General features: G+C 50.7%; 2 protein-coding genes across 3 annotated transcripts; both read right to left on the bottom strand.

The window, feature by feature from the left end:
- Positions 1–14,394: 14,394 nt before the first annotated feature.
- MRPS23 (mitochondrial ribosomal protein S23) lies at positions 14,395–18,155 on the bottom strand (the record flags this gene model as incomplete). The annotated part of the gene is made up of 5 exons (XM_084236873.1): positions 14,395–14,558; positions 14,924–15,050; positions 15,258–15,335; positions 17,405–17,575; positions 18,112–18,155. 5 exons carry the CDS (start codon positions 18,153–18,155, stop codon positions 14,406–14,408), a joined length of 573 nt encoding a protein of 190 aa, XP_084092999.1. The 3' UTR covers positions 14,395–14,405.
- A 9,469-nt stretch (positions 18,156–27,624) lies between these two features.
- Positions 27,625–45,195, bottom strand: CUEDC1 (CUE domain containing 1; the record flags this gene model as incomplete). 2 transcript variants are annotated; one of them, XM_084238829.1, is made up of 10 exons in its annotated part: positions 27,625–27,808; positions 29,781–29,851; positions 30,644–30,702; positions 31,407–31,500; positions 32,343–32,414; positions 34,122–34,205; positions 35,025–35,217; positions 35,921–36,047; positions 40,728–40,855; positions 44,851–45,195. In XM_084238829.1, 9 exons carry the CDS (start codon positions 45,193–45,195, stop codon positions 29,784–29,786), a joined length of 1,170 nt encoding a protein of 389 aa, XP_084094955.1. The 2 variants fall into 2 exon arrangements, with proteins under 2 accessions (XP_084094955.1, XP_084094956.1); XM_084238830.1 differs by lacking the exons at positions 27,625–27,808; positions 29,781–29,851 and adding an exon at positions 29,880–29,881 and having other exon boundaries at positions 30,647–30,702.
- Positions 45,196–71,008: the final 25,813 nt, after the last annotated feature.

Here is a 71,008-nt window from a genome sequence, read left to right as displayed (position 1 = left end):
GGGGCCTATACCACACTCCTCATGCCCTTCTTCCTCACTTGAAATCTTGGACCTGGGAACTTTTTAAATAGTAGTAGTAAAGGCTTCGACAAGGCAAGGACAAATCCAAAGACCTGTACTAGGGAACATGACCAAGTTTGTCCTTCTGAAGGGGAGGCAAGGGAGATTACCATTTTTGATATCTATAGGGGGTTCAATGCTATCCAGGTGTATTTTTAGCAAATGACAGAGAAAGATGTAGATAGAGAACAGGCTGATTGATTGACAGACAGCCCAATTTTTTAATCTGGACATCTTTAATAAATTCTGCAATGCAGGATTATCAGTCGTATCTCCCCTGGTTGTCTACCCTTCATAAGAAGATGGCCTTGATTTTAGAGACCAGAAAAAGTGGTTTCTTTATCAAAAGTCTCACTGTAAATGGACACACCTGAGCAGGCCAGTCCCCAGAAGTCACGGTTCATCAACTTTTCATGGTAAGAGTGTTTTTCTGACTAGTTACGCATAGGAAAGCATAATGCCTTTCTGGAATTAAATGCAAGAAAACACAAATGGAAATTTCAAACTAAAGTCACAGTGTCAAGATGCAGGTCTCAGCAGGGTGCAAAGCTCTTTCCACCCAAGATCTCTTTGACCTTTACAACCCCTTGAAGTAGGTGCAGTTATTATCCCCATTTTTCAGATGAACAAATTGGCTCTAAGAAGATAAGAAATTTGCCCAATATTACAAAATCTAAGCATCAGAGCTGGAACCCCAACCAGCCTGTTTGAAATAGAGCTTCTGTTTTAAACTATCATGCTGTATTCCAAACCACAAGGATTTTTAGCAGTGTCATCTGTGCATCATAGCAGCAAAGACACTTACATTTCATGTTGTAACATATATCATATTTAATATCACATTTTCCATGAGGACTAAAAGTTTTGAAGTTGTATATCCTACATTTTGTGGGACAGGAGTGTGGCATATTGTCTATCATGTAATTGCAAGATTTTTCAATCAGTTTGTCTAAAGGTATTTAATACTTCCATATTAATAACATTCAAATTGTAATTATTTTAAGCCACAGAAGTGAAAAGGAAGTTCTATGTTTGAACTTCCTTCTTGAAAATAGACATACTGAGGACAGACAACGCTTTTTGTGAGTTTAATACAGATGCAAGTGACATTTCCATAGAGAATTCTGCTGCCCACAATTTCTTTCTTCTTTTGGGGAAAGGGACAGAGTAGGAGGGGACAACCTTGAATGGGTTGCTGCCTATTTGTCCTACAAAATATGTTTTTTTCTGTTCCATGATAATGTCTCAAACTTAAATTTATTTGCTTTGCATATTTACTTATTGTAATTAATTTTTATTTTATCAAAGTAATCACCCACATAATTAAAACAATCAGATGGTATTACCTCATCCCTTTGAAACTCTTGGCCTACTCTTTAGAACTACCTACTATTTATTATTTTAGACGTTTTGTCAAGTATTTGCCTCTGTTTCTTCTTTTTCATTATTAGATTTTTTTACTGAGGCAACATTGGTTTGCAACACTATATATGACTTAAGGGTACAGGTTCACCCTCTTCAGATGCATGTTGTTACTTCACCACACCCACCCCACAAGACACCCATCTTTTATTTATTTAAACAAAATAAGGAAGAAAAATCACCTATTTCTATAGTCTGATGCTTTCATCATCTTTATGGATCTGCTTCTGTTGTCTGCTTTTGCTGGTTGTTACTCAAGGTGTCTGGTTTTCTTGTGTGTCTGGCTATTGTTTACCAGAGCCCCATCTTTTGGAAACCATGTATAGGAATAAAGTGAGGCCCAATGTAAAAGCACTATACCCAGAAGTCTGCTTCTGTAGTGTGCTGAGACCACACCAGTCAGTGCCCACCTCAAGGCCCAAGGCCTGAGATGTCCTGACTATCTGAGAAACTGGAACCAGGGTTGTGAATCTGCTGGAAGTTACTCCACTTCCAGGTCACCCTCATTATGAGGGTGTTGACCTAGGGGCTCAGCTTACAGTGGAGAGGACCTCCTCTCCTTGGGCTGACACCTGGCTTCCATACTTTCTTCCCAGGGCCACATGCCATCCAGGGTCAGTAAGTCTCAGGCAGAAGCAGCCTCTGTGCTCATGATCTTGTCTGTTGACCTAGTCATTTCTACGATCTTATCAGGAGGTCAATACTGCTTAAGAAGATTTCAAAAATATTTTAGGCAGCTTTCATAGTTGTCTCCCTAGGGAAAGTTAAAGCATATTTTTTAGCCCACCGTGGCTAGGAATCCTCTCCTATAAGTTTCTCAAGAAAGAACTGAATGAGACATATTTTGGACCCTACAAATATCTAAAGTTGAATTAAGTGTCATAAAAAGAAATAATTTCTCAACAAACACATTTTTAGTGGTGCTCACTGAGGTCTACAGTTCACAGTTCTGGTTTAGAGTTCAGGAGGTGGCAGGAAGTGAAGTCACCTGCAGCATCGGGCGCCCTGGCTCTGCCCATGTGCAGCTGTGCAACCGTAGCCCATGGTGCCAGCTCTTGGCAGGTTTTCTCATCTGGAAAATGAGAAGAAGAAGAATGCCTGTCTCACGATGTTGTCGTGTGGAGTAAATGAGATTAAATAATACATGCAAAGCCTTTAGCACAATGTTGAGTGTCTGATAAACATGATGATTATTATTATCCCTAAAATGCTGATGCCCTCAGACGCACACGTCCTCCCTACGCTGGCCCCTCTTCCCCACACGTGCACACAGATCTAGTGAGATCTGGGGCCTCGGCTGACAATGATTTGAACGAATCGTACAATTCCAGTGGTCTGGTTGCTAAGGGCATTATTCTGAAGGCCTTAAAGGCAGGCCTCCTGGATTTTATCTCCCTTAACTCATTCTGTGACTTACAAATTGAAAGGACAACAGTAATTCAGATGTGGAAAGGGCCTGGGGATCCTGCCCCTTCCCCCCCATAAAAGGTACCCCTGCAGCCACCTGGCAAGTTGTGCTGTTGTGATAAAGCAGAAGGCTGTTTGAAAATAATCAAAAATTCTCTCAGGAAGCCCAATTATATTTTTACATCAAGAATCAAAATGCTGGTGCTGCAGACTTCAGCCTATCATTCACAAACCTTTTATCCTGTAATTAAGCCAGATCTGCTGCTGGGCTAATTCTTCCCTGAATGACACCACCCTTTGAGCCAGCCCGAATGTCGGCAGAAGACTTCACTCTGATGATCTATTACACCAATACATCACCGCGGTGAGCTGCCTCCTTAATGATTTATCCATAACACATCATCAGAGTGAGGCTCACTCATAATATATTGCTCAATATGTCTGTGGTGGCCGAGGGGAAAAGCCTCGAACAGCGGCCGAGTCCATGCCCTTACATGCTCCGTGTCAGCCTGAGGGCCCCAAGCTGGGCTCTCCCTTCCTAAACAAATGTTTGTATAGTCAGGAGGGCTCACATGCCGACAGGTTTTTAAAACATGAAGAACCACTGCCTGAAGAAAGCCCTATAAATCCAGAGCAGAAAAGCCCCTCGCTGAGGAATGGGGTCTACGCTTATGAGCCAGTCAAAGAGGTAGAAGGCATTTTCTCAAGCTCTTCCTTAGTAGAAGGCCAGGCCCTGGACTCTGCATGGGTTCAGCGGGTGCCTTTCACACTAGTCTGTGCAAATGGTGCCCCCTAGAGGTGTGCGGCCTGCAGCCCGAGTCGCGTCCGCGGCAGCCGTGGAGGAGGCCCTGGTTAAGAGCACAACTTGGGTCTCAGACCACCTCGCTGGACTCAAGGTTCTGGGAAGAATGTCCTATCTCACGGGGTTGCTTGAGAGTGTACCAACTACTGCATGGAGGCACCTGGCACACAGTCAGCACGGCTGACAGTGATCCTGACATTCTGAGCTGGGAACCCTGTCAGTCCAGGGCCGGGGGTAGCGAGCAGCTCCTCTGCTCTGCATTCTGTGGGGTCCTGATTAATTTTATGTATTTATATCTCACTTCATTCAAAAGGGTGAAATAAGAGGGGGAGTGGATAAAAGAGTGCTTACAGAAATGTATGTAAGGATAAAAACAAATAGATGGGGACATTTGGGAAAAGGAAAAGAAAGATTTATAATGACATTTAAGTAAAGGTAGGGCAAAAGACACTGCCGGGGTAGAGGTGGGGGCACACGCAGCCAGAGTGAGTCAGGGCTGCTGTCCTAGGGGGCACAACCCCCAAAAGTAATGTGGGGCAAACTCACAGCGCAACAAGGTGTGTGCCCTGGCTCAGAGGAACACTTTCTTGCACAAAGAAACAGGTATAATAATGTCCCCTGCAATAACCTAAGACAACTAAAAACTGCAAACAATTTAAATATCCACCAACAAGAAAATAAATGTATGACAAGATGGTTCTCCTAGATAGTACACTGTGCCAGGTCTATTCCAAATGCTTCACACCTATTAACTTACAGGCATGTGCTGTGTAATGACAGTCAGTGATGCCGCCTACCCCATGGTGTTCTCTGCATACAGCCTGTGTGTGGAGTAGGCTGTCCCACGTAGATGTGTGTAATTACACTCTGACATTCACACAACAGTGAAATCACCTAATGACACATTTCCCACCACTAACCTGCTTATTAAGCAACACGTGACTGTAATTAATCTTCACATCAAGTCTCTAAGGTTAGTGCCAACATTCACTCTGTTTTATAGATGAGGAAACAGAGGCACAGAGAGGTTAAGTCATTTCCCCAAGGTCACAGAACTAGTAAATGGCAGAGCTGGGATTTGAATCCTGGCAGTCTGACCCCCGGACCACACTTGTCTAGGCTTGTGGTGGAATATTAGAGAGCAGTGAAAATGAATTAACTAGAGCTGCATATGTTGACACAAGTAAGATTCAAAATAAAATTCTTTTTTTTTAATTTTTTTTTTTTACTGTTTCATGAAAGACAGTCTTTTTTTTTTTTTAAAGATTTATTTATTTATTTATACAAGCACTGGGTACAGTCAGAAGCGCGGGAGGGTGAGAGAATTCACCAGAGCCAGAGCGGGGAGCAGAGCAGGCAGAAGGACCCAAGTACACTGCTGAGGGGAGCAGCGGGCGGCAGGAGAGGTCTGTGCGCCATGCGGGACCCTCCACCGGTGGCCGGGGAGCAGCCGGGGATCGAACCAGCGCTGCAGAGGCTGCAGGCAGCTTTGCAACCCAGCGCTCAACCACTGCGCCACCGGGGAGGCCCCAAAATAAAATTCTTGACCTGAGAGCGTAAAGCATGCATTGTACAAAAAGGAAGAATGATGTAAATATATACATATATAAAATAAACAAAATTCTTGAGTAAAAAGATCAAATTAGAGGGCTACATAAAGTATGAAACCACATACCATGTTTTAAAACATGTATCACAATACTGTATACTAGTCATAGATATATGCATTTGTAGAAAAAAAATTTAACGGGAAGGATAAACACCAGAACAGATTCACCAAGGGGACAAATGGGGTCAGGAATGGATACAGTAGGGCTTTATTTTTATTGTTGAGTTTTATGTCTGAAGCTGTGCAGTGGCCATGTGGATGTTTGCTATATAGTCTCTGTAATTTTTATGCCTGAAATATTTCATAATAATCAAAGTTAATGCCATTAGCTCCTACAGCAGAGCTGCACATGCCTGTAAATTTCCTTATAGCCAAAGCTCAGACACAAAAAATGTGTGAAGCCCATGAGAGTAAGCCATCCCAGTTGTCCAGGAGGAACTCAGGCTTTTGTTTGAACCAAGATGTAAACAAAACTTCTCCCATGATCTTCACTTAAAAAACAAAGGGGGTTGTCCTATACTGTCCCCTGGCGTCCTGCGGTGCAGGCTGATGGCTTCCCATCACAGCAGGATTCAGGGGCTGCTCTGTGAGGGGACCCTCTCTACTGCCACATCTGGGATATTTCCAGAGGAGCAGGCTTGTGTGAAGTGGGAGGGAAGCAGCTTGACCTGGGGGACCAGTGCCTGGAGGGAATGGGAGGGGCCTGAGATAACCTGAACTCTGGCAAGACTCCCCTCAAACTCCTGCTCCTGGCTCCGGGGCACAGGGCTGGGGACACACCATCCGTCTGCTCCATAGGCTCAGATGATGGAGGAGCTGCATCCTGGGGCCAGGAGGCCTCTCTCCCTTTGCTCAGGATCACTGACTTCTCAGACTCTGGGTCAATCCAGTTGTCTGTTTAAACCTTGGGTTCTTAACCTCATCTTACAAAACAGGGAGTCAAGAGGCAGCTAATGGACAGGAAATAGAAGCATTAGTACTTTATGTAGTGCTCCAAAGGTAGAAGAACCGTATTTGTGTCCTAGGGCTGCCATAGCCAATTGCCACAAATTGAATGGCTTAAACCACAGAAATGTATTCTTCACAGTTCTGGAGGCCAGAAGTGTGCCATCAAGGTCAGGCCGTGCTCTCTCTGCAGGCTCTAGGGGAGACTCCTTTCTGGCCTCCTCCAGCTTCTGGTGGGTGTTGCTTGGTGGGTAGTCATGTCACTCCTGTCTCTGCCTCCATATCTGCGTAGCTGTCATCCCTGTTTTTGTCTGTTCCCAAATATCTCTCCTTACGAAAATGCCAGTCATTGGTTTTAGGGCTCACTCTTATCCACTGTGATCCTATTCACAAGTAAGGTCACATTCATGGACACCAGCCATTAGGACTTTCTTTTGAGGGGACATAATTCAGCCCCAAACAGAACCTTCTAAAGTGTCACTACATACCCAGGCTAACGTGGCAATCTATCACCATGGAAGGAAAGGAGAATCTAAGTCAGCTAAACCCTCATCTATCACAGCAGAAAGCCACGAGACAATGACGACAGTTGGAAAAGCACAAAAGGGGGTAGAAATTGATTGTGTAAAGGGAATCACCTTCACTAAGCACTTAAAAACAGAAATGTAAGTTAAGGGCCACCCACTCGGGACCCTCTCTCTTCAGAGAGCTTTCCTGTCCTTCTTATCTGACAGGAAATAGCTGTATGGAGGTGAGGTTGCCCCTGTGGCCAGGAGAGACATGGTCCCTTGGAACATTCTGGTGCCCTTTATCTGTGGGGAGCTCAGGTTACCAGACCCCACTTATCTGGCTTATCACCCATGGCCCTTTCTTTCTTTTCACACCCCAAAGTCAGAGAGTTCTGGATGGAGCATGGTTGCCAAAGATGGGCTTTGCTTTCTTAGGATTTAAAATGGAAATTTTCTGGGTTTAAGTCCTGCTGCCTCTTCTTCTAATCTTGGGGCCCCACAAGTATGGATGAGAGTGGTTCAGACATACTCGCTGAACACTGAGCAGTCTGAAGAGGGAGGCCTGCCTGGGCTAGGAGAGGCTGTGGCAGCAGAGGAAACATAGACGCAGTCCCTGACATTATGCCCTGAAGGGGCTGGAAGCCTTGAGGAGCCAAAGTGACATCGATGCAGGGAGGGGAGGGGAGGAGGGGCTGGTTGCCTGCTGGAAACCAGGCCTGAGGCAGCACAGGGCTCCGGAGGCCTTGACCCAGGTGGCTGAGCTGGAGCAGGGCCATTTCAACTCACTTGGCAGGAGCCAGGGAAAGCTGATGATAAAGCTCAGGACCCTCTTATTTCTACATTTAATATTCAAGAGATAGTCCTGAGCCTGCTTGGGGTTTAAACTGAGCACTCCAGGAGGGGGCTTGAATAACAATCTTGCATTTCCTGCAGAATTCTTTAGCAGGCAGAGACTAGACCAGGCATTCTGGCCTGCTGTGACACCTCTCCTGAGTCACAGTCCCCAGCTCTGCTCTGCTTCTGAGGGACACCCAGCACCAGCAGCTCCACAACCATGTTCTTCACTGAATCTTTATTCTGTGTAATTTTAGAAGGCTTGGAAGTTAACAGAATTATGTGACAGCCAACATCTCCTTTGGGATCTGCACCCCATATTGTCGTTGGGGCAGATATTATTATCCTCATGTTATAGATGGGGAAAAATACTCATCTGTTCATTCATTCACTCAACAAATACACTTTCAAGATCTCTGAGGCTCCAGAGCCTGAACAGGGTTGGTGGGCTGGGAGTGGGGAGTGGCAGCCTCAGAATTGAAACCCAGTTCCTTTGGCTGCGCCCAGAGAGGAAAGAGGCCAAAGTTCTTTTTCTGGAAACTACCTGAGTGGGTTCTCAGTTCTGTCCTCCTCTGACCTAACAGCCCAGGCCATCAGAGGTAGAAGGTCCCATGGTCCACCTGCAGACAAACTAGCATCAGAGTGAGAGTTCAGTGGGAAGGAAGGAAATGACTAAATCTTCCTGGCCCTCTAGACCTTACTCCCACCCCACCCACCATTTCAGCCTTGGCAACCCCCCATTCTCCCACCCCCTGCCCTTCATTGGGAGGAGGACCAGATGGAGTTCCAGAAACTTCTGCCCCAATTGTTGACCAGCTCCCACCCCAGAAAAAAATTCTCTGAGGTTGGAACCATTTTTTGTTGGGCCTCTGTCTTCCCTCCACAATTGGGGGGTGGAGGGGGCACGGAGGGCAAGGGGAACAACAATGAGGAAGGCATTGGGTGAGTTCCAACCGAGGGTACATCCCCAGGATGTTCTTTGGTTTCTTCCTTTACATTTTTTTTCTGATTGATTGGTTTCTTTATATGGTGCTAGAAGGTTGGAAGAAGATAAAGCAGATAGTTACTAGGGATGAGGGGTTGAGAAAAGATAAGTGAACACGTGACTGGTGCTGGTGCACCCAGCACCCTGATTTTGCGTCCTCTCCATCTTTAGTGTAAGTTTTTTTTTTTTTTATAGAGGCATGTTTTATTTATTTTGTTTTGTTCGTTTGTTTGTTTGGTTTATACATGCACTGGGTACAGTCAGAAGTGCGGGAGGGCGAGAGAATTCACCAGAGCCAGAGCGGGGAGCAGAGCAGGCAGAAGGACCGAAGTACACTGCTGAGGGGAGCAGCGGGCGGCAGGAGAGGTCTGCGCGCCATGTGGGACCCTCCTCCGGTGGCCGGGAAGCAGCCGGGGATCGAACCGGCACCGCAGAGGCCGCGGGCAGCTTCGCAACCCAACGCTCAACCGCTGCGCCACGGGGGAGGCCCTCTCCATCTTAATCTAATCTACCAGGGGGGACTCAATGGTGCTGGGAATCTTCGAAGCAGGAAGAGCAAAGTCAGTTATTAAATGACTCCATGCCAAGAACTTCGCTCATGCTCTCATGTAATAATCCTCCAAATGACTCCAGGAGGTAGATGTTAGTATTCCTCTTTTACAGATAAGGAAACTGAGGCTCAACGTACTCACTAACACCCACAATGTCACCAGACAAAGCATCAGATCAGGATTTCCACCCCAGGTCTGACTGCTCAGACCTGGTTTTTTTCCACCACTCTGCACTCCCTCCTGCCGGCTCTGTTCCCTGTTCTCTCCCTCCGTCCTCCACAGCAAAGTCACAGCTGTGTCATTGGCTGACGAAGGTTAGGAAACACAGCTCTGGGCAGTCTCCAGGGGCTCTGCTCTGTTGCCTCCTTCCTTTCCAACTCCTATTATGGTACAAATAGTGCTGGTAACCCCACCAAGCCTTTGTCATTTGTTCTGTGTCCTAACCGCTCCTATCTCTACCCCATCGCAGTAGCACCCCAGGACCTCAGCTTTCTAAATCTCAGCCACAATATTTTACAAGGACACTCACCAACCTTGAAAGGCAAGGTACCCCGAGGCAAGGAAATGATCGTAGTGGAACAGCATGAGAGGGCAGCGCCATCTAGTGGTGCTGGAGCAGCAGTCCCAGACAGTGACATTTTCAAACAATCAATATCTCATTATTAACCATAATCACAACCTGATGTTTACTTTTGGAGAAATGTTCGGCAGCAAGGGATGCACATGCACTTTTCTGTATGTTTCAGAGGGTTGCGATCCTAAATGCCACAATGACTATTAAACAGTGTCCTGCCCATGAGCAAACAGGAGGGAGCAGAGATTGATTGTATATCTTTTTCATCTAAGCTGCTCACCAAAAACAAAGCAGCCATTGAAGCCACTGACCTTTCACTAACTGCTGGAAGGAAAATGCTTGATAAATAATAAATATACCACTACTGGGTGCTGCTTCGAACCATCTTTTAATTAAAAGAACTGAGCAACTGGAAGGTCAGGTGACTGACATTTAAGCTCCAGTCCAGGAAAAGCATCCATTGAGGGTAAAACTATATCCAAAATGCAATTTCATTGTCAACTGCACTGAACAAAAATCCCCTCTCTGTAATCTGTACAGATGGGGAGGGAGGTGGCGACATTTTGTAGGGGACATGACACTTAACTTCCTGCCTCCTTCGCCTTCCCCTAGCAACCTTTTCAATTGTGTGCTGCAGCAATAACCACTTGTCTGGTTCAGCATCTCCACAGAAACTGCTCCAGGGCTGGGTTCATCCAATCAGAGCCCTGCTTGCCACATTGAGAGCTACCCTAGGAGTGACAGGAAAGCCATTTCCTGTCTTTTCCACAGGAGGGCAGGTGCCCTTCCTCCACTAGCCAAGGTGACCTCAGCCAACTTGTTCACTGAACCTGCTCGGGCGTCCATCTCACTGAGCGATGTCAAAGACGCAAAGCACATGACTGCCCCGGCCACTTGGTCTGCCAGCTTTGGGCCGTTCCGGAATGGAACAGGAGGACCAGGAGCAAGGTAATAACATCGTCCCCGCTCCACTCTCTTCCTTGCTCCCCTGCCCCTCACATGACACACCTTTCCTTGTTTCTAGCTCCCCAGCCCTCTAGCTGGGGCAGTGCCAGCTTGCTTTCCCTGTCAGAGCCACGTCATGATATAGGCCCTGATCCAGTGTAGTCAGGAAAACACCAGCTTTGGGTGAGGCTTGATCACCACTGAGAGCCTAGAAGGAAGGATTTGTTCCGGCCACCCCGGCATGTCTGGTCTGGCGTCCCCAGAGCAGAGGCAGGCACCAGTGCTGGTCTCCAAGAAAATCCTATCATCCCACTTGAATGACTATTTAAAAAAAGAATCAGTTGAAGGTTTTTAAGTGGCATTTAGAGACATGATTATCATTTTAACGAAATCCTCTGGTGGTACAGATTTTTCTGTAATACTTCATTTTCAGAGAACATGATGCTAAATATTATACGAAATTACACAAAGAATTGGGTTGGCCCCTAAAGACACAAGATAGAGGATCTATTCAATAAAAGTGAAGGAAGAACTATGTAAAAGCTGCTGAATGTGGGACTTAACAAGCCTCACTACAGGTGATAAAAGATGTGGGACCTGTTTCCTCCCACCCTTTAACTAAGTTCAGCCCCCTCCCCCGCATTCAGTGGCTCCACCTCCCCTACTCCCCTCAGAAAGCTCATTCATTCTCCTGGTCCTACCCCTTACCCCTGTGCTGGAGATCTCCTCCCTCTCTCCCAGGTGTCTGTCTGCCACATGGACATTGCATCACTACCTCCAGCTCAGTATGTTGAGAATAGGAACTCTTTCCTCACCCTGCCGTCTCTTAGAGATGCACCATTCTTCTGGTCACTCAGGTGTAATCGTGGAATCTCTGCCTCCAGCTGGAATTGCTGTGGAGACCAGATGCCCTGACATGTCTCTTCCTCCCCCCTCCCTACCTGCCCACTTCCCAGCCTCGTTCTTTATATCACATCTGGGCAAATCCTCCTTTGACCTGACCTGCTCCCCCTGGTCAGCTTCCCTGCTCTCACTTCCTATACCCAACCGAATCCGTGCTGTTATTGAAGCTGCCATGGTCTGTCCCGTCCTCTGGTCAAACCTGAGGTCAAACCATCACAAAAGAATAACAAAGCCCATCACACACAGTACACGTGAGTTTTGCCTTCATTTCTCAGTTAATTCTCATAATACAAACTGGACGTTGCCCAGGAGGCAAACATTACCCCCATTTCATAATCAGACAGACTGTGACAGGCATAAGGCCACACCAGTAAAAACCAGGGCAGCCAGAGAACTAGAACTGACACCTTCAGACGTATCTTGTGCAAACTTCACTGTAAACTGCACACATGCCTTTCTCAGCTGCAGTTCAGCAAACCCACTAACAGGGTCTCTCCTGGAAGGCTCTTTAATGCTTCAGAGGATACAAATAAGGATTTCTGCTCTTGGTTACACTCTGAATAGAGAGACGCTAGTTACAGCTAGAATGGAAGACCAGGGTAAAGCAAGTACATGGTGTGTGTTTGTGTGTGTTAATCCAGAAGGGGCACAGTAAGGGAGACCGTAGACCTGATTTAAACTTTAAAGCTTCCAAGCAGACATAACATTTGAAGAGGACAGTGAAGGGATGGTTTGTAATGACCATGGTGGTGGGGAAAGTGATCCTGGTAAAACCAGCACACATATTTCAAACCCCACACCACCTTTCAAGGCCTCCAGAGATACCTCTCCCCACCCTCCCCTCCAACTCTGTTGTAGTATGTTTGTATCATAAAAATATACCTGTTCATCTTATTCTATCAAGTCACTCATCTTCCCAACTGGATTTTAGCATTATGAAAGGCAAGAATGAGAATACACTTCCATTCTGCCCAAACTCTTTCGGAACCTGACGGTTCTGAACTGAACTCCCCAGTAAGCTTCACACCTGTCACTACCTTTTGATTGAGATCTTACGTAAAGGCTTACTATAAGCTAGTCCCTCTCTTCTAGTAGGCCTAGGCCCTCCTGAGAGTCCCAGTCTGGTTTAACAGGTCAGAATGTACAGTGAGGGTGAGGGGAATCAGACAGTCTCATACACTGCTGGTGGGAGTATCATTTAGCAGTTTCCATTGGAGGATAATGCTGGAGTTGGTGCTGAGCTTTCCTTGATCCAGCAGTCCCACTGAGAATGCCCCCCTAGCTCTAGCAGGCCATTTGCAGCACAGCAAAATGGAAACCATGAACACTTTGGTCCACTTGCATCCATATAAAGGATTTGAGACATGTTAAGTAGAAAAACAAGGTATGAACAATACATACAATGTTCCCATGTATGTGCCCAAAATATTCTTGGAAAGTCACACCAAGAAATGGTGATACCAGTGCCGCAGGGAAGGGAAAATGGGTAGCTGGAGAACAAGGGTGGAAGGGAGAAGTCTCACCTTTAAATTTTGAACCCTGAGCATATTGCATATATATTTTTTAAGGAATTATACAAATAGCTTTTTAAAAATAATCTTCATCACTTGCAAAGAAACTGCCTTTTAAACCCCAGAAACATAAGGTTTAGGGATAATGAGTGATCCCCATTGTTCCTCTGAGAATAAAACTGTCTTCCCTACCTGCTTATGTTCTCCTCCCAAGGCCTGGCCCAGTATTGGGTACCCAGTGGTTTCCTAATGTTGAATGGATGAAATTTACCTCTCATCTAAAAGCATAGCACTCCCCCAAACAAGAACTGTGAAACATTTGGGGGGGGGGGGGTGGAGAAGGAGCAGCATGGTTAAGAATTGCTTTTGCTTCATGTGCTCATTTGCCTGTCATTAACTGAGCAGCAGTATGCAAGGAGGCAATCAGGCCGTGAGGTGTAGGCCTGCCCTCTGCCTACCGGGAGACAAAAAGAAGAGCAGGGTAGAAAAGATACATGAGTTTTAAAATAAGGAATTTCTGAGGCAGTTTATTACTGGTAGCCAAAAACCATTAGCTTGATTACAAATACAAAGGCTACCATCTCAGAGGACTATTTCATTTATTTAGTCCAAGATAAAGAAATGAGGAAAGCAGGACAGTTAGTGAGGCTTTATAAGCACACCTGAACCCAGAAAGGCAGGAGGATGCTAATGGAGAACATGATCTAAATTTTGACAATCCAGCTCCCTACAGAGAATTCAGTCTTGAACTGGATATATTCATTTATTCACTCAACAAATCTTTACTAAGGCATCTAATTGTCTCTAGCACACTCAATCCATTGAGTTTTGTCCTTTGTCCATCATCAGTGATGGGTCCTCATTCTTATTGCAAAATACAAGTCAGCTTGGCCTCCCAAGTTGAAGATCAATAGCTCTATACCAAATAGTAAAAAGATTATCTGCAGACAGAAATAGTTGGCCAAGGGACCAATTATGTGGAAGTAAAAGGCAGATGGATCCAGAGAAGAGAAACATACCCATCTCCAAGCAAAACCTGCTCAGTCAGTCCCATTCAAACAATATTTACAAAGGTTTCCTCATGTTAGTCACTATTTTAAAGTAAATTTACTTTACAAGCAGCTAGGGAATTCTTTATTTAATACCATTCTAATATAAAAGTTCACATGGCTGCTTCTTCCAAGCCATGATACTGAGTTTTATGACAACTTAGAAACAGGAACAAAAAGAAAGCAAATATAATGCCTTAGAGATCAAGAAACATTTACACAGTTCAACTGGTAAAAACAGTTCCACGTTCATCTAGCGATTACAGCTTGGATGTCAGCATACATGGTACACGAGTCCTTCAGGGAGGTGAGTGACCTTTTGACTGTTCTGCAGGTGTCTCCAAATGCTGGTCCTGTGGAACCTCTTTCAGAGGCTGGTGTTTTTCCAACACAGTTTGGGGTTTGACAGCCATCTTTTCAGACTTCCAGGAAATGTGACTACCTTCCTGTTGCTTAAAAGACCAGATATTAGTCCGTCATACAGATGTTATCATTTTCACTCAATTAATTGGCTGAAGTCATATGACTAGATACATTCAGTAAGTCAAAAATTTAATATTAACATTTCAGGTCAAATTCTATTATAACAAACAAATGGCATAACAAAAATCTGTACAGAACCACAGTTTCAAAGCCTAAATAACAACTCACTTGTTCCCAGTAGCAGTCATTGCCACAAAGTCCCCGCGCACTCACCCTCACAGTCCCTGACTTGGAGTTTAGGAACATGAGCCAAGATTGAGGAAAGAAAACCAAGCTTTCCTTTAACTTCTGACAAATGGGTAACTAATGATAATTTTAATAATAAACTACTCACCGTCTTTGTTCCTCCTACTCGTCTTAAAATGACACCTTCTGCCAACAAAGCCTTCCCCGTTTCCACAAATAATTTCTCTTCATCTGTTTCCCCAAGTTTCTGTAGCTCAGTGTACTTCTCCACAAACCTGGAATCCCAAGCAGTCACATCTTAGGTCTGGGAACGGAAGTCATCAAGACCTGCTGTTACTCAGCATCAAGCCTTCCCTTACGCGCTCCTGCTACAGGAACATCTTTTCCTCAAGCAGAATTCCAACAACACTCCTCAAAATGGAAAACTAAGTCCTTTTTAAAAAAATGTTTTCAACTAACTTATGACTTATAAAATGGCTTACCGTTGACAAGTAGACTTGAAATTTGGATTGAGCAGATCAAAAGCTTTTTGACCAGATCCATAGGTTGCATAAAATTTCCTAGAAAATACAAACACCACAATATAAATTACTAATCACAGCTCATGGTCACAAACTGAGGAAAGAGTAACTGCTGGGCCCTGAGGAGGTAAGCAGTTAGCCATGACCCTGCAGTCAGCCTGAGCCTCACAGTTTTGTTTTTGTGTTTCTAACACATACACATGATAAATACATCAAGTGTTACAAAAGGGTAACAACACTCCTCAGCTGGCACCCCAAGCTTCCAGTTCCCTTCCAGGATGCAACACTAACCAGTGTCTTGTGCATCCATTCAGAACACTCTAACATACCATTTCACTTTTTACAGTTAAATTTAGACACATCTGGATTTTATTTTGTTGTAACAAGTTCTTTAAAATATCAAAAAAACAAACAAACAAACAAAAGCAGCCACAAAGTTATAGGTTTAGAGCAATATTTAAACACAAGGTGTTACTACTTTGGCAGTAACAGTGATAAAAGCAGTAAAAAATTCCATCACATTCTTCAAGGACCTATCACCTAGTTCCACTGCTATCCAGATAGTGGAAGAATAAATGATTTTAATGTGTGTTTGACCAGGGGAAGCATACTGACCAAGTGCATGCAATGGATTGCAATATAAAAGTGCTTCTAAAAAAAAAAAAGATTTCATGCTCCAGAGATCATATGTCCTACCTTGACAATTTCCTAATAGAGCAAAAACACACTTATTCTCCCACTGACAAGGAATGTTTGGGGGAAAAGTTTCCTCAAATGAAAGGTGTCTGGACCTCAAAAGAGAATATAATGACTATATAAATTATTTTCCTGAATCCAGGAATATGAGTAAGAAGAGGAATATGTATTAACTTCAATTAGGCACAAAATCTGATCTTAGCATTTAAAAGAAAAGGAACTGTATAAATTCTAAGAACTAGAAAGCTAACTGATGACAGTATTTGAAGGAAAGAGCTTTCTCAGTGAATCCCCAGTAAGTCTTACCATTTACTTCAGAGTCCAAATATAATTTATAGAAAGGCTAACTGTGGGCATAGAACTGTTTTCTAATCTGTTATTCTATAAGTTGTTTTAGGAAGCTAATAAAACTCTGATGGCTTTTCTCCAAAAAGCCCCAATTCTGGCCTTTTGTTTCTCTTCTCTATGGAGTTTTTGCTTAAGTCTCCCTCTGCTAGCCTAGTGGTTCACTCATTCATAATTAATCCATTAAACGTCTTTCAAAAGAAAAAAAAATAAACGTCTTTCAAAAGACTTAACAAGTTGATTAATAAGCAACTTGCCTGTCACCTACTGGGCTGGGCACTAAGGTTACAAAGATGAATATGACAGTGCCAGACCCATGATGGTGTTTAAATGTTTGTTATTGAATGAACATTGCAAGTTGGACATGCAAAGGTGTTAAGACAGGTTAAGGCCCTAGCAGAGGCAACAGGCATGAGGACTTGGGGTGTAGAAAGGGGGAGAAACTGGGCCTCCCCAGTGGCACAGCGGTTGAGCGCTGGGTTGCGAAGCTGCCCGCAGCCTCTGCAGCACCGGTTCAATCCCCGGCCACTGGCAAGGGTCCCACATGGTGTGCAGATCTCTCCTGTCACCCGCTGCTCCCCTCAGCAGTGTATCGTCACTCTGCCTGTTCTGCTCCCCGCTCTGGTGAATTCTCTCATCCTCCCGCGCTTCTGAGTGTACCCAGTGCTTGTATAAATAAATAAATCTTTTTTAAAAAAATGCTCATAGAATACTTTATTTTAAAAAAGGGGGGGAGAAACTAACAATGAGAGTCATAGAGAAGTATGTGATGAGCTTCGGATACACAAAGAATGTGGCAAGTGAGCTGTTCTTTCTGTTTTAAAAAGTTACAGTGTGGCCAAGAAGAGGTTTAAATGTCACTCAAACTGACAAAACAAAAAACCTTTAAAGACCTTTTAAAGAATGTTTCTGAGATACCATTTAGACATAACTTCTCCATAGCTATTTAAGTTTGGGTAGGAAAGGTGAGTAAAGAGGATTAAAGACTATTTCTTCTAGTTTCAACACATGATTTGCCCTTTGAAAGTGACTCTGCCTTTTGCCCACCGTAAAGGTTTCACACTCACGCTCTAATCCAATCCTCCTGGTACAAGATGTCTCGAATGTGAGCTTTGGCTTTGCCATATCGCAATCGAGGTCTTCGGAAGACCGGCTCCCTCAATGGGGGAAAGGCATTATATATGTCAAACCAGAGGGGCTTCTCCTTCAACACTCCAGCCCGAATCAGATCTCGAGTCCTTAAGGAAGGGAAAAGAACGAAGGTCAGTTACAACAGTCTAAGTTCCTAAATCAGTCTAGCCACAGCCTGGGGCATCAGTGGGATCACCGAGTTCGCAACACATCACCTGAAGACGGGCAGGGCAGGGGTGTTCCACACCCCAAACCAGGGGTTAAGTGTCTCTATCTTCTAGTGCGTGTCCCCTCGCCGCAGCCCAGTTCAGTCAAGGAAATGCAAGGGTGGTCCAGCCGGACCCAGAAGCCTCCCACCCCCACCCCCCCGCCTTCCTTTGCCTAGAAGTCTCCACGGGGGTGGGAGTGGCAAGGGGCTGGGGGGGGGGGATTACAATGCTGCAGGTGAAAGGTACGAAATTCAAAGAGGGACATCGTCTGGCAAAAGTACCCCGAGATGTGAGAGCAAGAGACGCCTCGTGCTGTTCAGCCACCAGCACCGGGGTCAAAGTTCCACCCAGCTCAGATCCACCCACGCCCAGCTGACAGCCCGCGCCCGGAGGCGGCCCCCGGTTCCCTCAGCCCGCCCGGCCCGGGCACACACCGCGTGAAAATGCTCCCCACGGTTTCCAGTCTGCTCCCTGCCATTGCGGGCACCGCGGGCTGAGCCCAGACAGCTGCTGCCGGAACCGGAAGCGTCTGGGGGCCGGCACAGGGGGCACAAGTTGCTGGCCGAGCCGACGATGGTGCTTACACTATCGGCCCCGCGGTGCCGCACCGCCAGACAGAAGCAAGCGATCGACAGGCGCGCTCCTCGGCTTGTTGCCAAGTTCAGACAGGAGCACTCGATGACCGAACCGAATGGGCGCGCGAGAGCCCAAACCCGACAGAGGCAATCAACTACCGATCTAGGGGCGGGGTTGATTGCGGTGGTTGCTTTACCCTCTCTGGCTTTCCAGGGCCGACCGCTCTCGAGAAGGGGGGGCTGCGCAGAGAGGAGGAGGAGGGGGGAGGCGCAGCCTGCATCCTGGGGGAGACAGCCAGGCCAGGGAATACACTGTAGAGACAGGTGGCCACCGGGTCTAGACCCAGCCTGGGCCTGCTCTTGGTCAGGGTCGTGATTGGCAGGAGTCCGAGGGGCACGCGCTTGCCCAGGGTCCCACTACAGCCCGAGCTGAGGCCCTGCGCCTCTGCGGTTGCTGCTCCCCCTGAAGCCTTTGGGTCTGGAGCGCCGCCCGCGTCCGCTTAGCGGGGATTCTGGAACTCTCCGCGGCGGACGTCGCTACCGGCTGCGCCATAGAACTTGAAAAGTGAAAGTGTCCGGAACAAACAGATCCCGACGAGGAGGTGAAAAAAATCTGGGGGAAATAATCTCTCAGTGTTACTCTTTGGTCCAATAGTCATACTCATAGAAATTAAAGCACGGTATCATGAGGATATTTGTGCACAAGGATCGTCATTGCAGCATTGTTTGTAGTCGTAAAAAAAAAAATCCAGCAAAAGATGAATGACTGCAAAACTATGGTTCTGCATACTATGGGATCCTCTGCAGTTATTAAAATGAATCAGCTAAGTCCATATGTATTTACCTAATTGAGTGGCCATGATTCATATTTAAATTTAAAAAGGGAGTTGCAAAGAAATGCCTTTAGTGGGTGGGATCCTAACCTGTTAAAAGAAGAAAGAAAAACACCTCTATCTGTATTTGTGTTTGTATGAAGATAAAAACTATGTGGAAGACACCCGAGGCTGTAAACATTTGGTTAAGAGGGAGGGAGAATTTTTTTTTTCTTCCTTTATACATTCCTCAGATTGACCGGTAAAGAGTTTGTTATCTGAACTTTCTAATCCAGTGAAATGTTTTGAATCACAAACATTCTCCCAGGAACCCATTATCTTTGTCAGCAAGAAATAAAGCCTCCAGTCATCCCAGAGTCCTCAGGCTCTACAGGAGGCTGGTGAGGAGGAAGGGACTGTTTGATGAGCAGGTACCGCTTGTGTTATCTCACTGAATCCACACACCTACTCACAAGGTGGCTATTATTATCCTAAAGAGAGATGAGAAAGTGAAGCCACAGGGGGTTAAGTAACTTCTGTTAGGTAACAGAACAGATCCAGGCTCACAGCCCAGCCTGGGCCCTTTCCAGAACCTCCTTAGCAGAGCCTAAAGCTAGAGCCTGGTGAGGTCGACTGAGGAGGTCAGGCAGAACTGCCCAGAAGTAGGGGGACAGCATGATTTGAAGTCCAGGGCTAAACTGAGAGGTGGGTTTCACTGCTGCCTGGGAACCTCTGAGACTGAGAAGAAAGAGCACAGCTCTGGCAGATGGGCCCAGCATGGAGGCTCCAGTCTCGCAGCAGGAGGGAGGTCCAGGAGACTGCTCCAGGGAGAACAAACACACGCCCAGCTAAATATAGTCTTCCCAGGCCTCATAACAAGTTTCTAATTCCGTCCAAGTCAGAGCTAGCTGCCAGCCCAGGCCACAGACACACTTCCCTCTCCTACTCGGACCTGCTCCCCGCACCGCACCCCCAGGGAACTGCAGTCACTGCTGCAAAGGAATTGGAAAGGTTTCTTCCAAATTCAAAGAGGGGAGCCAAAGACCCAAACCTTCAATGGGGGAAGAATTGCAAAGCGGGTATATCCTCTCTAGATCTTGGGGAAGTCCTTCTCTGAGCCTTTCCGTTCTCTCTTCCAACATCATGCTTAATGTTTCCATGGCTGAGAAAGCAGAATGTTGTTGGTTAGAGTGAGGGACTATGAAAATACAGGAACAAGACAGATGAAGCCTCCTAAGCCCGCAGCAGGACGTGTACAGCTGAGGACGCATTCACTCATAATAAAGGAGGGAGCTGCTGGGGGCGGGAGGGTGGGAGATGAGCATTCAAGGCTTTCTGTTTTTTCACCAGGCCTGGCAAGGCTGCAGGGAGCTGAGACTCTTAGGTCTTGCACTGCAACTGGGCTGGGAGCCTGCATCTCCTCGTTCGATTGCTCTGCTACCTGAAGCCATAGGTAATGTCCTGACAATCTTACAGGTTAGGAAAAGGAGCTTTTGTAAATTCTCCAAAGGGCCATTCCTCCCACTCCACCACTCGGACCCATTTGAGTCCCACTGTGTGACACAGTAGAAGTGCTCACTAATCACGTCACCTTGGACAAATGAAGTCACTTTTCAATCCACTTGTTTGCCCATCTGTTAAGATGGCGGTGTTAGCTATCTGCATGGCTGGTTGCTGGAGTAAAAGAGCTCCAGTTTGTGGAAAGAGCTAATCACCAAGCCTGGCACCCAATAAGCACTTTGAGGAGCAAGCCCAGTGGTGGTCATAGGTCACGATCACTGTTGTGTCCTGCAGTCCATGACTGCCATGTGGGACTGCAGTGTTTTGATATTTCATACATTGCCTTGTTAAAATGATCCATGGATCCCACAAGCTCAGAACTACCCACCGCACCCTGTGCTGAGTCCTGGAGAAGCTGACTATCCAGGGTGGGGTCAGAGAGGCCAATGCAGAATTGATAAGCTACGTGCCGAATAGCTGGCCAACTGCATTTGTCTGCCTGGACTGACAGGCAAAGTATACCACAGAGTAGAGAGCCTAAGCGACAGGCATTTATTGTTTCCCAGTTCTGGAGGCTGGAAGTCCAAGATCAAGGTGTCAGCAGGGTTGGTTTCTTCAGAGGCCACTCTCCTTGGCTTGTAGGTGCCGCCGACCCCATGTCCTCACATGGCCTTTGCTCTAAGTATCTGTGTCCTCTTCTTACCACACCCAGTCCACAGTGGATTCTGGCCCAACCTACTGGCCTCACTCACTTATCTCTTTAAAACTGTCTCCAAATCACAACCCAGAATAATGGGGGTTAGGAATTGCACATATGAATTTGAGGGGGACACGGTTCAGCTGATAACATCAACTGATAAATGCTTGTGCTAAGCAGTTCTGGTGACCCGTGGAGGTGCACAGCCACGCTGCCCTTCTTACACCGCTCTGAGCTGGAGGAGGAGAGGCTGCGTCCTCTAGCGCCTTGCTCTCTGCTTCCTGTGGGTTCCAGTCGGTATGACCGATGAGAGGCATTGGTGACAGACCGGAAGGAAGTAGAGTGAAGTGAGTCTCTTTCGTGGTATCCCTCCTGCCCACTCGCAGCTCCGCAGGACACCATTTCCTCCCTGACCCTCAGGCCCAGATCTAGCAAACTGAGCCCCTCTGTTAGTAGTCATGGGGTGTAGGCCCTCCCTTGTGGCTTCCCTTGGCTCTAACCACGTCTTCATAAATAGGGCCCCTTAATTCAGTAGTGTCCCCTCGAAGAAGAGCGTCCCCAACAGCAGAACAGCTTTGGGAAGTGAAAATCCCAGTCTGTTGATGAAATCAGTAATGCTACAATTGGCAAAGAGCCAGGACTGGAGCGAAATTAGCTGTCACTTTCACAAAGGAGGGATGCAGTAGAACGTATACGCAGTGTGAGGATGGGGAGGAGGGAAGGCTAGGAGGAGGAGGAGTGGCCCCTCTCCGCTCCAGGGGGTCGCTAGCCCCCCTCACTTGGGCCCCCGAACTTTGACTCCTTCCATTTGGGAAGGCACTTCAGCTCCCAGCACTCGCTTGGCCAGATGGGGCCAGTGTGCCCTGGGCTCTGCTCTCTCCCTCCCTGAGCTTATCTCTCTCATAATTTGGTGTGGTGTTGTAACTCTGTTTACTTGTCTGAGTCTGTCTAACTGGGCCTCTTTGAGGGCAGGACCTAAGACTCTTATCTCTGCCTTCCCACAGCTCTCTGGTGCTTGGTCCAGAGCTAGCTCTTAAAGTGTACTAGGGAACAGCAGGGATGAATGAAGTCAAGTTAGGACAAATGAGGATGCAACGACTGTAGCCCCTCTTTGCTGCCCGTCCACATCCAGCCCTCCTTCCTGGAGACCTTCCCCAGATACACCAGTTTGGAGAAAGTGTGGTTGAGAGGAAATGATCCGTCACCCTCCCATGCACTGTTCTGGTCATTTCCAGTTCTGGCTGTCCTTTGTGCCTCACAAACTTCTGGGCTTCAGCTTTGTCATCTGTAAAATGGGCATGATCCCAGAACCCTCTAGCCTTGTTGTGAGGATTCAGTGGGTTATTGCCTGCAGAGTGCTTCAAACAGTGCCTGGTGTGTAGTAACTTCTCAGTTAATTGGGGTGCTGATGATAATGATTTCCACACCTAAGGAAAATCATGCCCTACAATTAAATCATGCCTAACAATCTGCAAGGAGTTGTCACACAGTTGCTGATTCATTTCTTCAGCAAATAGAAGCCTTGCTCCCTAGGCAGAGGGAGAAGTACATTATGCCTGCACCAGCCCTGGGAGGTCTGTATCCCTGGAGCTCAGCAGTCTGACCATTTATTACTGGAATTAAAGGCAACTGGAACTGCTCAGTGGGGTTTTCCCAGCAGAGTAGATCCTTGAGGGCAGACATTTCAGGGCAGGCTAAAGATTGATTTATTTATGCATACAAGAGCTGGGGTGTAGGTCAGAGGTGTTGGGTGTGAGAGGATTCACCAGAGACAGAGTGGGGAGCAGAACTGGCAAAATGACTGAAATACACTGCTGAGGGGAGCAGCGGGCGAGACAGGAGAGGTCTGCTGTACCATATGGGTAGCTCCGGCTACCGAACTCATAAACTCACGCTGCAGTGGCTGCCAATAGCTTCACAGTGCTAAGACGTAACCCCTTGCGCCACCAGGGAGACCCCTGAGACAGCATTTCTAACAAGCTTTCCTTTCCGGCTGATGCCAGTGTTGCTAGTCTGCAGATAGGGTGGCTCACATTTGCCCAGGACATGCCCTATTTTAGTATTAAAAGGTCCACATTCAAGGAAACCACTTAGTCCTGGGAAACCAGAGCAGCAGGTCTCTGGGCTGGCAGACCATACTTTGGATAGCAAGGTCACAGCAAGGCAGGCTTGTGCTGAGCTTGTACTGAGCTTCACAACGCCTCACTTCAGAGTCCCTGGCTTCTTGACCTGATAAAGAATTGTGACTTTTGACTCTAGAAATCACAAGCAGATCAATGCTGTTTTTGTGGGGTCTGAAGTTTATATAATCTTAGTGATCCTTTTGAGGAAAAAAAGGACAAAAATATCCTTGTTTTGCAAATTTTACAAAACACATGACTGAACAGAGTAAATTTCCCTTCTGTCTGTTTGGCCTCAGGCCAAATGGGTCTCATGTATTCCTTCTGGAAAAATGGTGTTTGGGCTCAGCGGCCAGCGACTGCCACTTCTACCATATGACCACCAGGTGGCAGTAGTTTTACACAACCTCCTTCAGTCACACCATCACTCCAGAAATTTCCAAACCTTTTTCCAGCTGGTCTGGTCAGCTAATCCAACAAATTAATCTATGGTGTGCTGATGAGCAAAGGAGCTCATGTGCTCCCCTCTCAAATGCATATTTAATAAAATGCTAAGAGATTGATTTTAAAACCAGAAATGCTAAAAGGTGAGTTCCAGGTACACTGTCCAATCTCACATTACTAGGAAGTTGTTTTTAATCAGGTGGACCTTTCTGTGCTCCACAAATTGCATCTATGCAAGGGATCTTGGTCCTATCACCTGTTCCCCCACCCCAATATACAGCTTAGTATTTAGGCACAAGCTCTGGAGTTCAGCTGCCCAGGCTTAAATCCATGACTCCTAGAGGTCACTGGAGTAAGAACCTTATCATCTTTTGCCTTAGTTTCCTAATCTGTGATGTGGGAGTAATAATACTGATTCATATAATAGTTGTGGGGGTTAGGTAAAATAACATGGAAAGCACCCAGAGCAGTGACTGTATGCGGTAAGCACTCAACAAGCAGCTATCTTCTTTAGCATCCCACACCTAGACTGCCTTTTGCCTTCTTCAAACTATATTCTCCTGTCTTTCCTTCTGCCTCAATCCAGTACCAGCTGCTTCAGCTTACAGGGGGAGGGTTGAGCCCTCAGCATGGTCAGACCAGGCCAATTTTGGGCAGAGTTCTCTCAACTTGGGATCAATCCCTGGGGTCACCAGAGCATAAGGGGCACTGACTGAACTAGACTCCAGCTGGCCTGGCTCAGTGCTTTTGCAGGAAAATCTGGGAGCAACATCTTGTGGATTAGGAGCATAGAATTTGCTGACCGTGGTATGGAGAGTAGTCATCTCGCCCACCCCAACTCCTTCCCGGGTTCTCTACACCCTGTTTAACCAGGAGGCGTGCATCACAAAGTGGGGGCATCATCATCTGCATGACTAGTGAACCCGGTAAGCTTTTTTTGCCTTGTGTCCCCATGTCCCCCTCTTTGCATATTACCTTCGGCCTCATCTACACTAAAAGGCAAAATGGTGAATGGTTCTCAAACTCTGCCTCATACTGGAATCTCAGAGAAGCTTTTACAATCTGATTCCTAGGCTAAATCTCAAACCAATTAAACCAGAATCTCTGGGAATAGCACTCGAGTTTCAGAAACGATCCCAATGAACAGTGAGTTTGAGAACCAGTGTTCTAGAGTAGTGTTTCTCAAGTCTTAACGTGCACACGCGTCTCCAGAGCCGTCTGTGAAATACATGGTCTGGTTCAGGCGGTGTGGGGTAGAGCTGAGGTGGTTTCGCACAGGTGATAGGATTGAGATCCCTTGCATAGATGCAATTTGTGGAGCACAGAGAGCTCCTGCGCGACACAGACACTGCTGGCCCACAGAGCCAGGCTGTACAACTGTGGTCCTCAAATGGAACCATCTATCAGAATCATCAGAGGACTTGATATACACTCCACAATCAGATTCAAGAGCTCAGGAGTAGCACCTGATGACACGCGTGTCTAACCAGTTCCCGGGGTCCCTGTGCTGGAGGCCCAAAGAGCACCCTGAGCAGCAGGGCTGGAGGATGGGACACAGGTGGGGTGTGGGGGCCCAGTTTTCTGTCATCATATCTTGTTGGCCTTTTGATCATGGGTAAGTGACTTCACCTCCCTGAACTGTCTTTCATCATCTATATGGCCATCATTGGGTGAGATTAATTGGGCTGACAAGAAACACCTGACAGACTGCCTCTGTGCTGGTCCTCACGCTTGATAGTCAATTTGAATCACCTGAGAGAGGGCGGCGCTTTAAAAGGAACCAAACTGCCTCCGCTGTTCCCTTTCACACGCAAGCTGGCTTTCAGCCCTTTGGGGTTGGGGCCTGGCTGGAGGGGAAGGGAGCCCCTTTGTAGGGGGGCTGAGGGCTTGGAATAGCTTGTTCAGAGCCAAGAGTCCATCATGAGCTCAAATATGGTTGGGGGGAAGCTGCGACTTTGGCCTGGGAGGCCCAGAGTCCAGAAACAAGATGTGGTGGAAGGTCTAGGGGCCTTTGGGTTCAAGACAAAGAACTTTTAACCTTGAGAAGTGCCCTGCGGGGGCTTCCTCCCTGCGTGGGAGGCAGTCTACCCGGCCGGAGGGGAACTGGGCATAGTTGAACTGGAAGATCTCTGCAGTCTCTCTGCAGTTGAGATTGCATCCCCACCCCTGCCAGTGCGGCCAGCCGCTACTCCAGAAGCATTGTTTATGTAGGGAGGTGACCGGCTGGAGTTTTCGCAACAGACTGGCTTTTCTTTGTCCCGCCTATCAGCAAGCGGTTTACTTTCCAGGGCAAACAGGCAGGTGACGACGGGGCAGAGCAAAGCCAGCAGGTCGCGAGGTTCCCCTGCGGGCAGGTGTCAGGGCTGGGCCCTCTGGGTCTTGCTTTGGCCGCGGGTGAACCGGCCTCGGCGGGCTGCGGGGCTGGGGTGGGGTGGGGTGGGGTGGGGTGGGGGGGAGCCAGCCCACGCCCCTGGCTACAGCAGAGCACCGAGAACACCAAGTCTTTATTACAGGAATTCCTATGAAACAGCTCCAAGAAAAAACCCACACATCGAGGGCGGGTGGGGGAACTAACAAAGCAACACACACAGACGTGGGGCCGGGGCTTCCCCCGCGTTGCTGGGGCCCTGGCTCGGGAGGGGTCACGGCCGCAGCCCAGAGCTCCTTCCGTGTCCCCCGAATCAGACCCATCCGGAGCCCGGGCTGGCGGGACGGAGGACCCCCGGGGGAGCAGCAGAGGGCCGGCCCCACACACGCTTCCAAACTCGGTCATGCTCGGGGCGGCCGCCTCTCAGCAGCCCAGGGAGGGGCGCGCCCGGCCCGGCGCTGCGCTCTGACCGCAATGGGGGTGGGTGGGCAGGGAGCCTCGCGGTCTCGCCTCCGCCGCGGGCCCGCCACGCCCTCATTATCTCGGGGTGATTTGCGGCCGCGGGGGCCCTGCCAAGGCTTCCCACTCCCAGCCTCCCGCTCTTGACCCGGGCAGGTTCCGCGCTCCCGGGCCCTGCAGCCTGGGGCCTGCCCAGGGCTCCGTATTCTCCGGAGAGAGCAGCTTCTGCTAGACGGGACCGCGGGGCCAAAGACTGGGGCGCTTCCCTCGGGCTGGCAGTGGTCGGCCGCGTGGTAAAATTCAGAGAACCGGTAAAAGTCCTCTTCGGGTCCACTTTCTTGCTCTTGGCAAGGGGTACCCGCCAGGTGCTCCCTCCTAGGCTGGCAGCTCTTTGCTCCCTAGTCCTGCATTCTTCTCCAGGGTCACTTCATTACCCTTCACTGCCCACCCTGAGGGGGCAGCAGGACTTCTGGTCCAGCTGGGGTGTCAGAGCCCCTGTGAGCCCTGAGCTGGGTGACTCCAGGGTCCCACCGGCTTTTTGCCTTCTGCCAAAGTAGACTGCCCCCACCTAACAAGAGCCCTCACCAGCTCCAGAGTGGCCACCCTCCCCATCCCTGTGAGGGCCCCCTCTGGAGGTCCAGCACTCCTCAGAGTGGGGGAGTGGCAGCCCCCACTCTCCCAGCCCAGAGCTCTGCAGGGGTTGCTCAGGGTCAGCAGCCACTGGAATGGCTGAGATGCAGGTAGTGTGGGAATAGAGCACACATGGGGTGCCCAGAAGAGAGGTGGGGAGGGGAGTAGGGGGTTGGGCAACGCCTGTGACCCAGCTGGGGAGATGAGGGAGGGAGGCTGGGCTCCAGCTTCTGGTCAAAGAGACTCCAGCCTTGTCAGCTTTCATTCATTGCCCCTGGCACAGCCTGGCTGAACAAAAGGGCTGTGGCTGGCCGCCCCCCACCCCTTCAATCACAGCACGAAACTCCGAAGTTCTTAGTCCCATGGAAAGTGGCAGTGGCTGGGCTGGACTGTGGCCGGAGAATCACTGGGCCTCGAGACTCAAGCACCATCTGTCCGGCGGCAGCTGGGCCCTTCAGCTGGGGCCGGTTTTGCTTTCCGGCGGCCTCCGCTGGGTCAGGTCATCTCTGGAGAGAATTGCTGGCATCTGGTAAGGAAAAGGAATGGGGGTGTCAGTGGAGCCCAGTGGTCTTTCCGGCTCGCTGGTTCCTGCAGAGACAGGCTGGGGCAGAAATTACCAAAAACAGAGACCGCCCCTTCCTCCAGGGACCCTGTCAGGCTTGGGGCTCTTCCTGTGTCACCTTCTCTACACTGGCCAATCCAGGCTCCTGGAAAAATCCCGACTTTTAGAAAACCACAAGACGTTGGCAGCTAGAGCCAGAGTGAGGGGCTGCAATCCTGGGGGAAGCAACTGTCTGGGCAAGGCTGAGAGCTGGGGAAGTGCCTGTTCCGAGAGAGCAGTAGCTCCTGGGAGCTGAAACAAGGGGACCTTGGTTGGGCAGAAAAATAAACTGGGGTTAGACTTTGGTGCCTCCCAGGTACCAGTCTGAGGAGTTGACAAACCGTCTGCTCAGAAGACCCAGTCAAACATCTAAGGAGATACGGACCTAAAGTGTTTTGCTAATGGGGTGAACAGAGCAGGGCAGTGAAGAGGCCAGCCCTGGTAACCAGGTGACCGAGTCCGCCAGGGCGATGATGGAAGGAAGGAGAAATAAACTGGGGAAGTCGGGGAGAGACTGGCTTTGTGAGTTCATAGCCAGGTCTAGAAGGACAATCATGGGTGCTGCGGGGGAAATGGTTTTGGAAGACAGCGGGACTCAGATTTTGGAGCCAACGGCACAGAAGTCCTGCTGGTGCTGCAGGAGACAGAGGCGCTGTCCCAATGACACTTGGAAGCGGGGGAAGGGAGAATTGAGGGAGCGTGAGGAGCAGTGAGAACCGGACATCACAAGGGGAGCACCCGGCAGAGGGGAAGCCGGTGCAGGATTCCCGGGGTCACAGGAGCCAAGGGAAGGGCGGGGTGCGGAGCAGGAAACCCCTGCACTAGGCAGGCGACCTTGTGTCAACCTGGAGTGGTAGCAACAGGTGGTAGAGGAGGAGGAAACCATTTTTGCAAGTTGGGTGATGAAGGAAAACAGTACTCCTGGCTTTTAGATGGGAGGAGGAGGAGGCAGACTTGCAGAAGGAGCTAGAGAGGGTAAAGCTGATGACTCAGGAATGAAATGATGAGCAAGGTCCCGGTACAGGGGATGCTCTGTGGGAAACCTGTGGGAAGGGGTCTTCCCTGGGAGGTGATGCCTGGGGTACACTTGGTGCGTGAGGGAAAGCTGCAGAAAATTTGAGGGGCCTAGAAGTGCTGGTGGGGGCAATGGGGAGACCTCTGAGAGGTGACTGAACACCAGCCGCCCCAGCTGAGGTGACAGGATGCTTGTGCTGTCCCTGGCTGCCTGATTCATCTCGCCTCCACTGAAACTGTTCTGAGGGAAGCAAGGATCTCTCCAGAGTTTAAAGCAGGGCCACACCTGCCCCATCAACTCAAAAAAGCTTGTCGATGCTGACCACACGGCCAGGCCGGGAGCTTCCTGAGGGGCTGGAAGAGAGACAGGTGCAGCTTGCAGCCTAAAGGAGGCGTGGACCTTGCCTGCTTCTCCCCAACCTCACCCCACCCCAGGGATGCACAGGAAGAATGGGGGGGGGAAGCAGCTTGGGGGGTGGTGAGGGGACTCCAGCCAGATACCCCTGCCTTGAGAGGGGCCATTCATCAGGCCGTGGCAGCTCCTACGCCAGCCACCCAAGCAGGCAGGGGAGAGCGTTCGCGTGCACACTGAGTGGTGAGGCCATCCCAGTTCCTTCTAGAGTCCTCTTCGCGTGCACTGGGTATCCCGTCTTCTCAACTGGGCTGTACGCTATACGAGATCAAAAGGTCATCTTTTACCTGTTCCAGTCTCTGGTGTGATTGATTACCTTTTGTCAATTGAATAAATAACCCAGGAAAAGAAATGCAAACCAGTTCCCGGGCAGAAGCCCATGAACACTGTCACACTGTGAGGGAAGAAGTCCAGGACCTCTGGACCCCCCAGGGTATGGGGTGTGGTACACCCCATGGCTCCAGGCCTTACCTCTTACTGTCCTTCCCTTAGGGTTTCCTCCACCTTGGGCACCTCCTGTCGCCTTCCCTGGAAGTCTTCATCTGAAAAGCAGAGGAAAGCTGCTTCATCCTCTACCCTGCTGGGCCTCGCTCAGGCATGTCCCCCAGGAGGGCAAGAGCACGGAGTCAACTCTACCCCTTTATTTGCTGGGGACTCACTGATTCCCCAGGGGCAATGTGTGGGTCTGGCAACAGGGCCCAGAGCAGGGTTAGGCCACCGGGCTGCTGGCCGGCTCCATCACTGAGCTGAGACTTTGGATAAGTTCTTCCCTCATGTGTCAAGTGGGATGGGGAAACTGGATGATACAGATGACCTCCAAGGTCCTTATAAATCCTCTTTTGGAGGACTTCTGACCACTAAAGGGGCCCCTGCTCTAGAGCATGAGGACTGGGGTTCAGCTGTGGATGGTAGGGCTTCAGGCAGTGTCTTCTGGCCCACCTGGCCTGTAGGAGGGACTGACTGGTGAAGGACCTTGAAGCCCAGAGACTAAACCTGCTCAGCACTTTGTTCTCCAGTGAAGCCCTTCCATGGGGTAGGCCCGTCTACCCCTCATACCCTGGAGAATATTCCTTAGAAACAGCTCCTGGCTCTTTTTGATGCAGGTGGAGATTTAGGTAGAGGCAACACTAGGGCCAACCTCAGGGGTGGTAAGGAAAGGCAAATATGGCTTATCTCTTAGGGTCACCTGCCTAGCTGGCCTTGCTCTGCCCCCCAGGTCGACTGCTTCCTCCCTGGCAGGTTGGGTCCACCCATGAAACACCCAGGCCCCACTCTTGAAGGGTCACCAATCACAGGCAACTTAAGGCTCATGCTTCCCACCCTCCCTGCCTCACCACAGGGATGGCCCTCCACGTCGTCCAGGAGGTTGGCTGTTGAAGCTGCAGCTCCCAGTCTGTGGGCCACTCAGGAAAACTGTCCACAGGGATGGTTGAGCACTGGCTTAGTCCTCCCAGCTCCACCCACTCCCTGCCCCTGACTGCCTCATACCAGCCTAATCCTCTAACACTAGGAGCACCCCACCCCAACCCTTGGGTTCTTGGGGTCAGCTGAGCAGCCAGGCCCTGCCTCTCTCCAACAGAGAAGTGACTTTCTCCCTGTTCCTCTTTAGCTGCTCAGCTTCTAATATTCTGGGCTCTGTTGGACAAGCACAGATAGGAGTCTGAGTAAAAATGTGTAAAACCTTATTTTCACTTGAGGAACTGCAGGGGAGAAAGGGGGGCCAACATGCTTGAGCGAGGAAGAGAAAGATCTATGGATCAGTCTAACTAGACACACGAGGAAAAGGTTTACCAATTTTGATGGAAGAGCCGTGTTTTCTCCCAAGATGCATTTACCCCAGACAAAGTACACTAGCTGCAGGACAAACTTCTGAGCCTACAGGAGTTCGACAGGAGCCGCTGGCCTGCTCCCCATGCCGGTCATGGTACTCAAGACTGGCATGGATAGATGAAGTGGCAGGGAACAGTGGGGCTCATGGAAGAAAAGGCCTCAGAGCCAGGTCTTGCTCCTGAGGAGGACACTGCCTCAGGAATGCAGCTCAGGGTCTCAGGGCCTGAGTGCCATTGCCTCCACCCAGTGCCAGGCCGGAAAGGATACGACTGATGCTTCAGCAAGTGTTTCCTCTTTGACTTCCTCATCTTGGTTTTCTCTGAGAAGGCCCTGGCCAGTTCAAACAGCTTCCTCCGGGTGGCTGGGGGTAGAAAGACCTATGAGCACCAGACCTATGAGCTGCCTCTCCGGACTGAGGGAGAGACTGGGAACTGCCCCCTCCCACGTGAAAGCAGGCGTGGGACCCAGGCTGCAGAGGAGATGACAGGCATTGGGGGCTCCTTGCAGCCCAGCTGTGCCTGAGTGGTGTAAGGCTGCCATCCCAGGTCAGCCTGCAGGGGCAGCACAGGCCACCTCCGGCAGGCCAGGACTGGCAGCAGGCAGCCCAAGATCCGGGTATTCCTTCCCCAGCTGCCACAGACAGCCACACATCTTGGCTTTCTTTCCCCCGCCATCTCCTCCCCCTCTCCCTGCCACCTCCTGAGTTGATTCTGGGATTTCCATGACTAATCCGAGATTTTTCCCTGAAATGGAGCCTGAAAGGATGGCAGCCTCATTCACACATGGTTGTGTCTGTGCGGTGGGGGATGGGAAGGCACGTCCTGGCGGGCAGAACTTTGTGAGAAGAGGTCACCGACCCAAAGACCTCCTGCCTGCAGAGTGGGCTGAGCAAGGGCCTCCCTGCCTGGTCAGACCAAGCCAAGCCCCCACAAGCCCAGAGAAAGCGAACACTAGAACAGGGCTGGGGGAGCGTATTTTTCTGCAGACGGCTGGCTCAAGAGGATTTAAAACTTAATTTGTATCCAGATTCAGCTGCAGAAGGAAGTGAGGCAGGAAGGCTGAGGGAGCCAGCCTGTGATTAAAATGTCACTTCGGTTCACCAGGAGTCAGCTGCTTTAGAAATTCTGGGTGGCTTCCTTTTCCCCACAAGGCCAAAGGGTCGTCTTAGGGGTGGTATCGAGAAGGGGCATGATCTGCACTCACATTTTCCCATGTGTTTCAACTTGTCCCTGAATAAGGCATCTTCAGACACAGTGGGGTTTGCGTCGCTGGTTCCTGGAAGGAAGAAACACCTCTGAGGGTCAGCTCCAGAGAGAGAGAGGTTGCCCAGGCCCCGGGACAGGTGTGTGGTGGTCAGGGCTGTCCCGGTAGGATGGGATCTCCTTCCTACCCCTCCACGTAAGGAAGGAAACAAAGGGCAGTCTTCTTCCCTAACTGGGATGGAAATAAAGGGAAGAGGACACTCGGGGTTCTAGGAACACGTCTTTGCGAGCCTCTTTGCTCCACACTCTGTGTGTAGAGAGCCAGTGCCCACCCCCAGCTCCTGGCTCGGCTTCTCTGACCACTTCTTCGATCCATGACATCACATCGGTAGCTTCAAATCAGCCATAGTTGGGAGTATGTGCACCATGTCAGATACTATGCACAGGACTTCCCCCACACCCTGATATGGCTGTTAAACATTCTTCAGCACTGCATCCTGACAAAACATGGGGTACGAGCCACTGAGGTACCTGAGGGAAGGTATAGGGCAGGCATTCATTCACCTACGGTGATTTCTTCTTCCTTCCAGGTCAGCTCATCCACAGCTCCCCCCAGATTCCTGGCCCATTAGGCAATGAGGAAGAATGTGAAGGGGACCAGTGGGCCACCCAGAGTCTCCCTGCTCACTCAGCATCCACTCGGGTCTCTGTGCCCTTCCAAAGCCCCTGCTCTCCACCCGGCAACACAGCTAATCCCGAGTCACCCTGCCTGCTAAGCCCTCTGCGAGTTATTTTGATCCATCTCAGCAGCCCTCATGTCTCCAGTTAATTCAGGATCAAGGACAGGAGGCTGTGGTTAAAATCCCAGATGCACATCTGCTGGGGCCTAAGCGCCCATCTTGTTGCTTATGAGTCAGTTCCATGGGATTTTCTCTCTGCAAGCTGGGATCAGCTGAGCTCCCTGTCCTGCCCCCCACCCTTACTTCATGGCACCTGAGCTCTGCTTCCAGTAAAAGCTACTGATTCTTTGCCTGAGGCAGGTGGTCTAGGTGTGTGGAGGGTGCTGACCAACCAGGTGCCAGAGCCCACAATCATGTGGAACACGGCCTTCTGTCCCTGCTGCCCCATGTCCCCAGTTTCAGCACAAGCCTCGCTCATGCACCCCAACTGCTTGTCCACCCCTAGCTCTTCATCAGACCACTGGGGTTCCTGGAGGGCCTGACCCACTTTTGAGGCAATTTTGTGTCTCATCTTGTATATAAAGCTCAAAATTCTCTTCCTCTAAATGCTAGGGCGGGGCCTGGCCAGTGGCAGCTATTCGGCAGCCACTGAATGAATGCATGGGTGCATGAACCCTGCCCAGGTTCAGCTTCCCTTCTCCTAGCCATGTTTAGTCAACAAGTGTGTCCTCAGCTTTGCTGGTTTGGCCTACAAATTTCTTGGCTGCATCGCCTGCATTTCCCACGAGATTATAAGCACCCGCAGGGCAGAGATGAAGCCCTGTGAGTCTGAGCCCTCCCCACTCCCCGCCATGGAACATTATGTGGTGTGGTAGGTTTCTTTGTCCATGCTCCAGGCACCTCGAGTTCCATCAGCCTGTTGGCAAGTCCAACTGTGGGCTCCGGCAGCTGCTGGATTGTTGAGAACCCCAGGTTGCTGGAGGGGATGGGGGGGGACACCTCACTCCACGGTGAATGCAGTCATGGGGGCAGGACCCTCCCCTCCAGCCTACACCCTCCCCTCCCCCATCCCCAACCCTCTCCCAGGCAGGCACAGTTACCTGGGACAGTGGAGGGAAAGCCAAATTCATTTCCTACAGCCACGCTGCTGGACTTGGATTTCTGGGACTCATACTTCAGTCGATCTGGAAAAGGACAATATCCAGTCAAGGAAATTAACTCCTGGGTGCCAGGAGGACGCTGGAGGCCATCCTCCCAGAATCACACACAATGTGTACACACAATGACTCCTGGCTTGCAGAGAGCCAGCGGGGTGACGGCAACACCGCCTGGAACACTGACATGTCAGAACTAGAAGCAGCCTGAGAAATCACAAGAGGAAAGGCCCGGAGCCCCCCACACCCTTGCTGCAGAGCTGGGACCATTCTCGGGTCTCCCCTGCCTCAGCCTTCCCCTGGGGGTATACTGCCAGTGACACAGGCTCTCACACTGTGACCCTCACATGACAGCCCCTCCCCCAGCCCTCTCACTGCACCCCACTCCAAACACTCCCATCCTGAGGGAGAAAAACAAACAAGCTGGCGAGTAGGGTCTCTGGCCCAAAGACAGTTGAACTGCTGCCCCCACCCCCAAAAAACTCCAAAGTCCTCTGTTCAGGGAGGTGCCTAAATAGCCTGGCACCCAGGGACCCTGTCACTCTTCATGCAGTTCCAGATACATTATGGCAAATTCAGTGCCTGACACAGCGGACAGGAGCAGGAGGGTGAGGGCTAAGAGGACGCGCCTCTCTTCTGCTAAGTCCCGTGGGAGGGGACATGGGGTGGCTGGTGATTCAGGGCTCCGTTGAGAGAAATCTGGGCTCCCACAGGATAACTCTGTGGGGACCGTGTCTCAGCAGGACAGACCACCCACAGGCTCCGTGCCTGTCCTGAGCCCAGGCGAAAGCCAGCATCAACTCCCTTCAGTCCAAAAGCAGAGGCCACAGAGCCCCCACCAAGCACCACCTCTCTCCAGGGCCAGAAGGAAGTCGCGGTTGCGCTGCAGCTCCTTCATGAACTCCTCGTTCTGCAGGAAGAGTGCGATCCTCTCGTCCTCCAGGTACTGCTTCCAGCGGCTCTCCTGGTCTCGGGCTCCCAGCCCGGCTGTGGGGGGCAGACCCCCGTCTCCACTCCTGGGCGTGGAGCCCCCGGGGTTACCCTGAGAAAGGGAGTGAGCATGTTGTACATCTACTCACAAGGGCACAGGCCGCACAGCTGCCGTGTAATCTGGGCATACACATGTCCTTTCCCAGGATCCTTCAGCTGCATCCTGGGACCTGTACCTGCTGCCGGGACCTGGTCATCAGCCCAAACTCAACAGACCAGCGCTCTCTCTGCTAGGGAAGCAGCAAGGGCTTAACAACTAGTTTCCTCCCACTGTGGACTACCCCCACCTTTCATATACAACCCGAGGAATCCTGAAAAGTCATCTGCAAATTGCACAGTCACCTGCACAGGGATTCCTAAATGCACGACTCACCCCATACCACCAGCTCAGGATGAACCCCCCACCTGCAAGGGTCCCTTGGGACATGCCAACATCTGGGGAAGAAGCTGCCCATGGATCTTCCCAGGGGAAGAAAGGAAGATGCTCTGGCCACTGCCATTGGTGGCCACCTCCCTCTAGCGGGGGGTGATGGCTGCAGCCAGAGAGTCTCTCAGGGCTGTCACCTTCCCCAGGCGGGACAGGAAATCTCCAGCCCAGATAGGAAATGAGGCTTTCGGTGCAGCATTATTTCCCTACACCCCAGGACAACAGAAATAGCTCGGCCTGTGCTGAAACATCAGGAAGTGAACCTGGTTGGCACAAACTGTGGGCAAGCAGAGACGCTGCACAGGCAGGCGGAGGCGTCCCCCAGTACCTGTATGCTGTCCAGCTGCTGGGGCAGAATGCGCAGAAAGTCATCAGGGAGGTTGCCCAGCAAGGGTGGGTTCCAGTTCCGATAGCGCCTCTGGCTGGAAGGGAGTCCAGAACCCAGCACATCAATGCTGAAGGGCAAGAGGTAACAATGAGGGAACAGTCAGGCACAGACACAGGTATCCTAGCCCACTGAACCAGGATCCTGCTCAAAAGCTCCCAGGGGTCTCTGCTGCCTCCAGGACAAAGGCCCATTGCTCAGTTCATCTTGACCAGGCCTCCTGACTCCCCAGCCTCCAGCCCCAGGCTGGACTCCCCTGCTCCAGACCCTCACTGCTCTCCAGCCACTCAGTGCCCCAAGGTCTCTAGGCCTCGTGCACTCTGTGCATGGTACCGACCTTGGGTGTCGAGGACTAAGTAGATGTTTGAGTGGCCTGTCAAGCAAGCAGGGCTCAGAGCCTTTCCTGAAGATATTCCAAAGGTGAGCTCAGGTGTGCTCCAGATACACAGACCCATAACCACCAACAGCCCAGCTCGCCCAGAAGTTGGTTTGCTGGGGGGTGGGGGAGAGGAGTAGGTTAGGGAGAGTGGAACAGATCCAGACTCCAGTTCTGGCTCAGCCAAAACCCAGTAGGGTAGACCTAGGTGTGAGACTGCTTCTGTCGAGGACTCAGTTTCCACATCTAGAAACTGCTGCCTCCCTGCCAAGGCAGTGGGACCCCCTCATCAGGCTGTGTCTTGAACAAAGTTCTGAAAAGGCACACTGAGATGTGGGAGTGGAGGTTCTGGCTCCAAGGTGTGCTCAAGAACTGCTCTGGCAGGGGCTGACGGAGAGGGGTGAGGGTGGGGGCGGGGAGGTGGCACGTGCCCGGGCCCCTAGGCTGCTGTCCAGCTGCCCCCACCTAAGGGCAGTTGGGCCTGGCAGGGGCTCCCCACTGCTCCTGGGCAGCCTGCAGCGTGGCAACCGCAGAACACGTGTTCTGCTGAATCAGGAAAATGACACACACAGAAGCTGAGGGCCAGGGGTGGTGGGGACGGCTCTCGGGCCTGGCTTTGATTTGGGCTCCAGCTCCAGGAATCCTGCCGCCCCCTCACTGGAGGGGAGCTTTTTCCGGGCTGCCACTGACTATAGAAATAACTTCCTTTCCTTTTCTATTTTGGGCGGGTGGCCGGGAGGGGGCGAGGGGGAGGGGCGGGGGCGGCAGCAGACGGGATAACAAGCTGCTAAGTGAGCAGTGGGAGCTCAGCACAGGCAGACTGAGCCAGGGAACCCCGGCACACGTATGCCTAGTCCACCCTCTCCAGGAAGGGCTTGCTCGGGACTCGGATGTCTAGGCAGACTTCTCTAGACATCTTTCGGCTGCTGTTACTCTTGGAGGCTTCACTTTTCTCCAAGGGTCTGAGAGGCTGCCCCATCTTTCGGAGACTTGAAGACCACCTCTGGTGGCCGCAGCACAGAGAAAGCCTCTTCGGGATCACTACCCTCCCTCGGGCTTCAGGGGCTTCATCTAGCTCACGGGTGCCCACTCCCAGCTAATCACATCCGGAGTCACCCAGGAAAGCTGCAGACAGAAAGCCCTGGAGTTGCATCTGGACCGCTCCAGCCATTTCTCACTGAAATCCAAGTGGGGTGGGAGATGAGAGGGTGAGGCCCTATTCTCACCTAAGTTTCCCTTGCTGCTGGGCCGATGGTCCTGGAGGAAGAAGGGACCTGGCACAGGGTGGTAGAGATGAGGTCAACCCAAAGCTGAGAGCCAGGGGGGCCCTGAGCCCAGGCAACGCCACTGTGGTCAGAAAGGAATGTCAGAAATGAGCGGAGAAAAATAAAAATCTTCCATGACTGTAATTTCAGTGGAAAAACAGCAGGGGGCCTCTCAGAGGGGGCCCCCTGGGCCTCAGACACTCATTCAGGAGACAGAGGACAGAGGTGTAGGGAAGGGGAAGAAGGCTGGATAAGATCTCCTGGCCCAGAGCCTCTACTACTGGCTCCCAAAACTAGAACTCATTCCCCATCAGATTCTCCAGGTTTACCCATGAAACATCAGACCCCACCCGGATTTTAGAGACAGACAGGGCCTGAGGTAGACTGGACAGCGAGGTCCAGGTGGGGTGAGGCCCTGTCAAGGCACACAGATCATCCAGGCCCAGGGATCTGGCATTCCAGGCATGCTCCCCCATCAGCCTGCCTCTGCCACCTGCATTCTTACAGGCACCCAGTGATGTGGTGGTAATGCTCCCCTCCTCCAGGCCCCACTCAAGTCTGATCTCTCCCAGCAGCCAGAGGGAGGTTCTGGCTGCTGAAACACTAACCCGATCACATCACTCTCAAGCTTATACCCGCTGGCTGCAAGATAAGGTCAAAGCTCCTTGGAGGGCCCACAAGGCCCCCATGATCTGCTGCCTCTCCAGCCTTACCCAGCCACTTGACACTTCTGGAATTCCCCAGACGTTTCCCTCTTTCCTGCCTCCAGGCCTTTGCACAAGCTAGTCCCTTGCCTGGCACGCCATCCTGTCCTCTGCTTCACCAGGTCACAGCTTGGACATCAGTTCCTCTAGGCAGACTTCCTTAGACCTCCACCCCCACGTCTGTCTCCCTCAGACTCTGATCTCCTTGGGGGATCAGGGCAGTGCTGTATTCATCTCTCTATCACACGCAAGGTTCATTGCAGGTGACTCAGTCAAGACTGGAAAAGAGTGTTATGGATGAAGAGGCGGAAAGACACCCAAGAAATGGCCTCAGGGTAGATCTGGCCTTAGCAGGTCCTTCCTGGAGCAAGGAGGCAGGTGCTCAGAGGCTGGCCCTGCCTCTACTGAACACTGCCTCTCAGGGAAAACTGGCCTCTGACCTGAGAGGCCAGCTGTGCAGCAGGGGTGGGAAGGAGCAGTAAACCAGTGACGATAGTTCTGGTCCATACCTGGCACTGTGCTAAGTGCTCCACACACAACATCTTATTCAATCCTCACAACAGTGCCGAGGCGGGGATTAGTATTCCCATTTCACAGATGAGGCAAGCGAAGCTCAGAGAGGTTAAGTAGTGAGCCAAAGGCCACACAGCAGAGGCACCTAAAGAATCAGAAGTTAGGCAGCTGAAGGAAGGGGTGGGGAGAGCACTCTCCTTCTGTCTGACTCTACAACTCAAGTTCTCTGCCCTGTAGCCACCCCCAGCCCAGCAAAGCCTTCATTTCTGGGTCAGGCCCCTAAACCTCTGGCAAAAGGAGTAAATTATCTAAAGTCAGAGTTCAAACAAGGCCTCCTGAGCCTTGGTCCGTGTTGAGGTCACCTTGCCCCCAACTGAGGCTCCCATTACTGGACTGTCCTGCCCCTGCCTCAGCCCTACCCCACCCATAGCAGCCAGAGCAGGGAGGGGAAATGTAGCCACCATACCCAACCAGATTTATACGAGGATCCTCTTACAGCCTTAGTTTTCCCTTATGAAAAATAGGCAGAACCACTCTGCCTAACAGAAACTGGACTTCTTTCAAAACCATCTTGGGATTTTTTTTAAAAAAGTCAACGGAAAATGATCGCTGGGCTCTGTGACCTGCCCCAGGCTGCACAGCGCCTCCCCCAGACCCACTCACTTACTCCCCCACCTCCCACCCCAGGATAGCCTCCTGGTACCACTTGTGATGAAGGGAGGCCCCCAGCTCTGCTCCTGCCTCTGACTCCGAACCTCCACCCCTATCACCACTATCGAAGCCTCAATCAGCTCCCTGAGCCGCAAGTGCAAGAATATTTCCTCCGTAGGGAGGTAACAGGATACAAGAGTGAAGAGCATCTGACCTGGGTTCAAATCCCAGCTCTGCAGTCATGGAGAAGTTATAAAACCTCTGAGGCTGTTTCCTCATCTGTAAAATGGGGATGACAACAGCGCCTGCTTCCTCACCTGCGAGGGGATTTGACTGTGATGTGTAGGTAAAGAACCTTGTGAGTTTCTGGCATTTGAAGGGCATTCAGTAAATAGCAGCTGTTATTATTTATAGCTGTACGACAACAGAGGTCCCCACTACCACTGTCTGGGGCTCCCAAGGTCCCCAGAGGGAAGATCCACTGGAACAAGTCCATGTCCCATCATGTCCTCCATGCCTCTCCACCCCAGGCCTGAGCCATCCCAAGGGACAGCGGGCAAAAGCACCTGGGCTCCCACCCGACTGTGAGAACCAGCTGGCGACCAGTTTCACCTCAGACATCTGCATGACAGAGTTCCTGACCTGGGAAAGTCTCCAGGGACTAAGTCTATTCCCTCCCTCCCCAGTTATCAAGCTGTCTCACAGGAAGAGACTCCTTACTTCCATTACTTAAAAATCCTCACAAAATCCCCAGATCAGGGGTGACAAATACACTTAATTCTATCATTGATGGCTATCTGGGGATACTGTTTTGAGGAAGATTCTGCGGTTTCATCTCAACTGGGTAGGAAAGTGCACAGGGATCGATTAGTAATGTTTTCCTTAAGCTCGGGAGAGCACACATCATGTATTTGTCATTCCCACCCTGCACGTCCTTGACTCTTAAGCTCCCAGAAAGCAGAGGCTGAGCCTTATTTCACTCTGGCTCCTGTGGAATTTATACAGCACCTAGACAGCAGTAGGACTTGAGTGAATGCGCTTACAACGCTTCCATCTTGAACGTGCCCCTTGCTATCTAGCTGAATTGTCTCTTGCTGCTATAGATACCTGCCCTTGGGGTGATAATACACTAGGGGTCCAGCCACGTCTCCCATTGTGTCTGTACTCAATCCCAGCCAGGTCACCCTTCATCCCCTTCCCCAGTGCACTGCCCCACGCTCAGCGAGGAGATGGCTTCTCACCGGGGAGGCGGAGTAGGGGGAGCGAGAGGGTAAGGCCTGTCGAACACGTGCATGTGGTAGGCTGGCGGGGAATACACGGGCGGGGGCTCTTCATCAGAGCTATCAGGTTCCAAAGTCCTCTCCAAGATCTGTATCAGGGACAAGAAAGAGAGAAATATTAAAAACCCTTCCTTGAATTTAAATCACATTCAGACAAAAGCAGGTGTGGGCGAGTATGTGTCATTAGGGAACTCTGCCTTGGCTTTGGGAATGTAAATTGATCCAAGCACAGCTTTGCAAAACTGTTTGACTTATGCTAAAGTTAACGCATGACTACATCTGACCCTACAGTTCCGACATACTCAACAGACATGAAAGCACATGTCCCCAAAAGAATGTTCAGAGCAGCATTCTCCATCCAAGTTTCAAAAACAGGCAAAACAAATCACAGGGCTAGAAGCAGGAGCAATGTGGTCTCTTCTGAGGTGGGAAAGCCCCTCTTCAGAGGGGGTGCAGGGGGATTCCGGGCTTTGTGGGTGCTGCTAAGACTTCACTGAGCGGCTAACCTGTGAGAGTGGCCTCTTCTGCACGTGTGTTACTTTTGATAACCTTATCATCCGGTGATCTCACCTTAACCTCAGCTTGGCAAGATCGGCTACGGGTCTTTATCCCCATCTTCAGATGAGGCCCAGGTTGACTGAGTGACATGGAAAATACCATATACTGTGTTTAGAACTGAGTCTTCATCTTGGCCATGGTCTCTGCAGCAAGGGTCTCCCCTCAGCACTGCCTGCACACCCAGGCTGGATTCTTAAGGTGGACAGTGACCAGGGGAGCGTCCAGGATGCCTGCTCTCCTTCCTGGACTCCGCCCTCCATCCAGGAGTCAGAAAAAGGGACAAAGAGAGGCTAAGGGCCAGGCAAAGACCAGGGTTCCTGCTACATGGACTGACCCTGTAGGCCCACGGGGGAGCCTGGGCTAGGCGGCAGCTTCAACCAGGAAATCCCAGGTCATGGACATGTCACTGCTCTACACCTTAGCCTCCTGCTCCCCTCTGCTTTCCTCCCCAGTCAGTCTCATCTCCCCAAGACCAAAGAACACGGGGAGGGGCTCAGACTCTGTTACTCCACCCTAGAGCCCCAGGCCCCACATTTTAACCCCAAGTGAGTGTGCAGGTTTCATGACTAAGCTGCCACTTGGCTGGCCTAGGCTGGGCCACACTGCACACCTCTGCCCTGAGCACTGGCACCCAGTCTCACAGGGACACCCCAATGGGGTGGGCAGGTGGGTGAGCACAAACACAAGTGCACACATGCACGCACACACACTGCCACGCTCTGTGCACATACAGCCAGCCCGACCCAAAGAGGCCTCCTGGCCTGGAATGCACTAACATTCTTCTCTTTGAGGCGGAAAGTATTTAAACAGATGCTTTTGCAAAAAGCAGAATGTAGCTGCTTTGCGGTCCACTGCTCTGCTCACCCCAAATTTCCACAAGAAGAAAAGAGAACACTGTAAGTCCCACCCCTGTTCACTGGTTACCCTCCGAGGCCTGGCTGGGAGCAGTGCTGGGCAACTATCGGTGTGCCCGGAGAACACGCTCATGCTCCCTTAGATGCTGGGGCTCTAAGGGACAAGGTTTCAGGCAGGGGCCTTGAGGCCAGTACCTGGGAGCCCAGCCGCTACTCTGTCCCCACTGAGGCTGGTCTGAGTGAAATGGGTGAGATAGGGGAGAGCTTGGAAGGAACTGTTTCAGGAAGGAAGCTGCTGGTGTTTCCTATAACTGTGGCTGTCAGCACCACCACCCCCAGACTCAGGGAGATCAGGCCCCTTCCGCTTGAGCAGTTCCTGCTCTGCAGTACAGCCTCCTGCACAGGTTCCTGGAGGAGAATAAGGAAATTCCAAGGAGACAGGCAGAGGGCCAGGTACACTCAAGAAAGGTTGATCCTGAGCCTCCAGGAAGAGTAACCCAGCCATGTTTCTGGTTCCCCCTCCTCTCTTCCCCCAACCTCACCAGCCACAATGAGGTCGTTCTCCTGGCTCTAACGATGCTGCTGTTTTCGGTTCTACTGCCTCCTGGCTTATCTCGGTGTGGGTGATGGATGCCTGCCAGGTGTTCCAGGGGCCGGGGTCTGGCCATTTATCTGACAGAAGAGATTTCTCCATGGCAAGGATACCCCTAGGGCCAACCCACCATCCATCAGCCCCCAGGGAGGGGGCTTTTTCCAGACAGCAGTTATTGCCATTCCAGCTGCTGCTCATCAATTTTTCTCTGCACTTTTGCTGGCTCAGGAGCTGCCTGCCATTGGGCCCAGGCAGAGCTCCAGAGGTGGGGGGCTGGGGAAACAGCCAAGGAGGGGTGCTGAGCAGAAGCTCAGTCTGAAAAGCAAGATTCTTAGAAAAACAGAAGTGCACACAGTGGAGGCCTCTGTAGGGGAAGCTGTTTTAGAGCTTCACAGGGCTTCAGGGCAGTGGACAGAGGAAATATCCTACCTGCCAGACCAGAAAGGGTCAGAGTTCACAGTGCACTTTCCTTCCAGCTCACACTTGAGGATATATCTGTATCTGTAATATTGCTCTCTTCCCTCTGCCCCCACCTCTACCCCCCAGTTTCTACAAAGAGGATCTGGGTTTTCTAATACTCCTTCCCCTGGCTAATCCTGGCAGATCAAAGGAACAATCTCCCAGGGGGAACAAAAAAACACTAAAGAAAGCCCTGCTAAGACAGCAGCAACATATATTCATTCAACAAACATTCTCTGAGTGTCAGGACTGTTCTGGGTGCTGCAGGGGACACAGGGATGAGCCAGATGTCACTCCCCAGAGTTTCTCCATCAACCAGAGAGAAGTCTCAGGCGGCACACACTGAAGAAGGAAAAGCCGGAGGGCTTGCCCTGTAGTATGACTGATTGGTGGACAGCGGTTGCCTGCAGGACCATGTAGAGAAGCACTCGAAGGCCATATGTGCATCTAGGTTTTGTCACTGTAAATGGGGGTGATAATAATGCCACCTCACTAGTTTGAGGATCAGAAGAGCTAACAAACTATGGGGATTGGATTGTGCCTGGCACGGCTTGGGAATCACTAGCAGTGGAGTTCAAACCCATCCACAGACCCCTCATCTTGCCCATGGCTGCACGGCCCCAATGCCCCTGTGGGCATCGACCCTGCCACTGAACAAGTCTCTGTACCCCTCTGCAAGTCCTGCAGAGGCTGGGGGTGGGAGGTGTGGAGGGATGAGTACTGAACAAATGGCTGGGGCAAGGGAACACTGGCCACACCCAACAGGTGGGTCTTGAAGCACCTGGCAGTCCCTTCACCCCAGCCACCTCCCTGTTGAGAGAACTGCTAGGGTTTCATCACTGCTGCCTCCACCACACCCCACCAGAGGAATTTAACTAGCAAGACTAGTGGCACTCCTCTGCTGTGTTCTCAGTCCCTCGGGGTACGGCGCCACTCTTGTTCTCAGCACAAGGCCTTATCAATCCCCTGCTCACTCCAGGATCCCGACAGATGGTCCTACTGCCAGTTCCCTAATAACGCATGCTCTATTTCACCTCTGAGTATTTGCACAAGCTGTTCCCTTTGCCTGCACACCTTTTCCCTCACTCTTCACTCTTCCTTGGGTCTTAGCTTAACCCCTGCTTCCTCTGAGAAACCACGCCCTCCTCTGCAGCTCCCAGTCGCCCATCATAGCACTTGCCATCAAGTCAGTAGTCACTGGCTGACTCCTGCTACTAGTCCCCACAGGATAGTGAGCTAGCTCTGTAAGGGCAGAAACTTCCTCTGACTTGGCCAAGGTGGACACCTAGAAGTTCCAGAAGAGGAGCCTTTCTTGAAAAATGCAGACAGCCTGGAATTGAGTATCTCCATTTTTTTTTTAACAAGTTCCTTGATTCTGATGACTCTTAATCTAGGGTCCACGACTATCTGTGGCACATCATTACGTGCTCAATGTTTGTTGAACGACTGCATGATCGTTGCCCATAAAATAAGGACCCTGCCCAACTTGGGTATGGTTTCCCTCAGAGAAATAAGGCTGCTTTCGAGTTAGGACCCAAATAGGGGTATGGCCCAAGTCCTCTAGGAGCTTCAAACAACTGTTGGAACACTTGGTGAATGATCGATCGGGCTATGCCCCTACCTCTGGGGGGATGCTGTCATCTGAATCGGAGCTGTCGTCGTAAGCGCTGCCGCCACCGCCCTCCAGGTTCATCTGCAGCAGCTGGTCGATGGTGGCGTCCACGGCGCCGCTGTTGGCGCGCAGCACGCACTCGATGATGTCGTAATCCATGTTGGGGAACATGGTCTTGAAGTCGTCCATGGCCTGGTTGAACTCGAGGCGGCGCACCTGGCGGGCCGGCCGGCTGTTGTTGAGCTCCTGCGAGGTGGGCGCCGCGCTGCTCCCCGCGCCCGCGCCCCCTCGCGCCCCGGCAGCGCCCCCGCCCCCGCCCCCGCCACTGCTGCTCCGACGGAACAGGCTGGTCATTTTTCCGAGGCGCTGAGCTAAAAGATTTCCAGCCCGCGCCGAGCCCCTTCCCCCGGGTCCTTGTGCCGTCGCAGCGCGCGCCGCGGGCTTGGCAAGCTCACTCCCTGGCCTCCGCCGGCCCCTGGCGGCCTGGTAGGTGTGGGGCCGGCAGGGTCCCTGAGTCAGAAGTCTGGGGTGCGGGGCCACCGGCGGCCCTCGGGGAGCGATCCTAGCGGGGCGGCGGCATCCGGGCCTGGGTAGCTGGTCAGCCACACCCCCAGAGCATCCCGGGGCTGGCTCCACGGAGGGTCCCACCTGGAAACCAAAAAAAGAGTGTCAGGGGCCTAATACAACAAATTTGAACGCAGGCTAAGGGGATGCGGGAGACCCCCAGCCAGGGGGAAACTTTCCTTCTGCTTTCTCTCCAGCTGCAAGGAGAGCTGCCAGCTAGCAAGAGCTTACTCTGTGCCAGCATCTGAGTGTCCTGTGTGGACTGTGACAACACTGTGAGATAGGGGCTAGTATGTGCCGGCTTGGGGTCTGGTATATCCTGGCTTGGGGGATAGGAAAATAGGCCAAGATGCTGAAAGTGAGGGAGTCTGGATTTGAACCCATGACCATAACCCCTAAGTCACAAATTTCAGCCACTATGAAGCCAAGAAACTCTGGGGCCTGACTGGGACAGGAGACTTCCCCATCCAACTCCTGCTTCCCTCATCTTCCCACTTCAGCGTCCCAGCATCATTGCATCCAATTTGTGCACAACTCCACTGATTCTGAAAAATCAAAACAGAAAACTTCCTGTGCACTCAGAACCAGGCATGTAAATCACTGCCAAGGTTGCATTTCTGTTAGTGCAGTTAACTGAGAGTTGCGTGTGTCTAAAAACATCACGTTCTGATTTTCTCTGACTTATTCCAAGATTTACAGTAATTTTGTTAATTGTCGAAAAGCAGCAGCTTTATTTTAAGGAACTGTTCCATTAAAGGATATTAAGTTTGAAACAGGTGCACACCCATTTTTCCTTTCCTAGGACTTGGGATCATAATCTTAGCTGCCATAGAAACTTTCTTTTTTTTTTTTTTAAATATTGGATATTTTTTCTTCTTTTTTTTTGATATATTTATTCTTTTTTTATTTTTATTTATTTTTTTAAAGATTTATTTATTTATTTATTTATTTATACAAGCACTGGGCACAGAAGTGCGGGAGGGTGAAAGAATTCACCAGAGCCAGAGCGGGGAGCAGAACAGGCAGAAGGACCGAAGTACACTGCTGAAGGGAGCAGCGGGCAGCAAGAGAGGTCTGCGCGCCATGTGGGACCCTCCTCCGCTGGCTGGGGAGCAGCCAGGGATCGAACTGGCGCTGCACAGGCTGCGGGCAGTTTCGCAACCCAGCGCTCAACCGCTGCGCCACCGGGGAGGCCCTGATATAGAAACTTTCATGTGAGCAAATCAACGTGATGATCTTCTTTGCCATGCTCGAAGCAGTAAAATAACTATGAAAAGAGGAAGTCACCAGAGGAGTAAGGAGAGCGCCGTGGAAGAGACTTCCTTCACTCCAGGGCCAAAAGATTTCCTCTGTCCCTTTAGATCTGTCTCCTCACAGGTAAAATGGAAACTTAACTGTCCCCTTTCAGCGCCACCATGCTGAGATTCTAATCTCCTTCAAACTTTCAATTCCTTGAGTGACATAGAAATTGTCCAGAGCCTCCTATTCTGGCTCAGACACCTGGCTGGGTGTCTGCCTAGTTGCCAGGGAGGCAGGCTGTCTTCAAGAATAGGAAAATAGGGCCTCCCTGGTGGCGCAGCGGTTGAGCGCTGGGTTGCGAAACTGCCCGCAGCCTCTGCAGCGCCGGTTCAATCCCTGGCTGCTCCCCAGCCACTGCTCCCCAGCTCCCGGCCACCGGAGGAGGGTCTCACATGGCATGGTGCGCAGACCTCTTCTGCCGCCCGCTGCTCCCCTCAGCAGTGTACCTCGGTCCTTCTGCCTGCTCTGCTCCCTGCTCTGGCTCTGGTGAATTCTCTCACCCTCCCGCACTTCTGTGCCCAGTGCTTGTATAAATAAATAAATAAATCTTTAAAAAAAAAAAAAAGAATAGGAAAATAGAAAGACATGGGTCCCTTGCATTGGTGTCACAGAACTATAATCACCTCCCTCCCCTACCCCTGTGAAGACATGTTAACACTCTGGTACATCAACATCTAGGTACTTTTTCTCTGCACGCACTACCATATGTATGAATTCATCACTGAAATGTAATCAAACCATAAATTCTACTACACAATGTATTTTTCCCACTTAATAAAAAATTTATTACTAAATTATTATTAATAAATATTTATCTTCCATGTTAGAATATTTAGATCTACTTTATCATTTTTAATGCCTGAGTAGTATTCTGTTGGCTGGGTGAAACATGATTTATCATCTAACCACCTCCCCCCGTCTCTTCCAAGATGAGTAAGTCACAGCTCTGAGAGGCCAAAGCCATTTCACAAGGACATAGAGGAGTGACCTCAAGTGATCACTGCAAGAATGTTATTATGAAAATGAACACAGGAAGGTAGCCAAGTATGACATGGCCTGCCACAGCCAGCTTTAGACACTCCAACCCCCCCAATGCCCACACCTCCCATCAACCCTGACACATCAGCTTGGCCGGTGCTGCTCAACTCTGCCAGAAGGCCTGCAAGGCGGGCCTCCACCCTAGTGGCTGCCTTTGTCCTGGGCTCTTAAGACTAAAGTCCTCTGGAATAAAGCTGCCATCTCCCTGGCCCTCTAGTCATTCAGAAAGAGAGAGGGAGGCCCTCTGCTCTCACTTTGCCAAAGGCAGTCCCTTGGAGAAAAAGCCAGGATCTGATCTATCCCTGGCAGATGATGGGGTGCACACTTCCCCATTAACAGCCATTTGGATTGCCCCCGGGTGTCTGAGTGTTGGGAAGCCCCCAAGAGGCATTCTCACACTCACACCATTTACAGTAAGTGCGCTGGTTCAGACCCAGGCTGCAGTTCCTGCTCCACCATTCCCCAGCTCTGGGCCCTAGTAGGCGTATCCTCTACTCTCTGCCCAATAACCTCACCTTTACATCTGGTCTTCAATGTGAATGAAACAGGATACTCCTTAGTGCAGCCTGGAATGTGCCTAGCTACATGATTGCTGTTGCCACTACCCCAAATGGCTGACAAAGAGCCAGGAGTCGTGGGTATACTGGCTAGGCTGCTGCCTAAAGTGGATGGAGCTGGGGACTCTAGGGCATCCTTCCCCAGCACCAGGATGTCAACCCCTGGAATTCCTTCAGCCCTCAAAGGAGACACTGACCCACTGACCCATGCAGCACCAGGGGAGGCCTGGTCGGTGGCAGAAGACACCATAGCTCAAGCAGCTGCTTCCATTTACCCCCAATGCAAAACCTTGAAAAAAGACTTGTGTGTGTGCCAAGACTCTACTGACAGCTCTAAACCAGCCCCGCACCCTGCTCCACATTACAAAGAGACTGACACCCAACACTAGGAGGGAGTTGCCCAAAGATAATAAGCCAGCAGTGGCAAAACCTAGACTTTTCCATCAAAAGGCAAGTTCTATGGATGAGGAGACAGTGGCTCAGAAATGGTCACGGAAATGCAGAGAAATAGCATTCGATATATGGAAACACCATTTTTACCAGCCTCTGCAAAGACTCACAGTCTCCTATAATTAACACCAGGCAGGGCTATGAGGGCCCCAACTTCTCAGAGGACCATCCCTGCTCCCCCCTCACAGGACCAGAAGGCTAGGCAGTCTGGGAGCCGAGGGAAGGACTGTCTTCAGGGTCAGGCTGCCTTTGCAACCAGCACTGTTCAAATGAAAAACAATTTAAAGCACATGAAAGAAAGAAGGCAGGCTGCTTAGGTTTACGAGCTTGTGCCAGGTGCTTCCACATTTAATCTTTATTACAACTGCAGCGATAGATGTTATCTCTGTTTTATAGCTTTGGAAACCAGTTCAGAGAAGTTAAGTAATTTGTGCAAAGTCACACAGCCATATGTAGAGAACCATAATTAGGAACCCACAACCTAAGAGCCAAAAATGCCAAGTCAGACTGGCAAGGCTAAGAGCCAAGACGCTTCAGAAATGCAACCATGTGTGCCCCAGGCTCAAGAGACTGGGCACAACCCAACTGACATTCCAGCAGAGGAAATGTGACCCAGATAGTGCTGGGGGAAGGAGGTGCAGAGGGGTGTCTGTTGGCTCAGCCAACAGCTGGCTCTGTGACCTTAGAGAAACCACTCCACCTCTCTGAATCCTAGAGGCTGGGCACTGTCAGAGAAAGGGAGATAACCCCTGACTGGCTTCTAAAAAAGGAAGTAGATCAAATCTGCTGAGCCCGTTAGCCACCTTGGAGGTCAACTCAGACTCTCCTGAACTCCCAGTTGTTGAGCGACGAGGACCTGGGGATTAGGAGGCAGAAACCTGTCCTCCCCCAGGCCCCAGGGAGCCAGGCCTTCCACCTCCTGGTAAAGGAATCCAGGCCTGTCAGGGGAGTGGCAGTGGGCCAATCTTCACTCCAAGTGTGAATAGACAGCCAAAGATTGAGTCACGCCTGGCCTGGTCCAGGGAGGTGGGTAAGCTGCCCGACAGTTGTTCTCCTGACCTTGCCCAAGGTCATCCCAGTCTGTCTTCTGCCGGGTCAGAGAGGGTCTGCATGGAATATGAGAGCCCAGGAGCCGGAGTCCTAGCTTCCCATTCTAACTGGCCTAGTACGGCGATGTGATTTGAAAATTACCTTACTTCTCTGAACCGCAGGGATATTATCTACTTGGGAGAGGTTTGTGATAGAACCTAAATGGGAGCACTGGTAAGCACCCAACAAGACAGGTTGGTGTGGCCTTGGGAACAGGACTTGGCCCTTTCTCTGGGCTACACCTAAACCCTGAGTGATCTTACCCAGTTCCGGGGCATTAAATGCCATCCACACACTGAATCCTGGCTCCCAACTCTGCTCTCACCCTGACTTGTCCCAGAAACTCCACACTCACACACCTGACCTGCTGACTTGCTTGGATATCCAATAGCAGCTCCAACATACAGGTCATCTGACTTCATGATTCTGCCTGACTGCAACCTGCACTTCCCCTACCTCCCTGCTAATGGCAACTCCATGTGCTCAGGCCACACGCTTGAGAGTCGTGCTTGGGAGTTCTCGTACCCCACACAGCATCGCAGCAGTCTGGTTTTGCTATCATCAAAATGATGGGGACGCCGACTCTGCCTCCCCACCTCCATGGCTACTACCCCTCCCCACCTCCCTAACTCTCCATTGCCTCCCTAGTGACCACTTTTCATGCTGTTATGTCATTCCTCTGCTCCAGGCCCCTCAAAGGCTCCCTGTGTCCACAGAACACAACCCAAGGCTTTACCAGGCCCCACATGGTGCTACCTGTGCCACCTCTCTGACTAGGTACAGCTGACAAACCATTCACACGTGTGTACGCGCACACACACATGCACACACACACATCCTCACTCTGTCCCTCCTCTCACTCCCTCTGGCCGCCCTGGATCAAGCAATACACACACCCATCCAGGGGTCTCTGAACTTTCTTTCCATCACTTGCCACATTCCAAATACCTGCACAGCCCCCTCCCTGCCTTCCTTGTGGTTCCTACCCTGGCAGCACCCTACCATCCCATCTGCCAGTATTCCCCAGTCCTTTGCCCTGCTGTTTTCCTCATGATACAGACCACCCAAAAGATTAAGTATGTAACTGTCCTTGACCATCTCCCCCCTTAGAATATAAGCTCATGAAGGCAAAGTCTCTGCTTTATTCACTGACAGGTCCCCAGTGCCTGAAACTCTCCCTGGTACTGACAACAGATATTTGCTAGGTGGACAAGAAGGGAAGGAGAGGCAGGAGCACAATAACTGATTCCTCTTCCCTTTCACCTCAGGCTTATAGCAGTGGGGGCAGGGGGAGCTTTTTCATGTCTAAAATCTTTTTTCTTCTTTGTTCTAATTTGGTCCTCGCAACAAACCTCACTTACATAGAAACAGATATTATCCCATTTCACAAAAGAAGCAACTGAGGCCAAGGCAGCCTAGTGTCATGGTTAAGGTCCTTTGAGCCTCCGGTGGTCTGGCATGAGGGCCTCCCTGCCATACTAGGCTGATGGCAGGTTGGTCACCTTCCCAAGTCAGCATCAGCAACAGAAGACAGGAGGTTGATTCCAAGATCTGATGTGACCTTCCACTGCCAGTATGTCCCGGAAGGTTCTGGACCCAACCCTGAAAGGTGGAAATAAAATAGGAGGCCTCCTGAGGAGGCCTGGGTCTGGAAGGCCAGAGATACCACCTACCAGCACTTTTCCTGCCCTCCCCCACCTTCTTCTGAAAGGGGATGGGATTGCCCCAAATCATTTCTGGCCCTACACAACCCTGGCTGCTGCTTCTGAAGATCTCCGAGAGATAAGATCAGATCTTGTGATCCTGGTCGACAGAGAACTCCCTGTCCCTTCCCTTGGACCTGGGCCCAGCCCAGTGGCACCATACCAGCCCACTAGGTGGTGTCCCAGGGCTCAGGCCAAGACTGCTCCCAGAGAAAGGGCAAACAGCAGCTTCTTTCCAGAACCCAAGAATGTGCCCCACCCCCAATCTTCCTCCCACTGACTAAAAAGGAGAGGAAATACCCAACCACCCCAGGGTCTTAGACTCCAAAACAGAGTTTCAAAATAATTTATTCAGGACTAGGAAATATAAGACACACATGCCACTACTTCTATCCCTGGCCCTTAGCAGACATGACTAATCCATCTAGGTATTATTGTCCTATGGAGCCCACACCGCCTCAGAACCCTTTTCAACACAGCAATCTAGGCAAGTCACTACCAAGTGATTAGAGCCAGTGAGCAAGATACAACCTGCTTGCCAGTATTTTATTTCCCGTATGAAGGATAGGCCCTGACTTTACTTTGTCTCCTGAGGAATCCAGGCTGCAAAAGCCAGAGGGGCCAGAATGAGGTCATATGACCCCTGAGATGCTTGTGTAACCATTGCTAAGTCCTGGAGAAACCTCAAGTGGGTAATGGCAGCATTAATGGACAGGCTGCTGGGCCCAGGGCAGCTGCATCCTTGTCCAACTGTCACCTCAGACACGATGGGGGTGGGGTACAGGGAAGTCTGCCCAAGGTGCTTGGCTTTTGAGTTGGAGAGGCCCCAAGATGGGGAGGAGAAAAGGGGGTTGCAAGAGACGGGAGAGAGGCTCTCAGGGTGTGAGCGTGTGCACATGTGCGAAACACCCAGCGGGGAAAAGGGACATCCCTGACAGAGGCACCTTGTCCTCCTGCCCCTGCACAGGCTTGTTTTCTTCCCAAGTTATTAATGTCACTGCAGCTTCAAAAGCCGGGTGACCTTTAAATGCCGAGCCTCCTGCTCCTGCCCAAGGCGCGGAAATGGCTTAATGGAAACTCAAACGGCCACAGCTGCTGGGACTTCAACAAAGCCAGCCTCCTTCCCAAGCACCAGAGCTGCAGCAGCCACACCTGTGCCCGGGTCCAGGGCTACCAGCAAGGACCCTCAGGCAGCCACTAGGGAAAGGTCAGGCTGGACCTGAGAGAAAAAGAGGAAAGACTGACGCAGTTCTTCATGCCCCGCTGTGTGACAGGGGTGCAGGGCAGGGACTATGGCAAGGGGTTTTAAGGGAAGTTAGTAAGGTTCCTCACGCATGGAAAGCCTGGCTCAGGGCCACAGTCCTGAGATGCTGTTGTTCATCTCTGTCCTGAGACCCAAATCCAGAGCTCGGCTGCCATAAAAGGTACCATCAGGAAGCCAGCTCTGTCTTCCAACTGAAAACATGTCATCTGTTTGGTTCATCTTGGTGTGAGAATGGTAATAACAGTAATGATGTTAACATAATGCTGCTTTTTTGGGTGCCAGTAACTCTTCCAAGTACCTTGTGAACGTTAACTCTTTTTATCTTCCTCACAGCCCTAAGAGGTACATATTACCACAGATTTTTTTTAAAAGATTATCTTTATTTTTTTTTAATATTTATTTATTTATTATTTTATTTTATTTTATTCTGGGTACAGTCAGAAGCGCAGGAGGGCGAGAGAACTCACCAGAACCAGAGCGGAGCGCAGAACAGGCAGAGTGACGAAGTACACTGCTGAGGGGAGCAGCAGGTGGCAGGAGAGGTCTGCGTGCCATGTGGGACCCTCGCAGGTGGCCGGGGATTGAACGGGTGCTGCAGAGGCTGCGGGCAGCTTCGTAGCCCAGCGCTCAACCGCTGTGCCACCGGGGAGGCCCAACCACGGATATTTTTTTTAAAGATAAAATAGCGAGGCACAGAAGAACTGATTTGCTTGTTTACGATCACACAGCTAAGTGGCCAAACAGCCCAGAAGGTCTGATTCCAGATTCAACATTTTAAATCCATGGGGCTCACCCCTACCCAGAGTAGTCCCTGGAGCGGAGGAGAACCCGCAAACACAGCAAGAACTCAGCAAGGAAGAGCTAAATTGGAGAGGCCGCAGGCGCCCGGTGCTCTGCCTGGGGAGCAAAGGAGTCAGCGGACAAAGCTTAATCAGGAAGGAATGCCAGAACCACGGCAATTTCCTTATAAAACCTTTCCCACCTTATCAAGGTTGTCTAGTTGCCAGGGCAACCATTTCCCATTTCTACCTGAGCCAGTTGGGACTATTTCCACAACAATCCCTCTCTCCATCAACAAATGCCACCGGCTCAGCCAAGACATTCAACCCAGGCACCTAGGAAGAGTCTGAGCCTCAGTGGACCGGGGGGGGAGGGGGGTGCTGCTCCCCTGCTCCACTCAGGAGCTGCAGCACTGAAGGCCCTCTTTGGACTAGCTGGAACCTGGAATCAAGGGTGCAATGGGCCGGAATGGACGGAGCAGATCTCTATGACCCGAGCAGACAGGTGAAGGAGGAGTCCGGGAGCCCTCAGTGGCTTCTGCAGGCTTTTATTGGGATTTACCAGGTGCATGGCAGGGGTCCTGGGGGGCCGGGAGGCTGGCAGGCCTCCCAGCCCCTGGCAAGTCTTCACTCTTTCTGGGCTCTCCAGCATCCTCTGGGGGGGTCTCTGCTTCTCTGCTCTCTCGTGCTTCTGCTTCTACTGCTTCTCTTCTGCTGGCGTCCCCAAGACGCCGCCCTTAAAAGCCCAGTCTTAGCCCAGGTGAATCCCATCTACCTATGCCCACACCCTATTCCAGGTGCCCGCCATCAGGCATGCATTCAGGACCACAGGGTTCCGTCATCTATCCTGATGGCAGGAGGGCAGAAAAGCCTGATACGTCTACCTTACCCTATACAAAGGGCCATGACCCAGACTGGGAGAAGGGGGCACGAGCACTCAGGCACAGGGCCAGTGAGGCTGGGCTGACTCCAGGCATGAGCTGGTGCTGGCCCAGACCCAGCCCAGTCCTTGGGGAAAGAGGAGCCAGTGCGCTTCCCTGAGCCTTAGGCAGTTAGGCTGATGGCCCCTCCACAGGCTGGGCCTGGACGATCTGGGACTACGTACTGAGATCTGGAAAACAAAGGGAGACATCTCTAGGCTCCTGGACAGGCTGTCATTGACACTGCACAACTTAGTATGTGAACATGCCCCAGGAATCCAGGTCAAGGAACCCAAAATTTAGGGAGGGGGTGCTCAACTCGAGCAGAGAAGGATCCTAGGAACAGAAATCCCAACCCCTGCCACCTCTCTTGTTTCAGAGGCAGGACCAGGGCATAAAGGGCCCACTGGGGCAGAGCAGGTTGGGGTCTGGCCAGGAAGCTCCTCATGGAGAGGAAAGTACAAATTGATTTTTATTGATGCTGTGTCTGGGGCCTTAGCTCCAGCTGACCTCAGCTTACATCCTAATCCTGCTGCTTACTGGGCCAGTGGAACTTCTCTGAGCCAGTTTCCTTATCTGTAGAAGAGGGTACCTGAATCTCCTCAGATGGGCTCCTGAGAGGGGTTCATGTGATGGGTATCCACTGACTTTTCAGTGGAGGGCAGTCATTAGGATGTGACTGGCCCACCACAGCCACTGAGTTCTCAAGGGCTGAGTCCGGAACCTGACCTAGAAGTCAGGCCAGGGGTTATGATCTTGAATCCAGCCCTGAAGGAGAGTGTGCAACACAAAGGCCTTCCCCAGCGGCCTCTAGGATCTTGGGCTGGAGGGTTCTGGGGCCCTTAACTGGAGCATGGCATAAGCCAACCATCCCTTCCTGTCTGATCCTGCCTGCCCCTAGCTATGCTTCCCAGGAGAAGGGGCACAGGGCCTGGGCTACCCGATCCTCCCACTTCTGCTGGGGGGCGGTGGGGGCCTGGGGAGAGACTAGGTGGCTCCCTCTGTGGGTGGGGAGCACAGACCAGTGGGAGCACAAGCACACATGCAGAGTGGCCTTAGAATTGCTGCCTCTGCTGCTGAGGAATGCAGGCCCAGGGCTGAGGGGCAGGGCCTTGGGAAGGCGGGTGGCTGGCCCACGGCTGAGCTTCAAAGAGCAGGCGGCAGCTGCAGCTGAGAGGGCCATCACCCACCCCCTCCCAGGCAGTCAGGACACCATCAGAAATTCCACCTCAGCGAGAAGGCCCAGCCCAGACAGCAGATGGGATTGTTTAGAGCCACTTAGTAAGCCAGCTACTCCTCCTAACCACAGGCAGCTCCCTCCTCCTGGGCTCTATCCCTTCAGTCTGTGGAGCAGAAAAGCCCCCCCCCTTCCACCGGGTGCCGAGAGGCTGTCAGGCATCCCTTATCCGCCCGAGGCCCTCACTTGTCCACATTGCCTGACCTCCACCCACTCCCTTGTCTACACAGCGCCCCCCCATCACCCCCCCCACCCCGCCCTGGAGTCACCACAGTGAGGAAGGTAGGAAAAAACTTCATGCTCTCACTTCTAGATTGTGCATGCTGCTCAAGATCAGGGAGCTCAGTGGCTATCAACCTGGGATTTGAACCCACATCTCCTGGCTCCTGGGCCCAAGCTTGCCCCTGCACACAGCTGACAAGCCTGCACTTGCACCTACGCCAGCTACTTGAGCCCATTCCCTCACACGGGGCTGTTTGCTCTTCTCAGGCTTCACTAACATGGAACACAGACTCTGGCTTTACATTTGGTCTGGACTCTCATCTAGTCCAGGCACTCAATCCACTCCTCTCCCCACCAACTCTGAAACATGCTCCAACTGTATGCAGTGATGTGCACTAACAGCACAGTCTTCCCACAGCCCAAAAGCCACTCAACTTCCCATAGCAAAAGCCACTCCCTTCACTAGGCTGCTAGCAGGGCCAGATGAGGCCGAAGCCCGTTCTCTCTTCCTCATCTGTGCACAGAACAGGTTTTTACAGCACCTGGTACAGCAGTGAGGTTGAGCTGACCTGACTTGCTGCAAAGCTGGCCAGAACCCGGAAGTGGCCCGGCTTCCTGGTTGCCCACAACACCAGCTCTTAGAAGGGAGTGCAGGGAAGGGTGTCAGGTTTCCATCGGATAGTTGGGAGGAGGCAGGAGCTCCTGAGGGTCTCAGAACCAGCCTTCTTTGCCTCCAGGGACCCCCATCTCCCCTGCTGAGTGGGAAGAAACAGTACCTATTCAGTCTGACCTTTCCTATCTCTGAGATCTCCCAGGATCAAGGACATGGGTGGGATGGAAGATGGGTCAGAGAAAAGTACCGCTGCACTAGGTACAAACCACCATGCCACCACTGCAGAAGGAGGTCCCTGCATTCCAGTCCCCAGGGACTGAAAGGACAAGCACCCTTTCTGCCAGTGAAGTCCTTGGCCGTCCATTCTAAAAACACATTTAGAGGCCTGCCCTTGCTCCCTTTCCCCAGCAATTATGCATAATCAGAGAACCTGCCATTTACTGGAAGCCATGCAAAGTGTTTCCTGTGTATCATGTCATTTAATCCTCATGATAATCTATTACTGTAGATTATTACCTTCTGCCATTATCTGAGCCATTTTAGATAGGGATACCGAGTCATGTATAACCGAGAGGTTGTCCAAGCTTGTGCCACCTCCAAACTGCATGACCTTACAGGACAGAGACCAGTATGCCTGTCAAGTCTCCTGACACACTAATTCCTTCTCCTAACACACCAGGTCATTCTGATCCCCAGTAAAATGTGAAGACCGCTACCTTATAGTTTGGAGCCCAACACTAATCAGCCGAGTGACCTTAGGCAAGTCATTTTATCTCCTGGGCCTCCAGGTTTCCATCTGAAAAATGGCCAACGGGGACTAAATGATCTCTAAGACCCCTTTCACCCATGATGCCCTCTGTGTCCACCATGAGTACCCAGATGGCCCACAGGTTATGAACTGAATTTCATGGACTATTCAGCCCCTGTAGTAGCCAATGTTCACTGTAAATACATGTTAAAAAGAGTTCCTGTCTGGTCGGTTTAGGGAAATCTGCAAAAATACCTTATCTCTGGCTCCAGGCCCTAAACAAATGGCTTTTGGATTATCCACGCCACCTCCCTGCTCCCTTGAACATTTATTTTCTTCACTCTAGACTGAGCCAACCAGGATTCTGTACACAGAGTCTGCACACCTGGGCTTAGTCAACAGTCATCAAACAAAAGGCATTGCCAAATCACCCCACCAGCCCAGACTTGCATCCGCTGTCTCACAGGGACACAGTCAGCTGGGATGGACCCTGCATGCCCCCTTCGTCCTGTAGAAGAATGGGCATGGGTGGGGGGGGAGGGCCAGACAGGGAGTGTAGCCTGAATAGCCGCAGCCAACAACTGGGGTTGTACAGTTAGCCAGTCTTGAGTGAGAGGCGATGTCACAGGGAACACCCTGCAGTTGCTGGGACCTTCCAAACACACTGAGCTAAACACTCCTCAGATCCTTGGCTCCCAGGTGATCACCATTAAAACAGGATGTATTCCACGAGTGCTAAAGCATTGCATGTTGATGGCAGACACGACTGACATACTTCAAGATGCATCCTTGACAGTTGAGTTGTGGGAGTTATCAACATCCACAGAGTCATACTACCTTTGTGTATGGGGAACCTATGTTCACATGTGCAAAATAAGCAAAGGGGAAGGATGAGCAGGAAAGGCAAGAATGAAAACTCAGCTTCCACAGTGGAAAACAGCTGGGAATTGTAGCCAGGGACTGTTGATCCTAAACTTTTAAGAATCCCAAAATAGATCATGCTCTCACTCTGAGCATGCTGACTGCCCCCAAATGACTGTGCCTCACATGTGCACCACACTTCACAGTTCTCAGAGCTGGAGGACAGTCCACAAAGTTTTTCCACCAGACAACAGGCAGGGCATGTACAGCAGCAACTCACCCAGCCCTATGCTAGGCACTGCACCTACAGGAATCCTGGCAACAGTGCTACCAGGCAGGAAGTGCTATTTTGCAGGTAGGAAATTGAGGCAGAGAGGAATTAATTGACTTGTCTGAAGTCTCAAAGCCAGAAAGTGACCAAGTAAGAATTCTACCCTAAAGTCCACACCCCTAACTACTCACCACACCATCACCCCACTTATAATGGTGAGCCTCTGCACATCTGCATGAGCAAAAGAAGGAAACTGAAGTTCCAGTAGGGCTGGGACAGGGGGTCAGCTGGCGATGCCACCTCCAGGCATCCTGGAGCAGGAAAGAAGTGGCCAGGTGTAGCAGTCAGGAGAAGAAAAAGAAGTGGGTGACCCCAGGTCAAAGCCAAGCTGGTGAGTTGGTCAGCTCCATGCTCCTCTGCAAAGGTGGTGATGGCTGAAGGGAAACTCCTACTCCCACCCCGCTGGGACCTCCCTGCCCCAGTCTGGCTCTGGTCAAATTGTGCTTCCATCCTGACCACATCGGGCAGCAGCTGGAGTGAGTCAGGTCCGGCAGAAGGAAGTGGCCACACTCGAAAAATCATTAACATGCTGGGCTGAGCGTGGGGCTTTTGTTCTTGAGCAAGGACTGTAGCATTTCACTTTCAGGAAGGAGCTAGGAGGGTGGGGCTCAGAATTGCACAACCCAAGGCACAGGCTCAGACACACACAGGTCCCAAGTGGAAGTCTGTTTAGACAGGCACCCTGCAGAAAAGCACCCGCAAACCTACAGCCCCTCAAAGGCCAACCCATCTCCACTGTACTTTAAATCAGAGCTCCCAAAGCGGGTAAATGGAGATGCTGTGGTCAATCATCTTCCATGGCGGGGAAACCAAGCGAAAGGAGGAAGCAGAAAGGCAACCACAACCACTGTGGGAGTCCCAGATCTGAATCTGGCTGGGGCTGGGCGGGGGGGGTGGTCCCAGCTCTGGGAAGGTGGCCTCCCTGCACTACCCCACCCTCCAGAGGAAGGCAGGCCTCCTCCTCTCATGCAGGTGCCACGTGTTCCCCATGTCGCCCAGACGCAAGGAAAGTGCAGCAAACCAACCACCCTCCGGCATCCCAGCAGCCCTGAGACAGCAAGACTGTGTCCAGGGTAGCAAGACTGTGTCCAGGGTAACGTTTCAGCCCCAGCAGTGATGGAAAAGCTAGTGGAGTGAATGAGCTAATTCTGGAGGAGGGAGGGTGCAGGTTGGGGAGGTGAGAAGGAAGGAAGACAGAAAAGTCAGTTAACAGGGGAAATTTTTTTTTTCATGTAACACAAACAAAAAGAATAACAGTCTTTTGAGCAAGCCCCACAAGGCCTCAGCAGAGCTGGGATTGTCCCTGCATCCCAGGGAATGGGCCCCCTGCTTCCCCCTCCCCACCTTGCAGGGGTCAGTCAGAGGCTACCCCTGCTCCCTTCCTGTGCCTCATTACAGCTTAACCTCCAGGCCCGCAAGGAAATTGGTAGAAATAGGACCCTTGTCCTTTGTCAACTACAAAGTAAACAGCTCCCTGGGGGGTGGGGGAATCCACTCACACTCTCAGACACCCCCTCATTTCTCCCACCCTCAGCTCCTGCTCTTGCTCCACTGGGGGTGGCAGCTTGTTTGGGGAAGTTGCCTGTTCTATCCGTATTGTGCGGGACGGTCTGGCAGGGGCAGGCCACCCACCAGGTCCAACTTACCCCCCTCAAAGCTTCTCTGTTTGCAAAGGGCTTTCGGGGACAGGAAGCAATAAACAGAGTCAAGCGGCCAAGATGCAGGGGCTGATTATGCAGTTTATGGATTTTCCAGGCCTCTTTGTACTCTCCCACCAGCTGCCTGGGGCCCTGCAGAAAAAGGTACTGGCAAAAGACAGGCTGGTCCTTGGCTTGAAAGGCGGCCTTTTGCCAGATCTAAACTGGATCTCCCAGAGTGTGTGAAGGGACTGTGTGCCTTGATAGCCCCCCAGCACTTTCTCATAGACCCAACAGAAACCCTGGCCCCACCCCACACTATGTATGCACAGGCATATACACACATTCTCTCTCTATTCTCTCTCTCTCTCTCTCTCTCTCTCTCTTTTTCTCTCTCACACACATACCCTCTGCTCCCCTCTCCACCCATCCATCCGGAGGGTGCTGCCTGCTCCCTGAGGCCAGGTGGGTGGCCCTCCTTCACAAAGCAGCTCACAGTTCTGCTTAATTTAGTTGCCCCGAGAGCAGAGGGCAACTTGGGAAAAGCTGAGACTGGTGTGGAGGGTGGTGCTGGGCTGGATGGCCTCCCCCATGACTATTACAGCTCCTATTCCCCAAACCAGCTGCCATCTGGTGAAATGGTAGTTTGAGTGTGCAAAGCTGTAAGTGCAGAGAGGTTTGTGAGAACAAAACCCACCAAGGAAGCCCACTTGCCTCAATATCCAATAACCAAAAACTTGCACCAGGAACATCCACAAAATGCATGCAGCTGAGACCTTCAGGTACCAACAGGGACTGACATGAAAAACCAAGTTGCCAGGCCATGTGTACACGTTACAGTTTTTGTTGAAGTGTCAGAGTGTATACTTGAATCGGCACCAAATACTAAGTGGCAGTTAGCTAAAAAGTAGTTGTATGAGGGAGAACTTTCGCTGTTTATGCTCCTCTGCATCCTTTGAAGTTTCTACAACAAACATGCATTATTTCTATAGTTTTAAATTAAGAATTAAAAAAAAATAATGAGGTAACTTGCTGGTGTGAATGTGAAACAATACAGTCAATGTGGAAAGCAGCTTGGCGGTTCCTCGGAGTGAAACACAGAAGTACTATATGAGCCAGCAATTTCACTCCTCAGTATCTACCCAAAGGAACTAGAAGCAGAGATTCAAACAGGTGTTTGTACACCAATGTTCACAGCAACATTATTCACAGTAACGCAAAGGTAGAAGCAACCCAAGCGTCCATCAACTGGTGACTAGACAAAGAAAATGTAGTACATTCATATGCAACAATGGAATATTACTCAGCTGTAAGACAGAGTGAAATTCCAACATATGCTACAACAGGGATGAACCCTGGAAACATATGAAGTGATAGAAGGCAGACCCACAAAGGACAAATATTGTAGATGATGGATTCCACTGAGCTATATGGAACAGGCAAATTCTAGGAGACAGAAATTAGAAGAGGGGTCACCAGAGACTGAAGGGATGGTGAATAGAGAGTTACCATTTTATGGGCACTGAGTTTCTGCTGGGAATGATAGAGATCTGGAAAAGGACAGAGGTGATGGCAGTATGGCACTGTGAATATACTTAATGCCACTGAATTGCAACTTAAAAATGGTTGATGTGGTGAATTTCAAGCTGTCTATATTCTATAACAATAAAAAATAAAGACATAGATCAAGCAGGAGGAGGCCCTGGGTTGGAGAAGAGGCTATGAATCACCGGGCAGAAGAGGGCACTGCTTGGGCTATTCAGAGAGAGCAACCAGGGCACAGGAAATCCTGGCCTGCACAGAGGGGCTCTGTCCCCATCTGCATGGAATGGGCCAGAGGACAATGACACCCCTGTTGCCCAGGGCTGTTCACATGGCCTGCAGAGTCACACATTCCACAGGGATGGGGGGAGATGGTGGTGCAGGGATGCTTTCTGGGATATTTGGAATCACTAGCTTATGATATGTTAGGAAACAGCTCTGAGAAAAGGTTAGTGTGCTGGAGAATGAAGCGTGTGTCTGCCAGTCTTAGCGGGAAGAGACAGGAGAGATGGCTTGCCTGCAATGCAGGGGGAGAGGAAGCGATGAGCAGGAGTCTAGAGACAGGATAAGCAGAGGCTCTGTCCTCAAGGGTGTGCTGGCAGGCAGAAATCACTCACTTCATTCATTCAACAAATATCACAAAGTAGGGTAGACTAGGCAGTGGGAAAGTGGGGACCTGGAAAGGGGGGAATAAGAGGACCAGCTCATCTAACAGATACCCTAGTACACCTTCGGGCCCATCATCCATCTTGCTTCAAAAATACAGACAGACATACAACAAGCAACCGAAAGCTAACCCCGACTCCAACCTTTTGTGGAAGGCAAAAATCCTTCTTTACTTGAAGCCAAGCTATTCAATCCAAAATAGGAAATAAGATGGAAACTGCCAACCTGGGCTGCCCACCCTGGTGACTGTGCCTTACACACACAAGTGTGCCTGCCAGCCAGGTACCACACCTTGACCAAACTAGATTCTTTCTTCCTAAAGGGGAGAAACAAAGAGGAGCAGGGCATGTGGGGGTAGTGGGGGACACCAGGTGTCGAGGTATGTGATGGTGAATTCAGACTTTTCAGATACACCATTTCTTCAGGTCTTACCCTGCTCATCTCCAGTTGCTGGAGGACAAAGAGATGTCACGCATGGGGGCACATCTGTGGCCAGTGGCCACTCTGCCTCACTGGAGATAAGAATATGTATTTATTTTTTTCTAATATTTATGCATACAAGAACTGGGGTACAAGCCAGAAGTGCGGGGATTGTGGGGGCGCTGTGAGAGGATTCACCAGAGACAGAGTGGGGAACAGAATAGGCAGATTGACAGAAGTACACTGCTGAGGGGAGCAGCAGAGGGTGAGTCAGGAGAGGTCTGCCGTACCATGTGGGTGGCTCCCTGGCCGGGGCTCGAACTTGCACTGCAGTGGCTGTGGACAGCTTCATAGTGCTGTGTCTTCACCCCTGTGCCACCAGGGAGGCCCAGAGATAAGAATATTTAAACATCAGACTTTGTTATAAAAGGACACACACCCCAGGGCCTTTCTGAAATGTGTAATGTGTGTACACATGCCTATCTGAGAATGCAGGCAGCCCCAAAACACCTCAGCTTGGCCTCTGATGGCCTTCTCAGACCTACTCCTTCTAGAACTATACTGTCCGACAAGAGAGCTATTAGTCAAGTGTGGCTGACTTTAAATTTTAATTAAAGAAAATTAAAATTCAGTTCCTCAGTTCACACTATCATATGTCACGTGTTCAATAGCCACTTGGCTAACTGCCATCACACTGAATGGTACCTATTTTAGAACAGTCCCAACATGGCAGAGACTTGTGTCAGACAATGCTGTTCTAGAATCTAAAAGGAAGAGGCCCTCTTCCTTTATAGTATGAAATCCTGGCTCACTGTAACTGAAGAATTTCATTACAAGTATCTGGGGGAGACCAAGGAATCCCCTAACAGGGAAGCCTTTCCACATCCTCTGGAAAAGGCGGGTTAGTAGGAAGATACCCTCTCCTGGGCAAGCAGAGCCAGGATGAGTACTAGATCCTCTGCCCACTGGTAACCTTGGCCTCAGGCAAGACCAAAGCTTTGTCCTGGTTTCTGTGAAATTCAACACTTTGGCAGAGAGAAGCAGAACCTAGTTCAGAATTCAAGTTCTGGTTTCAACACTTTCAGGGGCCTGGTCTCAGAGGACCAGACTCAGACAGGCCTTCCCAGTCTGCCTTGGCAGGAGGAAGGGGATTCTCAGCACCAGGGCTCATCCACAGTGGCCGCTCCTGGGTGCATGTGGTGACCCTGGCACAGCCTCTTAGGCTTCTCCGTAGCAGTGGAAGGAATTGGGGAAACAGGGCAGCTGCGACAGGGAGCCATGTGGGGGTGGGGTATGTTTATTAAAAAAAAAGTCTCAAGAAACCCAATGGGTCAGGGTAAGGAAATAAGCTGAAAAAGGGTTCTAACCACCACACAATGATTGGGTCTTCGGGCCTGTCTATACATTTGAACTAATCAGAGAAATAAGCCAGCCAGGTCCCACCCACAGCGCACATGGCACATGATGACAGGAATGCGGCCCCTCCTGCCTACCAACCAGCATCCTCGAGGATGCCCCCACGTGAGTGGAAGGGACATCACCATTCTCCCCCAAAGTGGCCTTAGCTTGGCCCTGAAAATCAAACAAAATGAGCTGTAAATCAGCATTTTCCTCCAAGAATCAGAAGGCTGGAGACTAGGGGGTTGGTTAGCAGACAAGTCAAGTGTGGGGACAACAAGGAGGGAAGACCCCAAGGAGAGGGTTCAAGAACTGTGTCTGCCCCTGACACACGGACCCTCAAGCAAGTGCCTTTTCCTTCTCATCTTTAAAAATAAAGTAAAATACATAGGGTCTCCCCCGGTGGTGCAGTGGTTGAGCGCTGGGCTGTGAGGCTGCCCGCAGCCTCTGTAGTGCCGGTTCCATGCCCGGCTGCCGGCGAGGGTCCCACATGGCACGCAGACCTCTCCTGCCGCCCGCTGCTCCCCTCAGCAGTGTGCTTCGGTCCTTCTGCCTGCTCTGCTCCCCGCTCTGGCTCTGGTGAATTCTCTCACTCTCCCGTGCTTCTGACTGTACCCAGTGCTTGTATAAATAAATCTTTTAAAAAAAAAGATGTAGGCCCTTAAAAAATAAATAAATAAAATAAAGTAAAATATATAGCGAAAACTACACAAAACAATTAGAAGCTTAATAAATCATCATAAGGGAAACACCTTGTAACTGCTCATGCCAAGAAAGCCGAGCAGCCACCCAGAACCGCCTGCAGGCCTTGGGCTGACGTCTGCAGGAACCACTTGGTTGCCTTTCTTTATGACTCAAATGTGCAACCCTGGACACTTGCTTTATTCCTGCCCAATGTTTGTCCTTTAAGTCTATTTTGATCCACAGGGAATCCCTTTCCCCCGCCCCCCCCCCTACAATTTATGAATTACAGAGCCCAGGCTGTAAGGTAGTCAGCTTCCTTGCTGACTGAAGTTCATGACTTAACTTTCCTTTTCTCTGTTAACCTCAGTTACTTCTTCCTTACCAGCACCATTCTGCTCAACTAACGGAACTCCTGTGATGATAAAAAGATAGTCTAAAAACACAGGGAAAGACATATATTTTGTTAAGCAAAGACTACAGGATGCAAATGACACACGCAGTATGCTTTCAATTACACACAGGAAAAAATGCATGGGAAAGGGCCGGAGGGAAATACACCAATATGGCCACCAGTGCCCCACACAGTGGAGATCTGTTTTCACACACCCGCCTTTTATGCTTTCTTATGTTTTCCCATAACTAGCATATAATAATCAACTCCTTTATAAAAGAAAAGAGAAAAAGAGTGCTTGAAAGTGTGGCATAGATCAAATGTGTCACCGGGCTTGTCTGCTCACCCTTCACAGGACCACTTGACATGGTCACCAATTCAGCCGAAAACCTCAGCACCCCAAGCCTGCTTCCCTGGATGTCTCCTAACTGCTCTTCCATCTTCCCTCCTGTCTTTTCTCTGCACTTCCAGCTGCCAACAGAAGAACTAAGTCACCTCCAAGCCCCTCAGCCTCTCATGTAAGACCAGACCCCTTCCTTCCTCGGCAGCTGGGGTACCTCAGGGCTTATGAAACACGCAATGCTGGGCTACACTCCCAGAACTCCTGGTTCCCTGGGTCTGGGATGGGGCCCAAGACTGCGCATACCTGGGAAGTTCTCCACTGACCCAGAGACCACTCTTGGGGAACGCTGATTTGCACCTCTCCTCCATCCACCCCCAACAAGCCCTCTCACCCTTCAAGAGCTAACTCAGGTTCCCCTTTTCCATGAGGCAGTCTCTGGAAACTTCAGCCAGTATTGATCTCTCTGGCTCTCTGCTCTGCCACTTAGCACTTAAGAGGCCTGGTGGTCTGGGAGAGGTGAGGGAACTCTTAGGGGTCAGAGTGCTGGGCAGTTATATGAACAGTGAGGGCAGAGACCGGGACAGACACTTCTGCAGGGACCCTCACAGCCCAGGAGATCCTCTTCATGTCCTAAATGAAGCGAATCTGTGCTATTCACAGACACCACAGGCTCATGCACAGAGTTCTAATTATCCACTCCTCCATCCACTATTGGTCAAAAAATGCTTAGTGAGCACCTACTGTATGTCAAGATGTATGAGGTAAGAGTGTCTTTTCTACATGGAAACAGAATTACAGTAGGATGAGTTACAACAGAAACCTGCAGAGAGGTTTCTGGAAGGAATCCTCCCAACTGTAGCAGATGTCGCCTGCTCTCTGGCCCCAGAGACCGCTAAACACACACCCAACTGCAGTCTGAGGTGCAGGTGTCCCGGCTGCCGGAGCATACACAGCTGCGGCCACACCTCAGGTCACCATGGTAAAGGCTTGGCTGCCAGTCTCCAGCTCTGTTGTTCCCCAGCTAAGACACCCTGTACTCAGGACAGGATTTATGGGTAGATGTTGTTAAGAGAACAGATGTCCAGGCAAACAGGCAGAGCAACTGGGAACAATGAGTGTGATTGTACAGGCCTAGAACCCACCAGAGGGCAGCATGAAGACACTGCCTCCTAATGAAGACTGTAAATGTCAGAGGAGCAGACCCTGCCCCGTTTCTTCAAACACCTGGGACTCAGGACACACAAGCTCTCTGTCCACAAGACATACTGAGCAGGCTGTGGAGACCACAGATTCCGTAAAGCAGATGTTGGCTTCTGTGACCTCAGAAACTTTTACTTCTTTGTGCCCTGGTTTCACTATTTAATAATATCTTTTCCTTAAATAACAAAGCCAAAATAAAAAAAAAATAAGATAGAGATCCCCATTAGAAGAATAAAATGAGATTTAAAAAAATAGGTAGGGCCTGCTTTGTGGCACAGGGGCCAAAAAGTGCTATCACGCTGTCACCGCTACTGCCTGAGGAGCTACCCACATGGTGCAGCAGACCTCTTCTGTCTCGCCCGCTGCTCCCCTCAGCAGTGTACTTCAGTAGATCTGCTTGTTCTGCTCCTCACTCTGTCTCTGGTGAATCCTCTTACCCCTGCACCTCTAGCTTACACCCCAATTCTTCTACGCAAAAATAATTAAAATTTAAAAAACAAGTAAAAGAAAAAAAACTACAAGGAGACTGGATAGGAAGAGCCATCACTGCCTCAGCAGGGAACCCTAAATGTATCTAGATATCTCAGGAGCAGTGATTCTCAGCCAGGTGCAGTGGAATTTGAGGAGCTTTAGAAACACAAAGCTATTCAATCAGAATCTCCTGAGGTAAACACAAGCCCCATTCTCCAAGTCCCAAATAAGTCAAAGAAGCTTGGGGTACTCTGAGTTGCTCCCAGTTAAGAGACTACCCCAGAGCAGGTTAGGTAATTACCATCTAAGATGGGAGAAAGGTCAGGAACAGTGGCTGGAGGAGCTGGAAAGTATCAAGGCAGCCCAGAGACCAGCTGGAGAGAATATATTCAACATTGAGGTCCCCCACTCAATGTACCTCCCATTCCAGAGATCTGGTTCTGGAGGAGGTTTCAACCTCCCAGGGTAGGTCAACCAGTCCTCCAGTGACCTGTTGTTCCAGCCCAAGTATGGCTGAATCCCAGGTTACTCCTTCTTCTGGCCGGCACTGGCCACCGCCCTGCCCACACCCTAACACCTCAGCTGCAGAAGTCGCACCCTGACAAACTGAGTCTCTTTATTTTCAAATTCAGACTTTAGGCCTTCTCCTTCAGGAAGTCTTCCAGATGCACTCCTGGTCACCCCCCATGTGACCTTAGCCTTTAAGATTCTTGTTGCTCCTGCATCATCAACATGTCAGCACTTAGTCACATGATATCATAATTGCCCATGTGCCAGTTGGTGGTCCTGATAGTGCCCACCTGGAGAGTAGGGCTTCTTTTGATCTCATTCAGTTCTCTGTGCCCAAACACCAAGCTCAGTGCCCAAGCATAGAGCAGACAAAATATATGCATATTTATGATGATCAGAAGAAAGGGAGGGGAGGAAATTTTAAACCAAACAGCTACACTAGACAAATTTTTCAAAGCCTTAGGGAAATTATAGCAAACACTTTTTTTTTTTTTTTTTGCACTTCCTATGTGTCACAGAGAAGATTGAGACACAGGGAGGTAAGTGCGCCCACGGCAGCAAAGCTGGGCGAGAACCCAGGCAGTTTGGCTCCACAGTCCTTGTTCTCAACCACTCTGCTATGGTATCTTTGGCTCAAAGGGAAATAGATTTTTTTTTTAAATCTTGAATTTAAAAAAGCCAACTACTTCTGAAGCCCTTACTCCCTGGGGTTTCAGGGTCACAGTAACTCTATACTTCACTCTTTGGACAAAGCACAGGTCCAGGCTGCTGTCTGCAGGAGCAGGAACAATTTGTCTCTGCTAAAGGCTTCTTTTGATAAGGCGGGAGAGCCCGGGAGTCAGCAGGCCCAACTGGAGCTCCCGGGGTCAACTGAGAAATAGGGAGAGGAAATCATGCCCTCCATGCTCTTGGTATGAAAAGATGTTTCTCCCCAATACCCAAGTCTCCTGGCCTGCTGGTTGCGGAGCAGCAGAGGGGGATGGCCTGCACCTGCCCCAAGTGGCCTGCACCTGCCCCAGGGGCAGGACAGTGAGAAGGATGCCCCACAAGTCTAGGGGCTCTACTCAGGAGAGGTGGAGAAGAAAACTGGGAATCCTGAGTGACATAAAAGTAAGTGAGGAAGTAAAATGTATTCAGAGTCAACAAGAGCAATTGAAAATGAACCATATGCCAGGCACTTGGCAAGATGAAGCCCCACAGTCTTTATTTAATTTTCACACCAACCCAAAGAGGCAGCTACTTATTCTCCTTGTTTTACCAACAGGAAACTTTGGCATTGTTCTGCTGGAAGGGGAGAAAGTAAAGAGGCAACCCTGAAAATGGGGTGTGTTTAGCCACGGCTGAGAAGAGATTTAAGGGTCTTTGAATTAAGCGTTAAGGATACTTATTCTTTGTTCTCTATCTTTCTTAAAGGCAGAACAAAATAAAAAGGGATTTAGGTTAGATTCCAGAAGAAACTTCCTGACCGTAAAACACCTTAGAGTTCACTACCCAGTATAGATCCCTGCGAACTGCAGCTCCCTTCAGTGCCCATTCTGTAAGAGGGCTACTGGATGACTTGAACTTTCTAACCATGAAAGCATCACCTAACTGGTTCAGAGGTCTCATCAAGCAGGTTGGCTCCAGCTCTAGACTGAAGGAGGTTTTTGGGTACTGCAAATCTGAGGTTAAACAAAGAGATGGGTGGAGAGTTCAGAGAGTAAAGTGAAGTTTGGAGCAGGGTGAGTCAGTCAATGAGGTTAGCTTGATTGTTAGAGTCAGCCTTAGGTGTTGCTAAAGCCTGTTTCCCCTGCTGGATAACATCATTCCTTGAAACAGCAGTGATAGCAGGGCTATGGAAAGCGTGGCAGCCAAACAGCTCTGGTAGAAAAATGTTGCTTCACTACAGGAAGCCAGGTCCCGTGTGGGCCACCCTTGTCCACTGTCGCTTCAATGCTGGGAGGACCGTGAGGACACTGCAGAGCTACCCTGGGCTGCTCCAGCCAGCATCTGTACTCTGGCCTGGAACAGAAGGTTCCCGTAAAGGTTGTTATTAGACATGAACGCAGGGCACCCTGAGCTGGAGGAAGAGTTGAGGGTGGGGGGAGTCTGTATCATAAGGTGAATGTCTCATTTCAACCCAGGCAACTCACTGGTTTGAATTAAATGCAGGATTTACAGTTCACCTACAACTATCATGTGACAATAACTTTGTAGCTTTACCCAGATGCGGGGGTTCTTTAAGGTAAAGGAGTCACATTACCAAAGAGGTCCAAACTTCACCCTCTCAGGAGAAACCAAGGCTGGGAAAGGTTAAAGGTCACACCCAGGTGGTGCTGCCTAAGAAAGGGAGCTGGTGCCAGCTCTTCCATGCGGCCTCCGCTCAGGGGCCAGCAGCTGCCTCTGAGAACAGTGCCTATACACCACCGCACACTCCCTTCTATCAGTGGTCTCAGGATGCATGACCACACAAGCCAGGCCAGGCCAGGGACCTCCCCCAGGGCCCCAGGCAGGGGGCTGAAGGACTGACTGTAGCTGCCCTGCCCTGGGTGCCCCAGGCCACCACAGAGCCTCCTGTCACCTCCTGGGCTGCCCCACCTCCCCTTTTGATCCCCAACAGGGGAGGGGTGGGCAGGGCTGAGAGGAAAGAAAAATCCCCACACAGCATCGATTTGCCCAAAGCAAAGGCAACACAAAGGCTGCACCTGTTTCCATGGAGATGCGATTGGGGAAGCAAAGGAACAAAACAGAGCAAGAAACACAAACCCGTCACCACCTTCCGGGCCAGTGTGATCGATGTTGGCTGGCCAGAGCCAGGCAGAAAGACAGCGGAAGGATTAAAGGTAATCAGAAGATCTAGAAGCCACACTGGCCGCCCTGGGTTGGTTGAGAGGAGGCCAGACATCTCCCCACCCCAGGTCTACAAACTAGCCTGCCCCCACTCTTGAGAAAGATCCTGAACAAAAAAAAAAATCCCAAACAGAAATCCACAGTGACCGATTATTCACTTTACAAAAGGATTCTTTGCCTGATAAAGGGATTCCTTGAAACAACGAACTCCCCTGGTGGCTTGAAGCATTTGTTTTGTTTCCTTATTCTGAGGGAATAACTTCAGCTGAAAGTTTGTAAGAAAAGATGACAAAATTCCTAAGGGGAAGGAATGGAGGGGAGGGAAGGAGACTGTTTAGAAAACAACTGTTGAGAGAGGCCCACAAGCAATTGCCAAGGGGGCTGCTTTAAAACAGAAAGGT

Source organism: Talpa europaea (assembly GCF_964194135.1).
Source record: "Talpa europaea genome assembly, chromosome: 7".
NCBI lineage: Eukaryota > Metazoa > Chordata > Mammalia > Eulipotyphla > Talpidae > Talpa > Talpa europaea.
This window is presented reverse-complemented; position numbering and strand designations above follow the sequence as displayed.